The sequence below is a fragment of the Salvelinus namaycush genome, chromosome 40 (assembly GCF_016432855.1).
Source record: "Salvelinus namaycush isolate Seneca chromosome 40, SaNama_1.0, whole genome shotgun sequence".
Lineage (NCBI taxonomy): Eukaryota > Metazoa > Chordata > Actinopteri > Salmoniformes > Salmonidae > Salvelinus > Salvelinus namaycush.
Window position 1 is genome coordinate 12,447,722 of NC_052346.1, and position 60,948 is coordinate 12,508,669.

At 45.4% G+C, this 60,948-nt stretch overlaps 4 protein-coding genes and 1 pseudogene across 4 annotated transcripts; 2 read left to right on the forward strand and 3 right to left on the reverse strand.

The window, feature by feature from the left end:
* The first annotated feature begins 12,237 nt into the window (after positions 1 to 12,237).
* Positions 12,238 to 17,416, forward strand: hpxb (hemopexin b). The gene is made up of 10 exons (XM_038979355.1): positions 12,238 to 12,372; positions 13,102 to 13,124; positions 13,405 to 13,524; positions 14,042 to 14,190; positions 14,954 to 15,107; positions 15,281 to 15,493; positions 15,854 to 15,946; positions 16,031 to 16,161; positions 16,600 to 16,747; positions 17,023 to 17,416. The coding sequence occupies exons 1-10, from the start codon at positions 12,311 to 12,313 to the stop codon at positions 17,247 to 17,249; spliced, it is 1,320 nt and encodes a 439-aa protein (XP_038835283.1). The 5' UTR covers positions 12,238 to 12,310; the 3' UTR covers positions 17,250 to 17,416.
* Positions 17,417 to 17,996: 580 nt separating this feature from the next.
* On the forward strand, positions 17,997 to 51,906 carry LOC120033099 (radixin-like). The gene is made up of 15 exons (XM_038979354.1): positions 17,997 to 18,382; positions 19,387 to 22,264; positions 27,084 to 27,175; positions 37,381 to 37,464; positions 38,999 to 39,094; positions 39,637 to 39,759; positions 40,346 to 40,497; positions 40,590 to 40,673; positions 40,827 to 40,973; positions 41,592 to 41,688; positions 41,896 to 42,059; positions 42,539 to 42,669; positions 47,018 to 47,271; positions 47,415 to 47,651; positions 48,646 to 51,906. The coding sequence occupies exons 3-15, from the start codon at positions 27,164 to 27,166 to the stop codon at positions 48,808 to 48,810; spliced, it is 1,746 nt and encodes a 581-aa protein (XP_038835282.1). The 5' UTR covers positions 17,997 to 18,382; positions 19,387 to 22,264; positions 27,084 to 27,163; the 3' UTR covers positions 48,811 to 51,906.
* On the reverse strand, positions 18,101 to 19,501 carry LOC120033228 (toll-like receptor 13). The gene has a single exon (XM_038979508.1). It carries the CDS (start codon positions 18,587 to 18,589, stop codon positions 18,101 to 18,103), a length of 489 nt encoding a protein of 162 aa, XP_038835436.1. The 5' UTR covers positions 18,590 to 19,501.
* LOC120033229 lies at positions 19,859 to 24,488 on the reverse strand (annotated as a pseudogene).
* Positions 51,907 to 53,206: 1,300 nt separating the features above from the next.
* Positions 53,207 to 58,650, reverse strand: LOC120033230 (probable ribonuclease ZC3H12C). Its single transcript, XM_038979510.1, has 5 exons — positions 57,884 to 58,650; positions 57,567 to 57,706; positions 57,235 to 57,469; positions 56,595 to 56,701; positions 53,207 to 56,154 (listed from the first exon to the last, which is right to left on the reverse strand). The coding sequence occupies exons 1-5, from the start codon at positions 58,648 to 58,650 to the stop codon at positions 54,698 to 54,700; spliced, it is 2,706 nt and encodes a 901-aa protein (XP_038835438.1). The 3' UTR covers positions 53,207 to 54,697.
* Between the last annotated feature and the right edge of the window lie 2,298 nt (positions 58,651 to 60,948).

Here is a 60,948-nt window from a genome sequence, read left to right on the forward strand (position 1 = left end):
GGTTCCTCTAGGCCATATCTGATCAAAACAAATGCACCTGCACTTTTTGCAACTGCAACTCCCCTGAGACCAGTAAAAATTGACTCCCTGGCTTCCTCCACGAGGCAATTATGTGCCATCTGTTCCCTTCTTGGTGGTTCCAGCTCGTTTTGTTTCTGCGTTTGTTCCCCTAATATCATACCCCTGAAAGTGTTAAAAGAGGGGGGTACGCAAAATGAGGAGTGGCATCGGAGGAATTAATCAAATCTAGCGGCAGAACCGGATCCGCACCTTTGAAAGACGATAGTCCCATTAGAGAGAACAGACTATTACCATATTTATGAACTCATATCGAGAGATGCAAAATAATAAGATATGATGTGGAATATGACTTTTTTGTCCATCTCTGGTATTCAACGAGTAATGTTATTTTCTTAATTATTTAGCTACGCTTCAGTCGCCGTGTATGCGGGGAAAACCTGACATGACTAGAATTAAATAGATCACATTTGGTAATAACCCATATGTGGCGCTGTCGTATGTGTTTGTAATATAAGGCATGATGTACCACATTATTTTTTGTTACAGTAACTATTGGTCCCATTACTCTCTGTCACACAAACAGAAGCGAAAGGCATGTAGATTTAATTGCACCCTGGTTGGAGGCGGGCGGGCAGCTGGCTTGTGGAGTTTAACAGTCGTATCAATAACATGTGAGGTCTGATACGACTGTGGGCCAATATCATTTCCCATTGATGCTGACAGACCAACGATAGTAATAATCAGTCAGACAGCCAGGCAGGGAGCCTCCAGGACTCGGTGTGACATTCAAAAACACTGACGTCTGAGGACCCATCTGTGTCTAGGGAGAAGTTTCACCACATGTGTGTAGCTCCGCAAAGGAGTGTCAGATAGTGAATGCTGGATCTCATAGAAGAAATAGCTGTTAGCCTCTCAGGCTAAAGAAGAAGCAGAAGAATTAATGATCTTATCAGTGGTTTGGAGTGGTGGGCTCTCAGCTAGCAGAGGACACAAAGACACAACTGGTACTGTCTGTCGCAGATGGACAGAGATAGTTAGTTACAGTACATAGTGTTAAGATGTGATGGTAGGCCTACCTATTTAATCTGAGTTTCTGATATAACATGGGTATCATATCTTCCTGACATCCTTTATGTCAGAGAGCATTGTTCCTAAGAAAACGTATCATATCCAAGTTGATAGGTAATATGTTTACTCCCAGATGCATCGGTGCATAAACTACACCTCAGTGTTTCACAGTTCAAACAAGTGCTGGTTTCTTCTTCATGATGAGTCATATTCTTGGGTCCCCCAGGAGGGAGGAGCCTAGCAACAGAACAAACACAAGACAGGATTAAACGCTGATCATAATAAAGAGGACGAGAAGGATAGATACTGTGATGCATGACTGGGAGACCTACCTCAGCACCAGGCCAACTAGAACAGCAGCGGACCATGGGCCCAACACAGTCGATTCAGTGATAGGACCAGTAGTTAGCCACCACAGCAGGACCAGTGTTAGAGTAGTTAGCCACCACAGCAGGACCAGTGTTAGAGTAGGTAGCCATCACAGCAGGCCCAGTGATAGGACCAGTAGTTAGCCACCACAGCAGGCTCTGTGTTAGAGTAGATAGCCACCACAGCAGGCCCAGTGTTGGGACCAGTAGTTAGCCACCACAGCAGGCCCAGTGTTGAGACCAGTAGTTAGCCATCACAGCCGGCTCAGTGATAGGACCAGTAGATAGCCACCATAGCAGGCCCAGTGTTGGGACCAGTAGTTAGCCATCACAGCCGGCTCAGTGATAGGACCAGTAGATAGCCACCACAGCAGGCCCAGTGTTGGGACCAGTAGTTAGCCACCACAGCAGGCCCAGTGTTGGGACCAGTAGTTAGCCATCACAGCCGGCTCAGTGATAGGACCAGTAGTTAGCCACCACAGCAGGCCCTGTGTTAGAGTAGATAGCCACCACAGCAGGCCCAGTGTTGGGACCAGTAGTTAGCCACCACAGCAGGCCCAGTGTTGGGACCAGTAGTTAGCCACCACAGCAGGCCCAGTGTTGGGACCAGTAGTTAGCCACCACAGCCGGCTCAGAGGCTCTGGCTGGATTCATGCAGCACCCTGGTACACCTCCACTGAACCACATACAGTGAACAGAAATATAAATGTAAAATGCAACAATTTCCAAGAGGGAAATCTGTGGATCTACTCTGTCATACACTTCGACCCCGAGCATCTCCAAACATGCTCAATGGGTGACATGTCTGGTGAGTATGCAGGCCATGGAAGAACTGGGACATTTTCAGCTTCCAGGAATTGTGTACAGATCCTTACAACATGGGGTCGTGCATTATTATGCTGAAACATGAGGTGATGGCGGCGGATGAATGGCCCTGCAATGGGCCTCAGAATTTTGCCACGATATCTCTGTGCATTGAAATTGCAGTCGATAAAATGCAATTGTGTTCGTTGTCCGTAGCTTATGCCTGCCCATGCCATAACCCCACCGCCACCACTCTGTTCACAACGTTGACATCAGCAAACCGCTCGCCCATACAACACCATACACGCTGTCTGACATCTGCCTGGTTGAAACCAGTATTCATCCGTGAAAAGCACAATTCTCCAGCTTGCCAGTGAGCATTTGCCCACTGAAGTCGGTTAAGACATCGAACTGCAGTCAGGTCAAGACCCTGATGAGGACGACGAGCACGCTGATGAGCTGACAGTTTGTGCAGAAATTCTTTGGTTGTGCAAACCCACAGATTTATCAGCTGTCCGGATGGCTGGTCTCCGACGATCCCGCAGGTGAAGAAACCGGATGTGGAGGTCCTGGGCTGGTGTGGTTACACGTGGTCTGCGGTTGTGAGGCCGGTTGGACGTACTACCAAATTCTCTAAAATGACGTCGGAGGCGGTTTATGGTAGAGAAATTAACATGAAATTCTCTGGCAACAGCTCTGGTAGACATTCTTGCAGTCAGCATGCCAATTTCATGCTCCCTTAATACTTGCGACATCTGTGGCATTGTGTTGTGTGACAAAACTGCACAATTTAGAATGATCTTTAATTGTACCCAGCACAAGGTGCACCTGTGTAATGATCATTCTGTTTAATCTGCTTCTTGATATGGCACACCTGTCAGGGGGATGGATTATCTTGGCAAAGGAGAAATGCTCACTAACAGGGAAGTAAACACATTTGTTCACAAAATGTGAGAGAAATAAGCTTTTTGTGCATATGGAACATTTCTGGGATCTTTTATTTCAGCTCATGAAACATGGGACCAACACTTTGCATGTTGCATTTATATTAAGATTGAAAGATCATTTAACAATGATGTTAAAAAGTTTAGCGAACATCTGAAATTCATACACTGCGCTCTAAATTTCATACACTTTGTTGTGGAACAGTAATAACATTCCACCATCCTGCAGGTGGACTGCTGTTTATGTAGCATTGTAGACTCAGGATGTTGACAGTGACGCACTAACCCTCCCAGAATACTGAAGGTGACAGTCAGTCTGATGCAGATAGGTGCCATGAGTGTCTTGCTCTGCCTATTGACGGCACTCATGCAGACCGTTAGTAAGTGGCCTCCACTAGAAAACAAGAGTGAACAAGTAAAACAGATTATTCATCTTTACTATTGTAGGCCTACTCCATACCAGAAGAAACTACCAACCTATAGAGATGAAATTACAATTTAAGAATTTTTTCCCCGTATATATTTCAACAATTTAATTATATGTCACTACCAACCTCACTGCTGTTGTGATGGCTACGCAGATGGACAGCTGGCTGCAGTTCCAGTATCCGTTAAGTTTCCGATCAGTGAAACCAACTGGTGAAGATGAAGAAGGCTGTCCCGAAAAACTCTGCAACGCTCGGGAGAACGGTTTGATGTTCTTCTTTTCAGGTGGTTTATCACATTCACCTTTGCATGTATGCAAGGGCTCCCGAGTGGCGCGGCGGTGTAAGGCACTGCATCTCAGTGCTTGAGGCGTCACTACAGACACCCTGTTTTGATTCCAGGCTGTATCACAACTGGCCGTGATTGGGAATACCATAGGGCGGCATACAATTGGCCCAGCGTCATCCGGGTTTGGCTGGGGTAGGCTGTCATTGTAAATAAGAATTTGTTCTTAACTGACTTGCCTTTTTAAATAAAAAAGAAATACAAAGTGCTGTATTGGTGTACCAAACACGGCTCATTTTGGTTGTTTACCAAAGTTAATGGCAGAATTACCCTAGCTAGCTACAGCAGCTAACATGAAAACACACTCTCATTCCTTAGTAGCGGAGTTAGCAAACATTTTTCTCAAAACAATCCCATTTGGAACACAATTAAAAAATACAGCAGGTGTCAAAAATGTGACTCCAAATGCTTCTGTCAGGTTTTGATTTAGCTTGGCTGTTTTAAAATCAATATAAACAATGTAGCTAAGTTGCTCAAGTCATGCGGAGTTATGCAAATTGCTCAATTACACCCACAGTGCGAAAGCAAACCAACCCAAACAGATCTATATGGGCTCACAGATATCATCAATATCAGAACAGCAGTAGCAAGTCATACAAATTATCCTTCCTTTGCTATTTGCTGACATCTAGTGGTTATAACGTGCAAGTGAAATTATGTTCCACCTGTGATCTCTAAGTCTATTTGACTAATATTGTGCAGCGCCTCCAACATAATGCATCATCATGATGTAGCCTATCTACCTTTTGACAAGTTATGACCTTGCAAGGGCATGGGATGGTTGACTGTGGCATCTTGCTTGAAACCCACAGTACACAGATTTTAAGTTGGATGGGGTTATCTTGCATCTTGTCATGTGATCTGTCGACAGGAATAAGGTCAGTGTATAGTAGGCTGTATTATGTTAAGGAACTTGAATTTGGGTTTGATATGGGTTTGACAGAGGGTATGTGTGCATGAGAGAAATTGACAGTGTAAGGGAATTTAGATATGCAGTCTGAACTATTCTGAAGAGTGAAGAATGGGGAGAAAGAAAGAAAGATAGAGGAATAGCGGGAATGGGGCTGAAGGGGGTGTGACAGAGAGGTGTGGACGGGACAGAGGAAGGATGTGACGCTGTAGGACGCAGTACAGAGAGCAGTGGAGGAAAAGGAGTGCACCTGACCCAGGTAAGATCCTTTCTGCTCTATTTAATCAAGGCTAATAGAATGAATAACAAAATATAGGAAGTACTATAACTTTGCATAAATAGGTTTGCACAAGTACTGTGCCCGATATGTCAATGAACTCTTGATAGATTTCTTTGTGCCATAAATTGTCATTGATTTTACTGTAATTTAACTACAATTTGTTGGCATTGTAATGTTGACCTCTTCCTTGATGAGCGTTTTATGTAAACCTATAAGGATCTTTTGGGGGATCTTTTAAAATGTATTTCTGACATACAGTATTTTGTCAGTTATCATACTTATACAGTAGTGGATGTTGAACACTTGATACTAGTGAAGGTGTCCTCAATAGGAATGTTATCGTTACATTTTTCCACTCAACACCTCAGCTAGTGCCATGCAGGTCCCTGGGTAACTTAGCAACCAGGGTCCCTCATTCAACATTTAACTGGGTAATGTGAGAGGGGACCGGTAGGCGCACTCCGACAGAGTGACTGGGATTTGTTTCACACGGACACACAGGCCTATTTTCTCACATTCCATCAAACAAGTACGCGTCTGTACACCTGTCAGTTATTCTTTGGACTGGTTGTATTCAGAAAAATGTGAATTGGGAGGCCAGTTTCTGTTTTCAAATGTGTTTATTTTTTCTTGTGATGTTTTGTTCTTTTAAATATATTTTATTCCAATTGCATGTTCTGAATGGATCAATCGGGTTATTTTTTACACAGATTATATGTCTTTACACTGGTTATCGGTCCTAGAAAAATACAAAAGAGAATGAAGATGCATCATTGGATTGTCTATTCAATACACGAGAAACTGTGTTTTTACCCATTCACACTCTGAGGTCACATGTTTCCAGGGGGACCTTATTGTGCAGCGCACTGAGGTAAACTGATACCCCACTCTTTCATCCTAGAAAAAACCCTGTTGTTTTGCTTCTGGGGCTGAAAGGTTTCTCTAACTAGGGCTTCATACTTAGCCTACAGTGCCGTGAAAAAGTATTTGCCCTCTTTCTGATTGTCTCTATTTTTGCATATTTTCGATAATGAATGTTATCAGATCTTCAACCAAAATCAAATATTATATTAAGGGAACCTGCGTTTATAAATAACACCAAAAAAAGGATTAAAACCATTTTTTTTATTATTTAATTAACAAAGTTATGTAACACCCAATTCCCCTGTGTGAAAAAGGAATTGCCCCCTTACACTCAATAACTGGTTGTGTCACCTTTAGCTGCGATGATTGCAACCAAACGCTTCCTGTAGTTGTTGATCAGTCTCTCACTGTGGAGGAATTTTAGCCCACTGCTTTAACTCAGCGACACTTGTGGGTTTTCAAGCATGAACTGCTCGTTTCAAGTCCTGCCACAACATCTCAATTGGGATTAGGTCTGGACTTTGACTAGTCCATTCCAAAACTTCAAATGTTTTGCTTTTTAGCCATTTTCATGTAGACTTGATTGTGTGTTTTGGATCATTGTCTTGCTGCATGACCCAGCTGTGCTTCAGCTTCCCGCTCACCGAAGGGTGACCTGACATTCTCCTGTAGAATTCTCTGATACAGAGCAGAATTCATGGTTCCTTCTATTAAGGCAAGTCGTCCAGGTCCTGAGGCAGCAAAGCATCCCCAAACCATCACACTACCACCACCATGCTTCACCGTTGGTATGAGGTTCTTACTGTGGAATGCAGTGTTTGGTTTTCACCAGGCATAATGGGACCCATGTCGTCCAAAAAGTTATACTTTTGAATCATCTGTTCATAGAACATTCTTCCAAGCGTCTTGATGATCATCCAGGTGCTTCCAGGTGTTTTTTGTCAAACTTCAGTCAACCATTATGTCTGGCGAAAACCAACGGTCAAGCATGGTGGTGGTAGTCTGATGGTTTGGGAAACAGGCATCTGTTTTCTGTTCATTGTCAGAGCAGAAACATACACATCTTTTTTGAGTCTGTTGTTCTTTGATTACCAAAGTGTCTGTCACTGTTTGAATAAAGATATGGTACAAATCACAGGAGGTTGGTGGCACCTTCATTGGGTAGGATGGGCTCGTGGTAATGGGTGGAGCAGAATTGGTGGAATGGTAGAACGGTTTCAATGTGCTTGATGCCATTCCATTTGCTCCGTTCCAGACATTATTATGAGCCATCCTCCCCTCAGTATCATCCACGGGTACAAATTTAGTCTTTCCTTGTCACTCAAATTTGAGACCAACATCAACCTTTTTCTTGCTGATCATTTTACTCAAATTCAACTATTTCACGCTCTTTTCCCAGGATTCAACAGCAAGCTGAAGATTGAAACATACCAGACCTACAAGAAGATTCTCCATTTTCTCCTCCATGATGTTAATGAGGTCTCGCTCCAAGAGAAAAGCCTCCTTCCCTGGCTTCTCAGCCCTGATGTCACCCACCGCCCTGTCACCCACCTCCCCCATACAGAGAGACCTAAACTCCCCCAAGGGGTCCATCTTCGCTCCCCTATCCCTTACTGATCCACCCAGCTGGGTGACGCTGGCCGTCTGCAATGTAGAGCAGGGTGAGAAAGAGCTGCAGAGCCTTAGAGAACGACAGACAAGTGAGGTGGAGCAAATTAACCGAGAGCTTGACAACGCCATCATTGAGGCTCAGAGACAAGAGCGCCGACTGCTGGAAAAAGTTGAGCAGGACCACCGAGAAGCCCAGCGGCGCCTGGAGCAGGTGAAGAGGGAGAACGCTGCTGCGGTGCATGTTGGACAGTCCCTGGTGGACCGGAAGCTCCGCAAACTGGGCCAACTGAAGGAACAGGTCCAGAGATGGGGTGGAAGCAGTGGGGGACCCAATAAGAACCAGCTTCAGAGGGGTGTGGCAGAAGTTACACAGCCTTGGGAAATCTCCATCTCCTTAAAGAGGGTCACTTTTCAGCCAGGTACGCAGCTGAAGGATGTTAGGTTAGGGGAGGTAGAAGTCCAGGATCAAAATCTGAACTACCCTATTGGTGTCTGTGGTGAAACAGGGAAGAAATGTGCTCTTCACTCAGGGGAGATGAAGTTTGGAGACCGTGGATCATTTGAAGTTCGGAAGGACTTTTCATCCGCATCAAATAGTGGGAGTATGCGTGTAGGCAGGAAGCTCCGCCTGTCCACCACAGACAAGTTATCAGTCTCAAAGCCACCACTCAGTCCCCGGCATCGAGGAGCATCTGAGGCATCCATGGATGAGGAGCTAAACACACATGACCAGGACCTCTTCCTGGCTATCCCTCCAATCTCCAGCCAATGGGAGTCGGAGGGAGACGAACCAGGCTGTGGACAAACTGGAAACAAGAAAAGCTCCATCCTCAAGTGTCAGAGAAAGCAAAGGACCCTGGTTCTCGTCCCCAGCGAGGAACCCTCCTGCCCTCCAGAAGGCGGCAGGTCTGAACATAGTGACCAACCACAGACCTCTCCCAAGAACAGCCGTGGAGGACCCCATCCCAGGTACAGCCTCCTGGACCTATCTTCAAGACGCGCTCGCTCGCATCAAAGCCTGTCACCCAGCAAATCCCCCCGTGGAACACCCACTAATGGGGCGAGTCCCCCATCCCCGGCTGGCAGTGAGGACTGTTATGCCGACATCATCAGTCCCTCTCCTAATAACAATGTCTCCCTGAGCCAGGAACACCGACGCGCCATGTCGACGGCGGATCTCTCCAGCAAGACCCGTCCCTTGATCAATGGGGGAAAGGGTGCTCACCTGGGATTTAAGAGAGACAACCACCCCTGTCTATCATCTGCCTCCTCAACCCTGGAGCAAGGGAATGGATCTGAGTCTGGCGGCAGAAGCCACACAAGCTCGGATGAAAGCGAATCAAGATACCAGGGAAGGAGTGTAGGTTCTAACTGTGTGAGTCGATCTCTGTCCATGTCGGCTATTGACGCCAAAAGCCACCCTACAGCCAAGAAGAAACAATCAGACAATAGAAGGAGAGATAAACCAGAGCCAATCTTGAGAGACCTGGAGGAGGAAGCAGGTTCAAGTGCCTTTGAGTCAGCAAATCTGATCAAGCAGTTTGGAAAGCAGGGCTCAGGGCGCTCCGACTTCAACCTGCCCAGCGGGCTCCATGCCACTGTCAAAGGGCAGCTCTTTGTGGTGGACTGTGGCAACGCCCGAATTCAGGTGACCGACCTTCAGAAGTATGTTGTGCAGCAGGTGTCCCCTACCGGAACTGAGAGATCCGCCCGCATCTGCAACTACTTTGATGTGGCTGTGAACGACAAGGGCCTCATTGCGCTGACCTGTGCTGCAGAGCGTGCCGTGTTGGTATTCAGCCGTCATGGACGCCTCCTCCAGACCTTCGGGGGTAACGTGATAGGATCCACCCATGAAGAGCTAGATGCACCCAGGGGAGTGACCGTCACCCGTCTGGATGAGTTCCTGGTGGCCGACATCAGGCGTGGAACTCTAACTGCCCTGATGCTGGACCCCAAGACAGGCGCCAGGCTGGAGCGCACCATAATCACAGGATTCCACAGGCCCTACCTGGTGGCTGCCTGCCTGACCTCTGGGCTGATGGCTGTGTCTGAGCGGGGCAACGAGACAGGCCGTGCGCCTTGCATCCGAGTGCTGGAACCTGGCTGGAACACCATCCGTGTCCTGGGGGTGTGCTCCGGCATGGGGCCCGTCCTGGCCTGCCCCTGGGGCCTCAGCATCGACAGTGATGGTGATATTCTGGTGGCAGACTGGGGCAGGTTGCATCGTGTCCTGCTGTACCCTGCCAAGGGCCTAGGCTGGCCTCTTGTAACCCAGGGACTGAGCAGCCCCCGAGGCCTGGCTCTGCTGCCGGAGGGCCAGCTAGGGGTGTCAGACAGCATGAACCACTGTATCAAGATCTACCAATACAAATCAGGCATTGGAGAGGTGAAGTTGTCAATATGAGGATGGAAAGATGAAGATGATGAAGAAGTAGGTATTCACTAGTGAACACCGATGCAGATTTCAGTAAATAACAACTACTTTGCCATAATCCTAGATCCTGTTGAGAATGTCATGTTCTTCTAGAAAAAGTGAATCATAAGTTACAATGTAGGGTAAAAATTGTGAAAGAAGACACTGTATATAGTTGTAGAGAACAGTAGAGAAGGTTACATCTTTAATACCACAAAGGACAATTTAATTTGCAGCAAATGTTTTAGCTTGTGTGGAAGGACCACCAGAGGGCAGGCTGGGCTCACAGATGGTAGCCCAACAAGGCATGGGAGACAAGGTAACCAGAGGCAATTAAGCACAGCTGACACTACTAATGAGATATTCTCCTTCCCCTATAAGAGAGAGTATGGAACCAGCAGAGAGGGGGGAAGAACTATCTCTGGAAGATGGCCACCGAGACAGAGGAGCTATCTATGAAGAACCATTAAGACGGTGACAATCCCGTGACTTTTGTTGTAGTTTAAAGACAATCGTATTGTGTTCCTGTTTGATCTGGAGAAGAAGATTTTCATTGATTATGTTGGAGTGTTTGTGTTGACCAAATGCCCTCAATATAGAACTGTGTTCAATCAAGAAAACCTACTCCTGACTCGTTTGTTACACCTTCCCGCTTTAGAGTGATGCCCAATTACTTGGTCCGCTCACACTTGTTTTTAATTTGCCCGTTGTCTTAAATGTGATAATCATGGTTTGATAATGAACCATATGAAACTTATGAAGTAGAGCTGTATATAGCAAACATATATTTAGCAGAAGCATAATTGTATTTTAATAGCTACTACAGTGTAGAGAGCAGTGAATTATTTACACCATATAACACAAAATTAAGAGTCCGTGCTATCCGGGAATCTTGGGACATCCCTACCCCATAAATGTTTAAGGGTTAAGGTTAGGGTTAGGTACGGTTTAAGGTTAGGGCTAGGGTAAGGGTAGAGGTTAAGGTTAGGTTTAGAGTAGCGATGTCTCAAGGACCCCCACTAGCACTGACCCAAAAGTATGGGTGGAACTTTATTTCTGTTATTAGAGTTATAGGTATTTCAATGAAAATTGAAGACACATTTTAAATGGCTTGCTGTTGTTATGAGTAGTTGATTACTCACAAAATAAACTAACTGTTCGCAAAATTGGCAATTTTATATAATGTGTAACAACAGGGTATGTAATGTTGCTGTAATTTCACCTCTGCCCTTACAAAAAAAAGATTGCCGTTTTCAAACTGCAGTAAAAAAAAGTGGTATTTTGGACACAGTATTTGCAGCATACTGCAGTTATACTGCACTCTAACTACAGTTATACTACAGTGTACTGCAGTTACTGTACACTGCAGTCTGACTGCACATTTGTTTTGTAAGGTTGAAGTCTAAAAGCTTTTGAAATGCTGTCTATCCCCAGTAGTTATGTTGTGAAATACAGTGATGTGTAATAGCCTACGCTATGATAACAACAACACAGAGTTACACATAGAATAAACAAACGTACAGTCAATAACACAATAGAAAAAGTCTATAAACAGTGTGTGCAAATGGCGTAAGGAGGTAAGGCAATAAATAGGCCATAGTGGCGAAGTAATTACAATTTATCAAATTAACACTGGAGTGATAGATGTTGCAATGTACTCATTCTTTATTTTGACTTCTTTCTTAGAAATCCCGTGTCTATAGTTTCAAATGATAGATCAAAGATAAGCAAGTCTTCTGTCACAGACTGTTGTTTCTCTCCCTGTCTGACTCTGATCTCTGTGCTCCTACTTTATGAACTCGCTTGTCCAAAGTCCTGGCTAAAACTTGCCAAAAGTGTGCCACTTGAATCCAGAAAATTATATTTCATCTGACCCAAAGATGTTGGCCAAACCAGATTCATGTGTAACATCCCAACATGTTCAATATTTAATAGAATTTGCCATATAAACATATGGCTGGATTTATACTCATTTTTAAATGTGCTCATATTGATTGCATTATATAAGATGCATATATAAAACAGTTTCCGCCAAATAATCGTTTTGCAACCGCAAAAAGTCCTACACTCCCCCTGCTCTTTCAGTAAACAGAGCACAGAACCGCCCACACTCCCACACACAAAAGGCACATTGGGAAATCCACCCACTTACAGGCAGATCCAGTATAAAAGGTCTGGTCAGCTACTGCTCAGGCACCTTCCTCAGCTCAGCTCTCTTCGGTACCTGGACCCAAAGGAGGACCGCTCAACGTGATGCTTCTCTCCCAAACACTCTGCCTGTGCTTGGCACTAGCACTCAGCCATGCTGCTCCAACGTGAGTACTGCTGATCAACTGCTAAGCCTTTACATTTACATGTTGCTCATTTAGCAGACGCTCTTATCCAGAGCCACTTACAGGAGCAATTAGGGTTAAGTGCTTTGCTTAACAGCACATTGACAGATTTTTCACACAGTCGGCGACCTTCGGTTACTGGCCCAACTCTCTTAACCTCTGGGCTACCAAAATGGCATCTTATTATTCTCTTATCCATGTTCAGGGTAGCCACAGCAAAATACACTGCCTCTAAATTGCCTCTGTACTTGCTTTGTTAAACTGTTACTTTATTCAACACATTATGGGCTTCGCTGTGCTGTGTTAAGACATGTCTTATGCAACACAACTGGATACTATGCTGCCCCACATTGGCTGGGTTAGTTCCATACGTTTGTTTGCAATATCACAGAGGTCAAAGGCAGGATCAATAACCCAAACACACAAAGAGGGGTCAAAGTCAGTCGTGTACCTCAGCACTTCTGTCGCTGATTCACCCCGTTACCTCATCATTACAGATCCCCTTCATATCAATCAGGTATCCCTTTGAGCTGCTCTATTTGGAATAGGGCTGTGTATACTACAGCATCATTATTGGTCTACCTACCCAGAGGGTGGAGTTAAGATGTGCAGTGTATTATCTAATTTCCCATGTCTATGATCTGACTCATGTCTCATCAGAATGAGGACATTATGGTTTATGATGAATAATATCTTCTTCTTTCTACGCAGGCTCCATGATGTAATGATGGCAGGTGAGTCTAAGAACCATATTCATTTAACAGCCTGTCAAAATGCAGGACCTCACAACTCATTGACTGATCCAGGCGTGCTAGGCAAGGGTTGCAACTTGCTACGGGCACAGGTGTTATTCAATTCCATTTCAGCCCGTTACGCATGTCCTACATGGTTTAATATGAGAGTAGGATGCATGACTTCCAAATAACCACACCGCACCCTTTCATGTGGAGAAATGTTTGAATAATGAAAAGTCATTCAACGTGCATCTCACCTTGACTCTGACTGGCCCATCAGACCATGACCACGACCACCACAAGGATCAGGCCCACCCCAAAGCCAACCCAGACCGGTGTGACGGCATCGAGTTTGACGCCATCACCCCCGACGAGAAAGGACACACCTTCTTCTTCAAGGGTATCAAAACCATGTTATGAGTCGTCTTTTTTACCCTCATTCTCCCTACAGTGGGCTTGTCATTGTCATGATATGTCATTATGTCCCCATTAGGATGGCTAGGGTTACGGGTACACTCTTAGAAAAAAAGGTGCAATCTAGAACTTAAAAGGGTTCTTCGGCTGTCCCCATAGGAGAACCCTTTGAAGAATCCTTTTTGGTTACAGGTAGAATAATTTTGGTTCCACGTAGAACTCTATTGGGTTCCATGTAGAACCCTTTCCCAGAGGGTTCTACATGGAACTCAAAAGAGTTCTACCTGGAACTAAAAAGGGTTTTCCTATGGGGACAGCCGAACATCCCTTTTGGAACCCTTTTTTCAAGAGTGTAGTGGATTAGTTAGTGGGTATTTTGATATGGGCTAACATGACCTGTAAACGCGGGTTTGTACTAGATATTTGTGAAGTGTGTAAGGAGAGTGTAAGCTTACATTTCCATGAGTATATCTGATCCCAGATCTGAACTATGCAACTCTAAGGGGATCACCTGTGGAACGGCTTCACTGGTCCAGCTCAGGTCTCCAGTGCCTTCTTCAAGGAGCTAGATCACCTGGGGCATGTTGACGCTGCCTTCCGCATGCACAACAATGAAAAACCTAAAGACCACGATCACATCTACCTTTTCCTGGTACTGTCAATATCAATGATGTAGTCGATATCCATATGAATAGGCACTTTAACACGTCGTTTTACAAGTGACTCATCAGCTTGGGCAATCTTTTTAAAAGTCAAGTTATGCAATCATGTGTTCCCATAGGTAGCACGTGCCCCCTCAGATTTGTCCTGTAAAAAATACATACAATATATATATATATAGAGAGAGATTTATTTTTTTACATTTTTGGTTGTTGTTTCTCTGTCATGCTGCTAGCCACCTAGCAATTTTATGAAGTTGGCTTTAGCTAGCCCAGATAGGCTCCCAATCTCCCAACCGCATAACTAGCTAGCAAGAAGCCATTACAGGCTATCAATCAAGTTGGAGTAGCTAGCTTGTCGACCTATCTTATCTGTCATGCCTGCTAGCAAGGTTGGTAGACTTTATAAAAGCAAGCAATAACTAAATGTACTGAATAAGACTCACATTCCTTGTGGAGAAGCATATTTAGTTTCTTTAAAAAAATAACCATCAGTCAGGAGCAGACAGAAAGCTCGAGATATGCTTAGATATGCAGAAAAAGAAACATTTTTTACAAATAATTAAGCATAATGATTATGGCTCTAGATTGCAGGAAAAGGCTGTACAGGTGTTTGAAAATTTTTAAATTCTCCAACTTCAGACCACCCCCTGCCATCCTCACATACCTGTGTACCCTCAGATTTTGGGGGTGTAGGACACCTATGACAGCATTCACTTAGTATACTCAGTATACTCCATCCCTCCTCCATTACAGGACGACAAGGTTTTCAGCTACTATAACCACAGTCTAGAGGAGGGCTACCCCAAGGACATCCAGCTGGACTTCCCAGGGGTGCCCAGCCACTTGGACGCTGCGGTGGAGTGCCCCAAGGGAGAGTGTAACTCAGACTCTGTCCTATTCTTCAAGGGTAAGCCTGTTAACCCTTTGATGCCCCACATAAGACCATAATGAACATTTCTCTGGTTTATTGCTATAAACATTTATAAATTATTCACAGACAACATACCAGGAAATGTGTTATGGATATCAAGTTTTCTAGTCTTGATGTGAGCTGCCTTGCGTATGTTTCCTCTCTCACAGGAGAAGAAGTGTACAACTATGACATCGCCACACAATCAGTAAAGGAGAGACAGTGGGCCCACCTGCCCAACTGTACATCTGCCTTCCGTTGGCTAGAGCAATACTACTGTTTCCATGGTCACAACTTCACCCGGTTCCACCCTGTATCTGGGGAGGTGAATAGAGTGTACCCTAAGGACGCCAGGCACTACTTCATGAGGTGCCCCAATTTCGGTAAGAGAACCATGCAAAGGATGTTACCCTTCCTCCTTTATCAAAATCAGTTCATTGTCAGAGAAGGCTGGTGGAAAGAGCTATAGGAGGATGGGCTCATTGTAAGGGCTGGAATGGTATAAATGGAACGGTATCATCAACACGTCAAACATATAGAAACCACATGTTTAACTCCATTCCATTTATTCCATTCCAGCCATTACAATAAGTGTGTCCTCCTATAGCTCATCCCACCAGCCTCCTCTGCCCAGTGTGCATGCTGTGAGACTGAACAGATGAATGGTGAATGGTAATAACAACACCATTTCAGGGAAAAAAAGCTTTTGGATTGTGTTGAGACATGTTATTGTTGGATTGTAGGCCATGGCGGTGAGGAAAAGGTTCCCAAATGCAGTGAAGTGACTCTGGATGCCATCACCTCAGACGACTCAGGCAAAACCTATGCCTTCACTGGTAAGATCTAAGCCTTTGTGTTCAATTGTGCGCACAACTCACATAAGACAGTTGCCAATTTTCACTTCTGTCCCACTTCCTCAGGTCCTATTTATATGCGTTTAGACACCCATCGTGATGGTAAACACACTTTCCCCATTGCCAGAACCTGGAAGGAAGTGGTCAACGGCGTGGACGCAGTCTTCTCCTACAGTGACAAGATCTACATCATCAAGGTGGGTCAAAGGTTCTCGGATGTAGGGGAAGACAGGGACCTCACTTGCAATAAGTAACATGTTCAGAGCTTTACTCACTACAGTACCCCTACCTACAGTATATGTACATGGCTACCTCAATGACCTAGTACCCCTGCACATCGACTCGGTACTTGTAGTCCCTGTATAGCCATGTTATTTTTTACTCTTTATTGTTATTCGCTGTATTTACTCCTCGTGTCACTTTAAGTCTGCATTGATGGAAAAAGACCCTTAAGTAAGTATTTCACTGTTAGTCTACAACTGTTGTTTACGAAGGATGTGACAACAAAAAAAATTGATTTGATTTGAGTATATAGAAAATAACTTTTATTCAGTCAACTGTTTGTTACCCATCATGCCTCTGTTTGTCCCATGGCACATAAAACACACCTGAATGCCACCATTTCCGGTTGACAGGGCGACCAAGTTTACATCTACAAATCAGCAGCTCCCTCCACTCTGATTGAGGGCTACCCTAAAAGCCTGAAAGAGGAGCTGGGCATCGAAGGGCCTGTGAACGCAGCCTTTGTTTGTGCAGATCACCATATTGTGCACATTATTCAAGGTAACTAATTGGACTTTGAACTTGAGTACATTCAAATCTGTTGATCTTTTTACATCAATATTCACAAACAAATTGATTTTCCTGTGTCAGAAATGATTTGATGTTGAGATAATAAAAAAACAGCTGCATTGGACCTTTAATGACTCATTACCTCCCCCTGCTGGAGAGGCCTGACGTGCCACAAGACCTGCTGGGCAAACGTGGAGTCATCTTTGGGAACCTTTAATAACACACTCAGTGAAAAACTATTTTCCTGTTTCTATTTCCCCCTACAGGACAGAAGATGCAGGACATTGACCTGTCTGCCACCCCTAGGGCAGTAGTCAGAGAGGCCCCACTGCCCATCTCCGGCATCGAGGCAGGAATGTGTGGCCCTGATGGCGTCAAAGTGTATGTGGGCTCTGAGTACTACCACTACGAGACCCCCAGGCTCCTGGCTTTCAGCAAGATGCTCCCAGAGCCTAAAAAAATCACCCCAGACATGATGGGCTGTGTGGAATAGGAGTCAGTTTATGTTAGATACCTTTTCGAAGAATAACAACTGTGATCATCTGTACTCAATGGACAACATGGTGTCTTATTAGAACATTTGCCAAACTTGCTGTCAAAACATATAATCACATGTTAAAGTAACTGTCCAGTAAAAGTTTCTGTTAACTCATACCCAAATAATGTTATTGACTCATCTTATACTCTTTTCTGTGGCCAAAGCATACATTTGAGAAAAAACACTTCAGAAATCAGACCGTTTCAAAAATGCTTGCTATTTCCTCATAGAGGGTGATATATCATCAGCGTTCTAATCGCATTAATATTTTTAATGATCGGTATATGCCAAAACCATTCTGTTGTGTTGGGGTACCCACACATCCTTCCCAACACAGAAAAGCTGCATTTAAACATACTTAATAAAAATAATGTGGAAGGAAAACTATTTATCTCATATTGGAATTAATTATAGGACATACTTCATAGAAATCTGGAAACACTGGGCAGTTACTTTAACTTGACACCACAACTCACCCAAACAATGTTTTTTAAGGTTCAAATAATACTTTATCACATTTTTGTTGAACATTTGTGTATGACAGAGATGAGTTGAATTAAAAAGATACAAAGAAACTGAAATAGTATGATTATATTGCATTCATTCATGAGATAATTAAATACAGGAAAAATCAAGAGATACATTCAGATGAGTAATTCTACAGTATGACAAGCAAAAATAAGTCTTACAGGTAAATGTGATCATGAACTGATTAATTATGTGTAAGCATTTCTTAATGATATTCTCATGCAGATGTAAACAAAAGGTTCAGAATGTGATGGTTGTTTCAAATCAAGTTGTCACAGTCACAGTGCCTCCACCCCAGAGACGATGGGATTTTCTTCAGCAGGGCTGTCCTTGGTCTCTAAAGCCAGCCGTAGTTGCTGCCAGAAGACCACAGTGTGCTCCCCAGCTCTGGGCCAACTCAGGTATGTGCGTCTCTTCCCCAGCTTCCTCATCCGGTGGTAGGGTGACAGCTGGTGGGTTGGGATCTCCTCCAGGAACACCAGAACCAGGACGTCCTTCTGCTCATCAAAGAGCCGGAAGCTGGCCACCTGGATCTCCCGGGAGCACCACTCACTCTCCAGGTAGCGGTGGCTGATCACACAGATGGTATTGCGGCTTCCGTAGATGCCGTCCATAATGTTGTCTATGATTGGTTTGCCTGGTTGGAAGTCCCGGTGGTGGAGACACAGCTTCCAGCCCTGCTCTCCCTCCAGCTCTGGCAAAAGCTCCTTCAGGACCCAGGGCTCATCGTAGGAGATTAAGGCATCATACTGACAGCCACGAGGCATGCGCTTATTGCTTTGCTTGGTGTCATAGAGGAAAGCCAAGAAGAGGTAATAGCCGTAAATTACCTACCATTTCAGGAAGTGGTAGGCAAAGGATGCTATCAGGGTGAGGAGGACCAGAGAAGTGGAAGAGATGTAGTAGTAAAGTCCTAAGTGTACTGTACAGAACTGAAGCTCAACGTTCAACAGCTTGGTGCCCTTTAGCTTGGCAGGATAGTTGTAGGTAAACTCTGTGGCTCCAACAATCTGTGTTTGGTAGTCGTTCTCCATCCACTGGACAAACCAAACATTGCTGCAGCCACAGGTAAAATGATTATCTTGCATGTCCAGGTATGTCAAGGCAGGGAGAGAACGCAACACTGTCTCATTGACTACTGTTATGTTGTTCTTTCTCACCTGCAAGAAAGTGACTCTGCTGAGGTTTGCTCCTATGAGGAAATCTAAGGACTGAAGTCGGCCTTTGGACAGATAGTCTGTTGAGCCTTGAGATTGGGTAAAACAGCTTTGGAGTGAGGTCTGTGAACTTCTTCTTACTGATATCAAGGAACCACAACCGGGGTGTGTAAATTAATGTGTCTAGGTACAGCTCCTTAATATTAAGACTCCCTGCCTGGAATACTAATAAAGATTTCAAACCTTCAAGAAAGTTGATAGGTAGATGAGACAGTCCCTTGTGACTGTCACGCCCTGATCTGTTTCACCTGTCCTTGTGCTTGTCTCCACCCCCCTCCAGGTGTCACCCATCTTCCCTATTATCCCCTGTGTATTTATACCTGTGTTCTCTGTCTGTTTGTTACCAGTTCGTCTTGTTCGTTCAAGCTAACCAGCGGTTTTCCTGTCAGCGCCTATCGTTTCCCAGCCTCTCTTTCCTCATCCTCCTGGTTTTTGACCTGTGCCTGTCCTGACCCTGTACCCGCCCGCCTGACTTCTCTGCCTGACACTGAGCCTGCCTGCCGTCCTGTACCTTTTCGCCACCTCTGGATTACTGAACTCTGCCTGACCCTGAGACCGCATGCTGTTCGGTACCTTTGCCTTACCCTGGATTTTTGACCCCTGCCTGCCTTGACCTGTCTTTGCCTGTCCCTGTTGCCACAATAAACATTGTTTCTTCGACAGTCTGCATCTGGGTCTTACGTTGATTCCTGATAGTACGAACTGGCCATGACTGACCCAGCAGAACTGGACCAGTTACGCTACGCTATCTCCTCCCAAGGAGCCACCAATGGTAGGCACGAGGAGTTGCTTCACGGTATGATGGAGGGGTTCCAGGCCACTGCCGACTGTCACGACCAAGAATTTGACATTTTGTGGGAACAAGTCTATGGGTTGCCTTCTAGGCAGCCAACCATATAAAGGTTATTCTTGGTTAAATTCACTGTCTTCCAACTGGAGAGAGGCTGAAAGGATGAGGAGCTGATGGTTGCAATGAGGTTGTTGTCCAGATGTAGCAGGACGAGGATGGCCCTGAAACAAATGGTCTGCCAAGGTTGTGAGTCTGTTATGAGCCAGACCCAGCTCCTGAAGAGCTTCTAGGTGTCTAAGAGCGCAATCATCCACTTGAGAGAGATTTAGGTTTGATAGGCCTTTAAAATCCAACTTTACGAACTTGGAAATCTTATTCATGGCCAAGTCTAAATTGCTTACTTTCCGCTGAATATCTATACGTATGACTTCAAGATTCCTGTTATAGCAGAGTACTTTCATGTTAGAGGTGTTACTGAGATTACCCCGGATTGTGCAGTTTTTCAGGAAGTACCCACATACTGAATCAGCAAGAACCCAGCAATACATCAGGAAACAAAGAGTCTCAGCTGAGAGAATGTAGACCCACTGCTGACCCCAATAATAAAGTGAATTTAGAATTAATAAATTATTTCTGAGGACTAAGTTCTAAAATTCTAACTGGTACTAGCATTTACTAATCTCCCGCTGTTTATGAAATACAAAATGCTTTGATTGCTGCTCACCCAAACAAGTAAATCTCTGAAACATCAAGTTATGCCTAATTGCTTGGTCAAGGAAATGTCTAAACCAGTGTTTTTGAAGACACTTCTTCGTGTCTCCTTAGTGTAATAACAGTTTGTGTCCACTAGATTACGTAACATGCAAAGTTATGTGTTAGTAAAGAAGGATCAGGGAATGCAACATGAAATTCTTAACTTTTTCAAGAGCATACCCATTTAGGCTCACGGCAAATATAGCCTAACAAAACCAACTAATGTTCAGATCTTTACAGAGCTGAACATTATAAGTGTTATAAATTGATCCATAATGTGTAACTCTCATGTTTGAATTCATTGCATTGCCTTGGAAGATTATTGAGTGAGGGAGAGTTATTTGTGAGCAGTGGTGTAAAGTACTTAAGTAAAAATACTTTAAAGTACCACTTAAGTAGTTTTTTTGGGTATCTTTGACTACTTTTACTTCACTAGATTCCTTATTAAGAAGATATTTTACTTTTTACTCAATACATTTTCCTTGACACCCAAAAATACTCGTTACATTTTAAATGCTTAGCAGGCCAGGAAAATGGTTTAATTCATGCACTTATAAACAAAAAATCCCTGGTCATCCCTACTGCCTCTGATCTGGCAGACTCACTAAACACACATGCTTCGTTTGTAAATGATGTCTGAATGTTGGAGTGTGCCTCTGGCTTTCTGTAACTAAAAGAAAAAAGAAAATGGTGCCGTGTGGTTTTCTTAATATAAGAAATTTGAAATGATTTTTACTTTGACTTTGATAAAGTATATTTTAGTAATTACATTTACTTTTGATTCTTAAGTATATTTTAAACCAAATACTTTGACTTATACTCAAGTAGAATTTTACTGGCTGACTTTTACTTGAGTCATTTTCTATTACGGTGTCTTTACTTTTACTCAAGTATGACAATTGGGTACTTATCCCACCAATGTTTCTGTGATGCTCTGCGAAGACAAAAACTTAATGGAAAAGGGTTCAGTGTTTTACAAAGCAGGTATGAGAGAAGTATTCACAGACATTATGGCAGACATCCTTATTTGTGAGAGTCCTTATTTGAGACAAAACTGATACCATGTTCTTTATGATGTAATATAACTAATATAGATACTGTTTCCCTTTGTGTACTGACTTTCCCCATGTTATTGTTCTATTTATCATGCATACTCCATAGACTATATTTGATCCACAGGTGAAAGGAAAGGAAATGGAATAAATTGAGATAGGACATGTCGTTCTCATATCAAGGTGTGTGTGCGTGCATCCTGGCTTCAGGGCAATTCGTAGGATTTGGTATGTTAATTTTCTCCCTCCATTTAGTATAATATATTGTGTGTGTACACACAACTATGACAGCATGGAGTACACCCACCGACACTGTTAGAATACTCTATTTTAAAGTTGGGGGAGTTCTCATCGCTGCTACTGAGCAGAGCTCGTACCCCCACATATTAAATCAACCACGCCTGGCCTCGACTAGTCCGACGGCCATATTGAATGTCTTCACAAATCGCCTTACGGTGGATCTCAATTGCACGATTTTCTCACTCATGTCCGTTCTAAAAGGCTCCACGAGAAAATTGGAGGTGACAAGGGTACATGAAATATAGTCGTTTAGTTTACAGCGTGGATAACCTGAAAGCATTGAATACTCGGGATTGTGTCGGTCTTTGAAGCCGTAGTCCTTCACCAGAGGTGAGTTTGTCTGTCTCCTTAGAAGAGCTTCTGCAAGCTGATGAAAAAGGGGCGATTTTTGTGTACTCGACGTGTTGCAAAAGTAGGCTAAGACAGGCCTTAATTTCAACCTATTACTTGTACATTTGTGAGGAAAATAAAACTGGCTTTATCTCTGAAAACCGTTTTTTGGCAGACAAGCTACTTTATTATTTGCGCAATAATAGTTTGCACTTAGACGAAAGCACAACATTAGGCTATGTGACACGCGGTCACATCTGTCTCGCGAAGATTTCAAAACTTGACTTATCTTGTTTGCAAAAACGTTTTTATTAGTGTGAAATGCATTGCCTCATGTTATTAGACCTGAAACGTAGCCTATAATATAATTCCAGTTTTACTTAGCCATGGCGTATAATTATTAACAAGTATAATTTCGTTTCATTAGTTGGGTTAACCTGTTACAATGTAACATTGGCGGGTTTTGACGGTTGTCATCTATTACAAAGGGGGGCGGGCGGGTGAATAGTGTAACCAGTGTTGCAATGATTGAACACTATTGCTCAACGCGATCACGGTCTATAAATTATAGCCTACAAATAATTCCGTTACTTTCTACAGGCGCCAATATTTAAGTACCCCAGTGCGTTAAACACCGGTCCTACCCAACGTTTTTTTTTACGCATGACCACATTTTCTGCAGAAAATAATCAGCAGCTGTACATAAGTGCGTTCAGCCACACCCGTCTATCGTACTAAACTTAACTCAATTTACCATCTGTTTGAAACATATGTTGAGGGTCATTAATGCCAATGATCTGCTGGATTTGGTTGCTTTGAATTGCGTACATGGTGGCCAGTCAGTAAATTTTTTCCCCAATTCTGGGTCCCATCATTGGTAAGGAACATGCACTTGAAATGAACTTTTGGGAGTGTTTGCCCAGGACTCAATGCACTGCATCAGAGGTGCACACAATGTTACAACTTATCACTGACAGTCTGATAGGGCCGGGACATACCAGTATCACGATATTCATTATTGTTAATGTCATGGCAAGGACACCAAACACAAAGCAGATTTCACTTCTCTCCATTTTATCCCTCCATTACCCAAAAGGCTCAGGCTTTTCTGTTTACATCTACGCGGGCTGGCGCCCATGTCTCACTGGGCCAAAGCTGTCGTTTACATCACCATGGCTAACTGAACTTTAACACCTTTTCACAAGGCAACTGTTTTGATTATGCAGAGGTTGTTGATTCTGCTCTTCACAAGTCCTCATTGTCAGCCCTAGCTATGGAAACTGTTTCCCAGTATAACATCAGTATACACTAAGTGTAAAGGAGTCATCATGCTTCAGTTCGACTGGCGCCTACCCGAACTCAGCTGGTTGACCTGAACGAGTGTGCTCTCATAGTCCCTTACAAGACCTTTGCTAAAAATACTAGAAAAAAGCAGAAATAGTACTGTTTGTGCATCTTGAGATGCCGTAGCCAATATACGCGTCCTCAAAATAGTTAGAATTAATCTAAAATAACTCAATCTGTCATTCATTTTGACGTTTTTGCCAAGGATGTTTGGTGCAGTATTTCTCAAGTGAAGACATTTACATGAAAACGAGTTACGTCTTGTTGAATGGCAACAAACACTTAATTGAAGAATCCCTACTATTGACCAATCCGCTACGAAGGGGCCGAGACTTCGGCTGCCTACTTCGGCTTGTCTCTCAAAATGTTTGTGTGCATGAACATCCCAAAAGAAAATGACCAAAGACCAAAACAAACAAAAACTTCATAAAATATTGTCATATATGCAGGAACTGTTTCGGATGGAATGCTGGTGTTAGTTGAAAAGCAGCACTGGGAGAAAAGGGTCAATATCAGGGGGTGCCTTTTATCTAGATATTTCCGGATATCTAACATTTTATTAGATATAAGGAGTAGACATGCTCCAGAAACGCATGTCCTTCATTTCATATATTGAGATAGGATATTCTCCCTAATGGGACAGTTTCTACAGGCATCCAATCCAGACCTCAGAAATCTCCCTACTACCGTATGAGTACAGGGAGATATCTGGGGTGAGATCCCTTCAAGACATGCCCCTGATGCGTGTGCGCCCGCTTACATATTTTAACTCCGGAAAGGGTTTGTGTCAACATGCTGACATGTCTAAGCCTTTATACTTAGGCATAAACAAATCCACATACTTTCTGAAATGTATCATCTGTAATCATTACCTGATCATTTTGGGATCTGTATTTCTCCCCAAATTATTAATTTCAATGGATATCCTTACATGATATGTAATATTCATCCTCATATGTCTGATTGAAAATGGACTAAATCTGACTCATGATCAATGTCCAGCATCCAAATGATTTTACCTGTTCAGGCACCGAAAATCATTGTGCTTCTTCACATAAAGGTGACATATCTGAGCATACAGTGCCATATTAAGAAGTAGGCTACAAGGCACAGAAAAGCAAATATTGTCATATTTAATTCAAAGCACATCTGCTATTTCTGTTTAAAAAATGCAGCATAGCAAATCCAGAGCTCCAATCGGAACACCTGTTTTCTGTAAAGATACAAACGTAGGCCAATCTATGCTGAAAATGTAGTTGATTTATTTAACAGAAAATAAAAGTTGCACACCCTCAATCCCCCTGCAAGCCCTCTTTGTTATGGATGCGATGGGTGCAGATTGGGTCGTCAGAGGCGGTCCCTGGTAGTCCAGGCCCTACGTGGTGATAGTTAGTGTTGGTCTGTAATCCACTCCAAACTGTCAATGCATAAATCATTCATCAAAATTGTGTCGATATTGCAAGAAAATATTGTCATTTCGCATAACCATACCACAAGGTAGCTACGTACCTGCTTCATTCATGACGAGAAAACGAACTGGTACAAACTAGCTAGCCAAGTTGCTGGTTAGCTAGTTAGCTATCTTATATTAACCAGTAATACAAAATGCGCCCAAACGTGTTCCCTGAAGGGAAAGACATTTTATTTGTTAGCTAGCTAGGCTACCAGTTGCTTTTACGCTCCCCCCTAATTAGCTAACCTACTTGATTCTAGTTAACGTTACTAAGATATAAATAAAACATCTCAAATTAGATGCTCACTTTAGCTTTAACTTATTTGAGGTATTTTGTGAACATTTTCTAATTTCTTTGTTTCTCCAGTTGTCAGTTCGACCACACACCGTTTACAATCGAAAAAATTACAATTGGAACTCCACATCAGAAAATGTGTGATTCTTTTTGCTAGGCTACCAGTTACAGTGCTTTTAGTTTGCGTGTGCCTTTATGCAGGTGGAATACAAAACGTTATTCAAGTGTCAAAGAATGATATGGATTTAATATTTGTCAAATTATTGAACATGTCCTCGAAATTGTATCAGAAATTGTCCTTATTTAGCATATCAAAAAGCATATCAGGATCCTGATTATGAACCTCAGTCACCTCAGCATATGTATTGCTTGTGCTGAGAAAATATACTATGCAGGCCTACTGTCAGTATTTGTCGTCATATAGAGAAAATAAGATGTCCACATAGGCCTATCTCAGGATATCTAATGACTCAATATCCGGCCATACCATGTATGATATCCGGATGGAATCCCATAATGATTTGTGCATGAATGAAAAAAATATTTGACAAATTATTGACCATGTGCTGAAAACTCAGAAATGCATCAGAAATCGTATTTTCAGCACATCAAGATCCAGATATGGACCTCAGCCAAGAAAAGCATATCTGGAATCAATACATTCATCTTGAATGTGCTGAGAAAACACAGATATGTGATATATACAGTCAGTATTTTGTCAACATGAAGAGAGAAAATAGGATGTCACATATCTCAAGATAGTGAATTGGTCTATATCCGGCCATAGGAAATGTCCATGTGTGATATTCAGAGTAATTCCAGCATCATATATGTCTAAAAGACACATCTGGATTCAGAATTTGTCCGGATATGGTGCAAATCCACACAACTCAAAATATGCATTGGAAATGGTCTGTATCCTCTAGAATATCAAAAACGTGTCATGTAAAGATATCCCCTGTTATGGACCCTTTTCACCCAGTGCAGCAATAGTATGTATGACTGGGGGATGAGAGATTATGCTAAAGCCTTGGAGGGCTGAAATTGAATAGACCCCTCAGTCTCATGTTTTATTGTCTCCCAGGCAACCGTTCTATATTTGGATCAGGCGTAATCAACCTTACATCTTCTTACCAGGTGATTCAAGTCATGAGATTACACTACCACTGCACTCTTTACTGAAACAGCAATTTGATCAAACACGTAGTTTCTGTGTGGTTGATACCATTCCATTACTCCAATTGCAGCCATTATTATGAGAGGTCCTCCCCTCAGCAGTGTCCTGTAAATCACAGGTAATCCAAATGATCAATATAACTTACCAAGTTTGCTTTAATGATAGAAAACTAGAAAAGAAAGGAAAAGAGCACTATCAAATTAGAAATGAGTACATACAGTGCCTATCATAAGTATTCACCCCCCTTGGACCCCGAAAACTCTATTTTATTATGAGTTATTGGAGATTTCTCTGTGCAACAATTGTTTTAGTAACGTCTATCTTATGTTTTACTTCCTGAGCTTTATTTCAGTCCTGGTGACCCTGACACCACAGTGACAATATCATCGTTACCCTCTCTACCCACTGACCTAAACTCCCTTTCCTCTCTTTCATTCCTTCCCCTTTGCCCTGGTTTCTCTGTCTTACCCATGTGTTGCATCAGCTGTTCTACCTGCTTTAGATCTGCTACAATGTCCCCATAACTGAACTGATCTTCTCTGTCCCCCAGGTCCTGTGAAACAGGGAAGCTATCCATCCTGTGACAGTTGTCTTCTCAGTTGCTGGGTGAAGGGAGGAGAGGAGAAAAACATGCCGAAACCGGTAAGACCTCAGAAACGGAACTATGAACTGAATTATAATGCAGTGGAAAGGATGAGATAACCAATTCAAAACCATCTGTGGTCTTCATTGGTCAGACTGCTTCCTGTCCAGTCGATGGGAACTTAGTTTGTACTGCTGGCAACACAAGGGATGTGGTTTCACTTCCTACTTGGGCCACATGCACTGACCTGACTGTTGACTGTCTGTAAGATGCTCTGGATAAGACTAGTGTCTTGAGTGTACAGGAAGTGTGTATGTGCTTGTACCGCCCACCCTACTTCACCCTTGCCCTTGATGGTTCCCTTCCAAGACCCATGGTGTGATGTAGTGTAGGCCTCCCAGGCTCTCAGCCCATCTCAGACACAGGGCCAGAGGCTCTGCAACACTGCTGCTATTGTTAACAGCTAATTGGACAGAGAGAATACCAGGGCCCTCTGCTGTACAAGAGAGATGCCAAAACAAACCATTCAATGCAGTGCATGGTATCAGATATCCACTGAACATTCTCACTGTTTCTCCTAGTTTCTCTGTTCATGTCTTAAGAAGCAGGTCGGGACATGGGGTTAGAGGATGAGTCATGTGGCTCTATTGCACAACTCCTGCTTTGATTTTATGCTTAGTTATGATACAGAGTTTGATTTACGGTCAGTGGAGGAAAACATTGTAGGGGAGGGAGTGTTTTGGAAGCCCTGGTAGGGGAACTGTTCTTGCGTGAGACTGGAGTTAAGCAGGGCTGGTTTTGGCTCATGTCAAATGATTAAGATGGCAGTTGGCTATACTCACTGTTCTCTCTCCTTGTGGATATATTGGGAATCTCGGGTGGTGGGGAAATGGCAGTGGAGAGAGGCGCAGACGTGCACTGATGATGTCATCATCTGATTCTCTCTGTCTCCTGAGTCATCAGCGCACCGCCCCCACACGGCGCACCGCCCCCACACGGCGCACCGCCCCCAACACGGCGCACCGCCCCCACACGGCGCACCGCCCCCACACGGCGCACCGCCCCCACACGGCGCACCGCCCCCACACGGCGCACCGCCCCCACACGGCGCACCGCCCCCACACGGCGCACCGCCCCCACACGGCGCACCGCCCCCACACGGCGCACCGCCCCCACACGGCGCACCGCCCCCAACACGGCGCACCGCCCCCACACGGCGCACCGCCCCCACACGGCGCACCGCCCCCAACACGGCGCACCGCCCCCACACGGCGCACAGCAGAAACAGGCCAGGCATCCTTTTTCTATAAGGTCACTGTCAAAGGCACTAGAGAATAGTATGTCCCCAAGAGTTTGTCAGCCACTCAGGGGCCACTCAAAGGCCCCTAAAAACCACCAAGGGGAATTTAGGGTGGCTGAATTCTTATCTGGAATATTCACAAGTTTAATTTGTCTATTACCCCTTGGCCTAAAATTTCCGCCCCCCGGCGGCAATGTAATTAACATACAGTGCATTTGGAAAGCATTCAGACCCCTTGACCAATTTGACATTTTCTTACCTTATAGCCTTATTCTAAAAAACATTCTCAGCAATCTACACACAACACCCCATAATGACAAGGCGAAAACATGTTTCTAGAAATGTTATCAAATTTATTTAAAAAACTGAAGTAATTTACATAAGTATTCAGACTCTTTGCTATGACTTGAAATTAAGATCAAGTTCACCCTGTTTCCATTGGTCATCCTTCAGATGTTTCTACAACTTGATTGGAGTCCACCTGTGGTAAATGAAATTTATTGGACATGATTTGGAAAGGCACACACCTGTCTATATAAAGGTCCCACAGTTGACATTGCATTTCCGAACAAAAACCAAGCCATGATGTCGAAGAAATTGTCCGTAGAGCTCCGAGACAGGATTGTGTCGAAGCACAGATCTGGGGACGGGTAGCAAAACATTTCTGCAGCATTGAAGGTCCCCAAGGCCTCCATCATTCTTAAATGGAAGAGGTTTGGACCCACTAAGTATCTTTCTAGAGTTGGCTGCCCGGCCAAACTGAGCAATCGGGGGAGAAGGGCCTTGGTCAGGGAGGTGACCAATCGGGCCTTAATGGTAGTGGCCAGACAGAAGCCACTCCTCAGTAAAAGGCACATGATAGCCCGCTTGGAGTTTGTCAAAAGGCACCCAAAGGACTCTGACCATGAGAAACAAGATTCTCTCGTCTGATGAAGCCAAGATTTAAATCTTTGGCCTGAATGCCAAGCGTCACGTCTGGAGGAAACCTGGCACCATTCCTACGATGAAACGTGGTGGCAGCAGCATCATGCTGTGGGGATGTTTTTCAGCGGCAGGGACTGGGAGACTAGTCAGGATTGCGGGAAAAATGAATGGAGCAAAGTACAGAGATCCTTGATGAAAACCTGCTCCAGAGCACTCAGGACCTCAGACTGGGGTGAAGGTTCACCTTCCAACAGGACAACGACCCTAAGCACACAGCCAAGACAACGCAGGAGTAGTTTCCAAACAAGTCTCTGAATGTCCTTGAGTGGCACAGCCAGAGCGCAGACTTGAAAATAGCTGTGTGGCCACGCTCCCCATCCAACCTGACAGAGCTTGAGAGAATCTGCAGAGAAGAATGGGAGAAGCTTGTAGCGTCATGCCCAAGAAGACTCAAGGCTGTAATCGCTGCCAAAGGTGAATCAACAAAGTACTGAGTCAAGGGTCTGAATACTTATGTAAATGTGATATTCCATGTTTTTATTTTAAATAAATGTGCAAAAATTTCTACAAACCTGTTTTTGCTTTGTCATTATGGGGTGTTGTGTGTAGATTGATGTGAGAAAAAAACAATAATCAATTTTAGAATACGGCTGTAATGCAACAAAATGTGGGAAAAGTCAAGAGGTCTGAATACTTTCTGAAGGCACTGTAATAAAAACATCCCCATCCAAATCTGTCTGTTTAAGCTAGAGAGATGTTATGTTTTGCATGGGCTGCATCTCAATCTACCGCATCCGCCGATATCCCCCTTCCGCATCTGCGGTGAAAGGTGGCAAAGCTAGAGTGGTGTTTGTCAGACCATGAGACGTCCCGAAAATCTGTCTTCTCATGAAAACATTTGTAGCGTACGAAGGGTTTAGCCTACAAACTATGAGGAAAGATGACTCCCACGAACACGATGGTGTACTCCGTTTTGCTCTAGGACGACCATAAGACTCGTCTGAAGTCGGTACTAGCCTAAGTTCTAAATGGCTTTGGGAAGTCAAACTGCTCCTAACTCTTAATGGCAGGCTGCTTAGTAGGGCTGAGAGGCCATGTGCTTGTTTGTACCCCAGGCAAGGCCTGTGGTTTGCTGTGCTGGTAGCCCACCTCTGGGGTAGCGGTAAGTGTGAGGTCAGGGGGGTTGGGCTAGCCTATACTGAATAACCTGCATTATTCATTGGACATAAGAACTGGCACACTCTGACCAAACCCCTCCTCCCTTCCCGTGAGCTCGGCGGGGGGTGTTTATGACCCGACAGACCCCACAGGAAGGGACCCCTGCAGGGACGTGCCTGTTTTCTCTGCCTTGTTTGGTTTGCTGCAGAAGGGCCTGCGTGTGAATTGGGCCCATATAAATGGGAGAGCTGTGTCAACATCCTGTGGAAGAAGGGTAAGGGGATGAGTAGGGGGACAGGCTGTAAGTGGCGGGGGGGGGGGGCACCGGGTGACACTGCAGCCTTGTTTGCTAGCTTTGTTTACTGCTATATTTCTGTCTGCTAGTGAAAGCCCTGCAAGGCCATAGTGAGCTCTGAGGGCCTTGGTGAGCTCTGTCATATCACATAGATAAACCAACAACACAAAGTTGGAGCAGCATCCATTATCCTCACGCCTGCCTGTTGAAGTCCAAACAGACTGACTGGGCCCTAATTAACATTCTAGCCTGCCCAGCGCTGCACTGTCCAGGGCTGCGTTCAGTACATAAAAATGGAATGTTTAATTGAACTGAAACGGTGCTGTACTGAACAACCAGTTAAAAACAGGGAGAGGTTGGATTGTGTTTTCAAAATGCACCACTGTTTTTTTGCTTCAAGCCACACCCACTGAACAGAGCAAACCTATCTGTCTGTTCATTACATACCAGAACGTTTTGGAAAAATGTGTTGTTCATTACAAACCGTTCCACAACGTAGCAAGCGTTCAAGCAAACTGAACACACCCCTGGTCTATGAGTCTGAGTGGAACGCTTCCTGATCCTGTGCTCTGTTGACAAGCACCCGACCTGATCCTGAGTACGTGTGTAGGTGGGGATTCCTCCCCTCCCTCCCCAGTAGGGGGGTTAATCAACCGGACAGACAGCTGCTCATTGCCAGATTAACAACTCCTCTCTGACTAAAGGAGAGCAGTCCTGTGTGTCTGTGTCTGTCTGTCTGAGGTCTCCTCTCCTCTCAGCAAAGCCTTTGTAAACAGCTTATGGACAAACAGCTGCACATTAACTGAGGGGATTGTCTGAGAGAAGACTCATCCTCTAAACAACACGGAGAGACGCCATGACGAGCAACAGGATGAAGATTCTGACTGAAAAGTGTCTCAACTAACTTTTCTAGAACTCTCTCTCTCACACACACACTGTGTGGTCCATTAGGCCTTCCTTTCATCACCACTCTGTTCATGCATGGCCTCTCTGTGGCATTTGGCTGTCCACATTTAGCTCTGCCCCTACTGGCTCAGTCACATGGATGGTGGGAAACATGACCGCTAGAGGCAAAAGACAGATCCCTTTGACCATGTCCCTCACACACACCTCCTGATCACACTCCCAATTGCCCTAATATGAGTCCTCCTTAGATTCTTGTGCTGTTTTCTTCTAGGCCAGAATCAGAACCGGTGCTATCGCCAAGAGAAAGTGCTGCTGTACTGTTTTTAGTTTGAATTCCACCAGTTGTATCACATTGATGGTTTATGTACTGTATTTTGGGTGTCATGAGTAACTGGGGCTTGGTTCAGTGGTGTTTTCAGAGGACGTGATTAGGCTGTGTGGGTGCTATAGCACGTCTCTCCTCCCCCTCTCCTTCTGTACACACACGGGGACAGCCAGGGATTATGGAGAGCTGTCTGTCTGCCTGGCTATAGCTAGACTACTCTCTTCGCCTTCACACTCCGTGGGCTAGTTGTGTTTTTGGCTCAGATACACATGCAGGCATAAACACACAGGCGCACACACACAGGCATACAGACCCAGAGATATAGACAGGCATGCGCGTGAAGTCTAACAAAGGTCAGCACTTTCACAGCTGATTGCTGGTGGCAGGCAGCCCCCACACAAACACCAGGAAAGGGACATTCAAAACATCTGTCGGAAACACAAGTTAAGCACTTGACTCTCCATAACAGCTTTGTAACTCTGATACCCAATAAGGCGTCCGTTTGTCCTGCGGACACTGCATGTTGCTACTTCATTATATAACGGGACTAAGGCATGGTCTTTCCAAGTCAGTTTATCGCTGTTGGTTAGCTCTTTAGGAAAGACTTGTTACTTTTAACCCTTTAACGCGTACGGTCACGTATGTGTGATCATTGTTGAGTGGTCCCTGCAGCGTACGATCACAAACGTGACTGGAACAGTAGCATCAAAGTATGATGCAACAAACACGTCTAAACAGCATTGTCTGAAAAGCATCTAAACAATGTTTTCTACTGATGGGAAATAAAGGTCTTCACAACTTTATTCCATAATTTAACCTTTTTATTGTAAAAGATAAATGCGAACTTCATCATCCAAACATAACATGGAACACATCCACAGGTAAACTCATTCCATAAACCAGTCCAAATAACAGGTTGCGCTGACAAAAACAAAACATAAGTTAGGTCGCTAACAGCTAGGCTTGTTTACAATGTACCACATCTCTGGTGATGGGAGAAATGTAGTATTGTTTAGAAAAGAGATGTGTGTCCGCTAAGCTAACAGAAGCTAAATTATTTTATGATGGCAGACATGTTTTTGTTTGTTTGACTTGGTGAAAACTTCCTAATCCCAGAATGCCATTCACTATAAGACGCAAATAAACAAGTCAAAGATGGCTGCGCTCATTGCCTGAAAAATATGAACATATTTGAGCCACTTTTCAGCATATTACAAATCGTTGATGTACTTGTTAGTGTATACAAGAACCTGAGCACATGACTTGACAAGTCATTTACGGTTTTTGACAAATCACAAATGTTTTCACCTCACAGATCATCACACCAAATACAAGCCTACTGCCTAACCGTAGCGATAAAGCTATGCAGGGATGTAACCAATTTTAGGGTGGATTGTGAGGGGGTTCATTTCATTTGTGCGGGGTTTTCAAGTCCATGGGGGTAGAAATGGGTGAAGGTATTAGGAGTGATATGATGCAGGAAATATTACAATGATGGGGGATTTATCAATAAATGGGGGGGCAAACACAGAAGTTTATACGATCAAATAAAACCCCTGGAAAGGGGGTCTGAGCTGGTAACCCTGAGGTACCAAAGTTACAATCTGATGCCATGTTCAAAACAACTGGGAAATCTCAGACTTCCGACTTCAATGCGTACAAGACAATAGGGAACTCTGGGGGGCGACGAGCTCCGACTGTGAAAAATCGTTTTGAATGGTCATCCAACTCGGAATTCCAACTCGGGCCTCTTTCTAGAGCTCCGACTTTCCGACCTGAAGATCATTGACGTCATGATTTTACCTGGTATTTTTCCGAGTTCACAGTTGTCTTGAAAGAACCATAAGTCAGTTGAGGAAGTGGAACACATCTCAATTCAAACTGTTAGAGTATAGAATTTGTTAAATCATTTGAAATTGACAAGTTGAAACATAGCAGGCAGTATTAGAGGTCGACCGATTAATTGGAATGGCCAATGAATTAGGGCCGATTTCAAGTTTTCATAACAATCGGTAATCGGTATTTTTGGACAACGATTTGCCTATTTATTTAAAAAATAAAATGTTATTTATTTGATTTAACTAGGCAAGTCAGTTAAGAACAAATTCTTATTTTCAATGACGGCCTAGGAACAGTGGGTTAACTGCCTTGTTCAGGGGCAGAACGACAGATTTTTACCTTGTCAGCTCGGGGATTCATTTTTGCAACCTTCCGGTTACTAGTCCAACACTCTAACCACCTGCCTTACATTGCACTCCACGAGGAGCCTGCGTGGCAGGCTGACTACCTGTTACGTGAGGGCAGCAAGAAGCCAAGGTAAGTTGCTAGCTAGTATTAAACTTATCTTATAAGAAACAATCAATCTTAACATAATCACTAGTTAACTACACGTGGTTGATGATATTACTAGTTTTTCTAGCGAGTCCTGCGTTGCATATAATCGATGCGGTGCCTGTTAATTTCTCATCGAATCACAGCCTACATCGACAAATGGTTGATGATTTAACAAGCGCATTTGTGAAAAAAGCACTGTCGTTGCACCAATGTGTACCTAACCATAAACATCAATGCCTTTCTTTAAAATCAATGCACAAGTGTACATTTTTGAACCTGCATATTTAGTTAATATTGCTGCTAACATGAATTTCTTATAAATAGGGAAATTGTCACTTCTCTTGCCTTCCGTGCAAGCAGTCAGGGTATATGCAGCAGTTTGGGCCGCCTGGCTCATTGCAAACTGTGTGAAGACTATTTCTTCCTAACAAAGAAAGCCTTCAGCCGTACCCTCATCCTACTCCTCCTCGGGTGATGTGGAGGTAAACCCAGGCCCCGCGTGTCCCCAGGCACCCTCATTTGTTGACTTCTGTGATCGAAAAAGCCTTGGTTTCATGCATGTCAACATCAGAAGCCTCCTCCCTAAGTTTGTTTTACTCACTGCTTTAGCACACTCCGCCAACCCTGATGTCCTTGCCGTGTCTGACTCCTGGCTTAGGAAGGCCACCAACAATTCTGAGATTTCCATACCCAGCCGCAACATTTTCCGAGTTGCAATCTACTGCAGAGATAGCCTGCAAAGTTCTGTCATACGTTCCAGATCTATACCCAAACAGTTTGAACTTCTAATTTAAAAAATTAACCTCTCCAGAAATAAATCTCACTGTTGCCGCCTTATAAATTAGCAAAAAATTATAACCTATTTTTGCTTTGTCATTATGGGGTATTTTGTATAGATTTGATAACTTTTTAGAATACATTTTTGAAAAAGCTGTAACGTAACATTGTGGAAAAGGTCAAGCGGTCTGAATACTTTCTGAAGGCACTGTACTCACACACTTTTACACATCATTTGCTGCTGCTGTTATTTTTTTTACCTGTGTTATCTATCCTCATATCTAGTCACTTTACTGTATCTACCTCATCTCGTACTTCTGCACGTTGAGCTGGTACTGGTTCTCTCTGTATATAGCTCCACATTGATCTGGTACTGGTACTCCCTGTATATAGCTCCACATTGATCTGGTACTGGTACTCCCTGTATATAGCTCCACATCGATCTGGTACTCCCTGTATATAGCTCCACATTGATCTGGTACTGGTACTCCCTGTATATAGCTCCACATTGATCTGGTACTGGTACTTCCTGTATATAGCTCCACATTGATCTGGTACTGGTACTCCCTGTATATAGCTCCATAGTGATCTGGTACTGGTACTCCCTGTATATAGCTCCACATTGATCTGGTACTGGTACTTCCTGTATATAGCTCCACATTGATCTGGTATTGGTACTCCCTGTATATAGCTCCATTCTTGTGTATTTTATTTCTCTAGTTTTTTGGTATTATTTTTCGACTCTGCAGCATTGAAGGGCTTGTAAGTGTAAGCAACCATTTCAAGGTAAAGCATACACCAGTTGTATTCGCTGCATGTGACAAATACAATTTGACTTGATTTGTCTGCTCAATATACATCTGTTAGCATGTTTGGTAGATGAACTTCTTCCTATCAGAGTTCTAGCTCTAGTCTACTTGCTTTTTCCTGTGCTGTACTAGGATGCAGGTGGATGGGGTCGCATGTGTGTGTAACAGTATAGCTTCCGTCCCTCTCCTCGCCCCTACCTGGGCTCGAACCAGGGACACCTCTGCACACATCAACAACTGACACCCCTGAAGCATCGTTACCCATCGCTCCACAAAAGCCGCGGCCCTCGCAGAGCAAGGGAAACAACTACTTCAAGGTCTCAAGAGCGAGTGACGTCACCGATTGAAATGTTATTAGCGCGCACCCCGCTAACTAGCTAGCCATTTCACACCGGTTACATGTGCTTTCATTGGAGAGTGCTGAATAGTTAGTGGGGCAGAGCGAGAGTACGGGAGGTTTCATGGCTAATTAATGCTAGCGAGACAGAGGCAGATGCACAATCTCTACAGTGTGATGTTTGTGAGAGTCACAGTACTGTGCTGGATATTTAAACGTTTTCTGGATAAGTAATGACGTGTGTGTGTGTGTGTGTGTGTTAGGGTAAACGGGGATAGAGAATGTGTGTGTTGTGTTCCTGTCCTGAGGTTTCATGGGTAATTCATGATAGAAAGAGGAAGAGGGGCGAGCAAGGGAAGCTGCTTCTCTCAATGGGCCACTAAGGTACTGTAACCTTAGTCGCCCACAGCTGCACTATCCGGATTGGAGTGCAGCTGGCCGCCACTCGGCATCATCTTTCTCTCTCTGCATATCGCACTGTGTGTCTTTTTTTATTTTCCCCTCTACCTCTGCCTCTCCAGTGAGGAGGTGTGTGTGTTTGGGTAAACAGGGATGGAGAATGTGTGTGTCAGTCATGGAGGATGCCCTTGGGGTCAGGCCTATTCTATCAGCTGTGTGTCAGGTCTGGTGCCAGGCCAGCCTAGTGCAGCTCAGACAGCAGCAGCCAATGGCTGGCCTTGCTCCTCTGCTCCGCCTCACAGGGAGGAGGAGGCGGTGGCCGCTAGGAAGGGGAGTACTCACTGAGTGCTGAGAGGGCAAAAAGACACACACAGGCACTGCATTAGACCATTCAAACACACACACAACACTCCTTCAGTTCTCTGTCTTGCTGGAAGGCCTTTGTTGCTCCCTTGAGGAGTGTTCAGTCTCCTGCACTAAAACAAACTGAAATGTAATTTGTTCATTTCGTGTCCACCAAAATGGCTGACTCACTACCATTTTAAATGTGTTAACGCTGCATCTGACACTTCCTGAAACGCTGACCATGGCACACAGTGATGATGGTGTCACGTGAAAAGTTGACAGCCTACAGTACAGCAATACAGTGAATGGAACATTACATGCAAACTGGCAAATAACATGCAAACTTGTTTTGTAGATTAATGTGCGGGTGACCACCATGGACGCAGAGCTGGAGTTTGCCATCCAGCCCAACACCACTGGCAAACAGCTCTTTGACCAGGTAAGGAAGGGCCAGGACTCAAACTGAGAATTCACATAACTTAAAACCTAATAGAACTATAGTATGAAATGTAATCTCATGTAAGATGAAGTGGGTGCTTTACATTGTTCCCGGATGAGGTTAATTTCTCCCTTTTTGTTAGTATTATCGTGGAAGATTAGTCTGTTGATATACACTGTCCTGATTGACGTGTAGTTAGTTACTGTTGTCATAGTATCAGTACTGTTCTCCTGTCATAATGGAGCAGTGTTACTGTGACTGACGGTCAGTTACTGTTGTCATAGTATTACTACTGTTCTCCTGTCACAATGGAGCAGCGTTACTGTGACTGACAGCCAGTTACTGTTGTCATAGTATCAGTACTGTTCTCCTGTCATAATGGAGCAGCGTTACTGTGACTGACGGTCATGCCGAGGCAGCACGGACCCCACCCCCCATGGATGCTTTTCCAGCATCCATATCCACCCATTGCCGTATTGATGTCCCTGGCTGAAATATTCATATGATATAGACATCTAGCTAGCTGGGGTAAAACTGGGGCCTGTCCTGGTCCTATGGTTCACTCAAAGGATTTCTCCCACCTCAATGAGTTGAGAGTGGAGACAATGTCCCCAATTAATTACATTGATGTCGTTTCAACAATGACATGGTTATACTGTAGTTTTGAGGGTGCATTGGAGGTCATTGAATGATGGACTGTTTTCGGGATCTTTTATTGTTTTCTGCAACTTCTCAGCCTGACACTGGAGGAGGAGGATGATGATGATATTGTAATGTCCGAGCATCATTTCTATCTCTGTTGAGGTTCCTATATGCCTGTAAAGCTACTCTGTAACACATGTTAACAATATCGCCTTGACAACAAACTGTACCAGAGCATTTTCTCACAAACAGAAGCTGGAGAGTGTTTAGGAGGGCTGAAGAACTGTAGTAAATGAGACCATTGACATGTGCAGGCAGGTGGCGACTATCCTGGACTGTGTGTCCAGCTGTCTTCATACACTTCACAGTGTGTGTTTTGTATTCCCAGTACACACACACACACACACACACACACACACACACACACACACACACACACACACACACAATCCATTTCCAGGAATTCATCAGGAGTTATGGACATCTGCCTCATTGCCCTCCTCTGCAGTTAACAGACAGAGTGAATCTAAGTAGTTTGTTGCCGCGTGTCAACTGGCTGGCCTATTAGTCACCCTCCCAGAGTTTTTAATGGTGAGCCCAGGGCCCATTATGGAGGAGTTATGCCACAGTGGGCCCATCGCTGCCGAGGAGCCTCTAGTCAGGCAGAGGCTAAAACGCCCCTCTCAATTAAACCTGCATTGCAGTATTTATTTACACAGTAACATGTGAGCCTAACTTTCATCCTAGTCGCAAAGTCTGAACTTTTGTCATGAAACAAATGGTTGCTAGCATGTTGCGTTCTATAGGACTTTTCACATGAGAAATGTATGACTTTCTCAGTAATCCCACCCTCCCAACTGTTTAATGGTGGAGTATTGTCTGATGTTAACAGGTGGTGAAGACGGTGGGGCTTCGAGAGGTCTGGTTCTTCGGACTGCAGTACGTGGACAGCAAGGGTTACAGCACGTGGCTGAAGCTTAATAAAAAGGTGTTTACTCTCGTGTTTTCTCTTGGTTTCTCTATCTCTTCTCTCTCTCTCTGTTTCCAGAGCGGCTGCCAGCAGTCAGTTTGAGATGGTTATTAGGCTGTGGTCAGGGGGCCTCAAATGTGCACTTTCACAGACTTCCTGTCATACTCAGGCCAAAGACCCTCCGGCCCCCCCAAAAAACTGCTCTGAAGTGCCGTAAAAGACAGAGGGAGTGTGTCAGTGTGTCAGTGTGTGTGTTTCTTGTTGGAACTAGTTCAGTAGTCGTAGAGCAGTGTGGTTCTGTCAGGGTGATCTACAACAGGATTTATTTTAACAGTTGTCTCCAGTGGAAAGTATTCTGATTCTTGGCCCCGGAGTCTGGGACATAAGCAGCTGTAAAGAGGGTCCAATCCTATCACTAATTAGGATAAGATTAGATAACAGATAAGGGAGAGGAGACAAGGCGATAGAAGGCACTCCAGACTACTGACAGTCGTCTAGTCTACCTCTAGTGGTCTTGTGTCTGTACAGGACTTTAAAGGTGTTGTCCTTGTCCCCTCCAGGTGACAGCCCAGGATGTAAAGAAGGAGAACCCTCTGCAGTTTAAGTTCCGGGCCAAGTTCTTCCCTGAGGACGTGTCTGAGGAGCTGATCCAGGAGATCACACAGAGACTCTTCTTCCTGCAGGTAACTAATACTAGCTGTGTTCCAATACTCATACTAACCATACTATTTGTGACATAAATTGAGAATGTAGTATGCTTATTGGTCATAGTATGGATATATTTAGTATGCCAAAAGTTCCCGGATGTTGTACATTCGCCAAAATACGAAGTATGCAAACAGTGGACACTATTTCTGTGCTTTTAGGGCCCATAATGTAATTCTTCAGAAAATGGGCGCGGCTTCAACGGTACACTCACCTGAAAGGATACCGTTAGTTCATCTTAGTATACAAATAGTATGTAGTATACAGTATGTTAGTATGGGTATTCGAACAAAGCTTCTGTCTTTGTCGCACAGTGATGACACCACGTCAGTCAGGGGGGGGGGGCTTTTCATTGTTGGTCTAGGATTCTAAGTCATCAGTATTCTAAGTCTTGACAGTCAAAAACAGACATACTCTTTTTTATTTTTTATTTGTTTTACTCGTGGTGTCTTAATGCCAAATCCTTCCTAAGTTCAGTACCTTACTGGGCAAGGTGAGTTCACATGACCTCTACTTTATTGTTCCCTTTTTGTTTTCCTCTCTCCTTTTGGCTTCTCTGACCAGGTGAAAGAGGCCATTTTGAACGATGAGAACTACTGTCCCCCGGAGACTGCCGTGCTGCTGGCATCCTACTCTGTCCAGGCCAAGTACACCGACTACAACAAAGACAGCCACAAGCCTGGCTACCTCACCAACGACAGACTGCTTCCACAGAGGTGAGTGGCCACTGGCCAGAAGCGAGAATATCCCGGAGTCATGCACCATCCACATACTAACAAGGAATCCTGGAATGTTCTGTGTTGTGTAGAGTCCTAGAGCAGCACAAGCTCACCAAGGAGCAGTGGGAGGACCGGATACAGACCTGGCATGAGGAGCACCGAGGCATGCTCAGGTCTGTGTGGATTTCCTTCTCTTTCTCTGTTTGTGTTAATGAGGGTTATTGGGAGAGGTGTTTTGTCTCGTAGAAGATGCATTTGTCTGAATGGTTCCCCACAACGAGACATTTCCATGTCAGAAACGTAACGATGATGTGCATTTCCCCCAGAGAGGACTCTATGATGGAGTACCTGAAGATAGCTCAGGACCTGGAGATGTACGGAGTCAACTACTTTGAGATCAAGAACAAGAAGGGGACAGAGCTGTGGCTGGGAGTGGACGCCCTGGGACTCAACATCTACGAACACGAAGACAAGTCAGTCTCACTACTACTACAGCTGTATCAATTATGGCTGGCCTATTGGGAATCTACTGTTAAACTACGTACTGTAATGATAAGCAGATGTTTAATCAGATTTCGCCTAGTTGTTCTACTTTACAAACTGTAGTTTGAGTGTTGGGGTGAATCAAAGATGTCCAAGAAGAAAAGAGAGAGAGAGAAGGATGGGTAAATGTTATTTTTTAGCAGTAGAGGAGAGAGGGGTGGGGGAAGAGTGTAAGTAGGGTCTGTTACTCTTCCTGTCTTCCTCTCATTTGTGGATGGGACACGACTGTGGCACGGCTTTGAAATGGTTTCCTGTCCTGCCACTCAGACCTATTCCCTTTCTTTCCCAACACTGACCTCAGATCAGCTGGTAGACAATAATGCAGTGCCAATCTCTTGAGTAGAGACTTGCATTGGCAGGACTGGAATCTGATCACAGATCAGTATAATATACAGCAATCGACATGGATTTGGACGTCTCTCGCCTATCATCGCCATCTGCTGGCAGCTTTTATTGCACAATATTTTACACCCCAAAATACAACTTAATTTTGAATATTGAAAACTGTCTGTGTGCATCAATTACCAAATATCAACATTTCCCCCCAGACTGACACCAAAGATCGGCTTCCCTTGGAGCGAGATCCGAAACATCTCCTTCAACGACAAGAAGTTTGTCATCAAACCCATCGACAAGAAAGCTCCAGTAAGTCTCCCTTTCTGATTTTTCCTTTAAGATCCCAAAACAACAAGATGTGAAGACACAGATCCCTTTTCCAGAACAATAATAAGTAGTAGTGAATTATACTCTAAAGAGTTGATCATATTCTCTGTTGTCAAACATAGTAATCTCATGGTCTATCTAGCCATCCTACCGGTTTTCCCCTGAACTCGGTCTCCTGTGTCCCTGTAGGACTTTGTGTTCTACGCTCCACGGTTGCGGATCAACAAGCGTGTCCTGGCTCTGTGTATGGGGAACCACGAGCTGTACATGAGGAGGAGGAAGCCTGACACCATCGAGGTGCAGCAGATGAAGGCCCAGGCCAGAGAGGAGAAACACCACAAACAGCAGGAGAGGTACACACAGAGACACACACTAACGCAGACACACACCTTCTGACAATACCCCCAGATCAGCACCACTAGAGGGCAGTATTAGACTGTCTGTATATAAATTGCTATCAAGGATATTTACTTTACTTTCATAGTCATAGCTATATGTTGACAGAAATGAAAGCCTATGTAGAGAGACATTCCATAGCAGGTATGCTGTATATTTGAACCTTTCTAGCAAACAACAATATCACCTTTTCAGAATATTTTATAAAGTCAATATGAATCATCCAGAATGTTGAAATTACATACAGACATTAACAAGACATCATGTACAACACATTGAAATGTTAGTTTGATACTCTGGATATTACAGTACACTTTAATAAGATACTTAAGATATCACTTAAGGTGACGATGATAAACACCGCTATATAGTGCTTCGTTGCAAGGGTTCATTTCCTAGCGGTTAGATGAGGTATCCCTTCATCAATTCCTGACAGAGCCCAGCTGGAGAACGAGAAGAAGAAACGAGAGCATGCAGAGAAAGAGAAGGAGAGAATAGAGCGAGAGAAGGACGAGCTGATGAAGAGACTGAGGCTGATCGAGAACCAGACGATGAGGGCCCAGGAAGGTACCAGTCTGCCTCTTCCCACAGCTCCCCTGATCTTCAACCCTCTAACTTTCCTCCTGTCTCTGTACTAGTTAGTGTACACGCTATAATACCAAATACATTCAACATTCATGCAATATCTGCACCTCTTATTTGCCATAGGGGAGTTATATATTTACTTTGTATTTAAAATCTTTATTGACCCAGGGCAATATCAGGTGCAAATGTTGCACTGTTGCAAATGCTAGGTAAACCTGCCTCTGTCGTCACCTGGAGTGTTTTCATGGTGTTGATATGATGTGGGCTCTAAATGGGGCTGTTGGTTGGTCAGTGTCAGTCAGGATGCCAATGGGACCTAACCCTAACCTTCTAGACTGGTCCTCACTGCACCACGGTACTAAACTAATTTCTTACTTCTTATAGAACTGTTCTCAGCACCAGGTAAACATTAAGTCCACTCAGAAACACTTATTTAAACCTCCCCCCCTCTCAACACTACCATCTGATCTTATAGACTTGGGCGGTGTGTTGAGAGAGAGACATCCACATTGTGTTCCAGTGGTATAGACTGACTTGGGCGGTGTGTTGAGAGAGAGACATCCACATTGTGTTCCAGTGGTATAGACTGACTTGAGCGGTGTGTTGAGAGAGAGGGAGACAGCCACATTGTGTTCCAGTGGTATAGACTGACTTGGGCGGTGTGTTGAGAGAGAGAGGGAGACAGCCACATTGTGTTCCAGTGGTATAGACTGACTTGGGCGGTGTGTTGAGAGAGAGGGAGACAGCCACATTGTGTTCCAGTGGTATAGACTGACTTGGGCGGTGTGTTGAGAGAGAGAGGGAGACAGCCACATTGTGTTCCAGTGGTATAGACTGACTTGGGCGGTGTGTTGAGAGAGAGGGAGACAGCCACATTGTGTTCCAGTGGTATAGACTGACTTGGGCGGTGTGTTGACAGAGAGACATCCACATTGTGTTCCAGTGGTATAGACTGAATTGGGCGGTGTGTTGACGGAGAGACATCCACATTGTGTTCCAGTGGTATAGACTGACTTGGGCGGTGTGTTGACAGAGAGATATCCACATTGTGTTCCAGTGGTATAGACTGACTTGGGCGGTGTGTTGACAGAGAGACATCCACATTGTGTTCCAGTGGTATAGACTGACTTGGGCGGTGTGTTGACAGAGCGACATCCACATTGTGTTCCAGTGGTATAGACTGACTTGGGCGGTGTGTTGACGGAGACATCCACATTGTGTTCCAGTGGTATAGACTGACTTGGGCGGTGTGTTGACAGAGAGACATCCACATTGTGTTCCAGTGGTATAGACTGACTTGGGCGGTGTGTTGACAGAGAGACATCCACATTGTGTTCCAGTGGTATAGACTGACTTGGGCGGTGTGTTGACAGAGAGACATCCACATTGTGTTCCAGTGGTATAGACTGACTTGGGCGGTGTGTTGACAGAGAGACATCCACATTGTGTTCCAGTGGTATAGACTGACTTGGGCGGTGTGTTGACAGAGAGACATCCACATTGTGTTCCAGTGGTATAGACTGACTTGGGCGGTGTGTTGACAGAGAGACATCCACATTGTGTTCCAGTGGTATAGACTGACTTGGGCGGTGTGTTGACAGAGAGACATCCACATTGTGTTCCAGTGGTATAGACTGACTTGGGCGGTGTGTTGACAGAGAGACATCCACATTGTGTTCCAGTGGTATAGACTGACTTGGGCGGTGTGTTTACAGAGAGACATCCACATTGTGTTCCAGTGGTATAGACTGACTTGGGCGGTGTGTTGACGGAGAGACATCCACACTGTGTTCCAGTGGTATAGACTGACTTGGGCGGTGTGTTGACGGAGAGACATCCACATTGTGTTCCAGTGGTATAGACTGACTTGGGCGGTGTGTTGACGGAGAGACATCCACATTGTGTTCCAGTGGTATAGACTGACTTGGGCGGTGTGTTGACGGAGAGACATCCACATTGTGTTCCAGTGGTATAGACTGACTTGGGCGGTGTGTTGACAGAGAGACATCCACATTGTGTTCCAGTGGTATAGACTGACTTGGGCGGTGTGTTGACAGAGAGACATCCACATTGTGTTCCAGTGGTATAGACTGACTTGGGCGGTGTGTTGACAGAGAGACATCCACATTGTGTTCCAGTGGTATAGACTGACTTGGGCGGTGTGTTGACAGAGAGACATCCACATTGTGTTCCAGTGGTATAGACTGACTTGGGCGGTGTGTTGACAGAGAGACATCCACATTGTGTTCCAGTGGTATAGACTGACTTGGGCGGTGTGTTTACAGAGAGACATCCACATTGTGTTCCAGTGGTATAGACTGACTTGGGCGGTGTGTTGACGGAGAGACATCCACACTGTGTTCCAGTGGTATAGACTGACTTGGGCGGTGTGTTGACGGAGAGACATCCACATTGTGTTCCAGTGGTATAGACTGACTTGGGCGGTGTGTTGACGGAGAGACATCCACATTGTGTTCCAGTGGTATAGACTGACTTGGGCGGTGTGTTGACGGAGAGACATCCACATTGTGTTCCAGTGGTATAGACTGACTTGGGCGGTGTGTTGAGAGAGAGACATCCACATTGTGTTCCAGTGGTATAGACTGACTTGGGCGGTGTGTTGAGAGAGAGACATCCACATTGTGTTCCAGTGGTATAGACTGACTTGGGCGGTGTGTTGACGGAGAGACATCCACATTGTGTTCCTGTGGTATAGACTGACTTGGGCGGTGTGTTGAGAGAGAGACATCCGCATTGTGTTCCAGTGGTATAGACTGACTTGGGCGGTGTGTTGACAGAGAGACATCCACATTGTGTTCCAGTGGTATAGACTGACTTGGGCGGTGTGTTGACGGAGACATCCACATTGTGTTCCAGTGGTATAGACTGACTTGGGCGGTGTGTTGACAGAGAGACATCCACATTGTGTTCCAGTGGTATAGACTGACTTGGGCGGTGTGTTGACAGAGAGACATCCACATTGTGTTCCAGTGGTATAGACTGACTTGGGCGGTGTGTTGACAGAGAGACATCCACATTGTGTTCCAGTGGTATAGACTGACTTGGGCGGTGTGTTGACAGAGAGACATCCACATTGTGTTCCAGTGGTATAGACTGACTTGGGCGGTGTGTTGACAGAGACATCCACATTGTGTTCCAGTGGTATAGACTGACTTGGGCGGTGTGTTGACGGAGAGACATCCACATTGTGTTCCAGTGGTATAGACTGACTTGGGCGGTGTGTTGACAGAGAGACATCCACATTGTGTTCCAGTGGTATAGACTGACTTGGGCGGTGTGTTGACAGAGAGACATCCACATTGTGTTCCAGTGGTATAGACTGACTTGGGCGGTGTGTTGACAGAGAGACATCCACATTGTGTTCCAGTGGTATAGACTGACTTGGGCGGTGTGTTGACAGAGAGACATCCACATTGTGTTCCAGTGGTATAGACTGACTTGGGCGGTGTGTTGACAGAGAGACATCCACATTGTGTTCCAGTGGTATAGACTGACTTGGGCGGTGTGTTGACAGAGAGACATCCACATTGTGTTCCAGTGGTATAGACTGACTTGGGCGGTGTGTTGACAGAGAGACATCCACATTGTGTTCCAGTGGTATAGACTGACTTGGGCGGTGTGTTGACAGAGAGACATCCACATTGTGTTCCAGTGGTATAGACTGACTTGGGCGGTGTGTTGACAGAGAGACATCCACATTGTGTTCCAGTGGTATAGACTGACTTGGGCGGTGTGTTGACAGAGAGACATCCACATTGTGTTCCAGTGGTATAGACTGACTTGGGCGGTGTGTTGACAGAGACATCCACATTGTGTTCCAGTGGTATAGACTGACTTGGGCGGTGTGTTGACAGAGAGACATCCACATTGTGTTCCAGTGGTATAGACTGACTTGGGCGGTGTGTTGACAGAGAGACATCCACATTGTGTTCCAGTGGTATAGACTGACTTGGGCGGTGTGTTGACAGAGAGACATCCACATTGTGTTCCAGTGGTATAGACTGACTTGGGCGGTGTGTTGACAGAGACATCCATGTTGTTTTCTTTTTGTTCCATACTGTTTTTACTGTTGTGTGCGGGTCCTCTCTCACTTTTTATAGGCATTTCCTGCCTGTTATATAATTTTTCCTTTGTCGTTTTGTTCTTACAGTCAATCACATTATTTGTGAGATCATGGCTGACCAAGCATCCCATTGGTCACATTGTAAAAATTGTGGGTGCTGCTGGACATGGTTTGAGGAAGAACAGCGAAAAGGGTTGTTTTTTGAGACGGGCTAACGGACTTTGTGTATTTTGTTCATGGTCACAGAGTTGGAGGAGCAGACACGCAGGGCCCTGGAGCTGGAGCAGGAGAGGAAGAGAGCCAGGGAGGAGGCGGAGAGGCTGGAGAGGGAGAGACAGGCAGCGGAGGAGGCCAAGGCAGAGCTGGCCAGGCAGGCCGCTGACCAGATGAAGAACCAGGAACAGCTGGCCGCTGAGCTGGGCGAGTTCACCGCCAAAATAGCCCTGCTGGAGGAAGCCAAGAGGAAAAAGGAAGAGGAGGCCACTGAATGGCAGCAGAAGGTAACCACCTCCCTACATTCTACACTGTGTCCTGGTTACAATATAGACTACACTGTATAGAATCAGTCAGTTGTAGGTTGTACTGAAATGTTCTATAACGTTGCACCTTCCTGAATAAGTCCCATAACTCACCTTCTCCCCAGGCCATCTCAGCCCAGGACGACCTGGAGAAGACCAAGGAGGAGCTGAAGACTGTGATGACGATCCCGTCGACACCAGCGGGCGGCTCCACGGAGAGCGAGCACGAGGAGCAGGACGAGAACCACGCTGAGGACGCCGCCGAGCTCTCCCTGGAGGGCGTGAGCGCCCTGGACCTGCGCAGTGAGGAGGAGCGCGTCACCGAGGCCCAGAAGAACGAGCGTCTCAAGAAGCAGCTGCAGGTCAGTCCCCTCTGACCTTTAACCCCAAGACCTGATGACCTCCCCTTAAAGGGCTTTCTTTAGTTGCTGGGTGGCGTTAACTGTCATTGAGAGGTTTCAATCAATCAACCCTCTCTCTACCCCCCCTTTCTCCATCTCTCTCTACCCCCCATTTCTCCATCTCTCTCTACCCCCCATTTCTCCATCTCTCTCTACCCCCCATTTCTCCATCTCTCTCTACCCCCCCCTTTCTCCATCTCTCTCTACCCCCCCTTTCTCCATCTCTCTCTACCCCCCCTTTCTCCATCTCTCTCTACCCCCCATTTCTCCATCTCTCTCTACCCCCCATTTCTCCATCTCTCTCTACCCCCCTTTCTCCATCTCTCTCTACCCCCCCTTTCTCCATCTCTCTCTACCCCCCCTTTCTCCATCTCTCTCTACCCCCCCTTTCTCCATCTCTCTCTACCCCTCCCTTTCTCCATCTCTCTCTACCCCTCCCTTTCTCCATCTCTCTCTACCCCTCCCTTTCTCCATCTCTCTCTACCCCTCCCTTTCTCCATCTCTCTCTACCCCTCCCTTTCTCCATCTCTCTCTCTACCCCTCCCTTTCTCCATCTCTCTCTCTACCCCTCCCTTTCTCCATCTCTCTCTCTACCCCTCCCTTTCTCCATCTCTCTCTCTACCCCTCCCTTTCTCCATCTCTCTCTCTACCCCTCCCTTTCTCCATCTCTCTCTCTACCCCTCCCTTTCTCCATCTCTCTCTCTACCCCTCCCTTTCTCCATCTCTCTCTCTACCCCTCCCTTTCTCCATCTCTCTCTCTACCCCTCCCTTTCTCCATCTCTCTCTCTACCCCTCCCTTTCTCCATCTCTCTCTCTACCCCTCCCTTTCTCCATCTCTCTCTCTACCCCTCCCTTTCTCCATCTCTCTCTCTACCCCTCCCTTTCTCCATCTCTCTCTCTACCCCTCCCTTTCTCCATCTCTCTCTCTACCCTCTCCCTTTCTCTCCTCCACCAGGTGTTGAGCTCGGAGCTGGCTGAAGCCATAGACGATACCATGAAGACCCAGAATGACATGCTTCACGCGGAGAACGTGAAGGCCGGGAGAGACAAGTACAAGACCCTACGTCAGATCCGCCTGGGCAACACCAAGCAGCGCATCGACGAGTTTGAGTCCATGTGATCTGTTCTGGGTTCCCCCATCCGTTCGTTGGCGACTCGCTTTTCGCCAAAACAACAGGCGCTGTCCCTCCTACACTCCCCCCTTTTCCCCGTACCCATACCCGCAAAGGTTCCAGAGGGCACGGCCGCCACCGCCTCAAACTTTGCCAAAGCTCTGCCCGCATCTCCATCAGGAATCGGGCGCAAGCAACGCTTTGCACCGTTCCGAAAGTGGTATTCTCCTTGTATTGCAAAGAATGCGTCTGTGCTTTGCTTTCAAATATCTAATGTGGAGACACAAGAAAAACCAAAATGGGAAAGATTGGATTTTTAAGCGAACAGGGCCATGGGAAGCTTTGTTGTTCTTGCCAGAAAGCTAGTATGCAATGCTTTAGTATTACTGACTCGGTTGTCTTCAACTGAACGTATTGATGCTGTCTGGTACTTTCAAAACCTTTTTGCTTTTGTTCTGATCTATGGTTCTGACACGTTTTATTGAAGCCCTGTTTGTTAAGTTCTCTGTTCTCATTGTTAACTTTGAAGGTAGATTGGTCCGAGGCTGGTAGAGGCTTGTGTTAGGGGCTCGATCCATTCAGTTATGTTGTGAACAATTTTCAAAACATTTCATTGTTTTAAAAGAAATGAGCCTATGGGTAACGGGGTTGACGTGTTATGCTCGACCCACTGTCTTCTACCACAAAATGGCCAAAAAGAGTGGAACAAGCTCTCCTGCTTTTACACTATGATTTGACGATTAGATATTCAATGTTTTCTATTGTAGAAAAATACATTTAGAAAGGAATATTTTCACCATATTAAAGTGAGAGTTCAGTTGTCGTAACAGGGTTGACCTTAATGAGAGACCAGGTTTTTTTTGTAACCTTAAAATGAATCACTAATCGCATGAAATAAAGTCTTCAGAAATGACTTTGTCAAAGCAACAAAATAACTATTGCTTAACAATGATGGTGAAAACCTGGAGAAACTGATGTTAACTGGGTTAAAGTCTCCCGGGAAGTCGGAGGCGAGTGACGAATTTTGCCACTAAGTCTTTATTCATATAAAAATCAGATTTATTGAATTTACCATGTGGTTTATATTAAAGGGCACTTCATTTGAAAAGAACAGGCTTTTAAAATGTCTATATTGATTCACCATTTCTACTTAAAATATCAAAGGGATGCAAAAGGAAGTCATTTTGTGGAACGACCCTACTATCTAGACTCTGAGCATCAGTGCAAAGCCACTACACCAGTCTTGAGGAGAGGTGTGAGGCTTGATGTCATACTGTTGTAGTGAAACACATTTGGTCTGAGATGAGCTGATAGTATGATGGAGATAAGCTAAATGGTTAGGTGCGTCTGCGACAGACATGTAGGAAGAGAGAGCGAAAGCTGTTAGTTTAGCTCCTGTGAGCTGACTCCTAATGTTTCATGTCCAGTCACCATAGATGGTTTCCTCTGCCTACCAGCTCACAAAGGCCTGGAAAAGACAGAGATGCTTAAGTGTTGTGAGAGTGCCAGTATTGTCTGTCTGCATAGTAGTAACTTTTGAACAGGTATACCATGGTCTTTCTGGCTGGAGAGCCCATGAAAACGTCAGTCCTCATCGGAGAACAGAGCTCTACCTCAATACTGTAACCATGGTGACTGACCAAACAAACACTCGGTCTCAAATCCCCTCCCACAGATTGAGTTTTGACTGTGGCTTGACTAGTTCAGACTAGGAGGCGATGTAGCTTTATTGGTTAACATTTCAACTGAAATGAGTGCTATTTTTATGCCAGATGTACTTTCAAGCGATGACGCATTGAAGTGTCACTAGTGGAGACAATTGATTAAAAAATGATATTAAGTTTGGAGCTAGTTTTACATGGTGGTCTCTGAGATATCTACCTTGTGTTACTACCTTCTGTTACTGAAGTTTCTCTGAACTGTAACTACACCTAAATTATACAGAAGATCAAAGGTCACGCAAGCCAATCCAACACCGAGGACACGGCTGTGAGTCTGTAGTGGACTGTTCTGATACTGTGCAGTAGTAAGGTTGAGGACTGCAGTGACCCAGGCTGTGTAGACAGGGTGTCTGTCCTGTGGAGCTGGTTTGACTGGTTATTGTTAAGTGCTGTTTGGACTCGGGACCTGCATCTGCCGACAGCCAACTGGGGCCAGAATAGGACCGTCATGTTTCTCCTCTGCTGCTGGACAGATCTGCTCACCATTTTCTCTGCCACAGCTGTCAGCAGGATGGATGGAAACTCAATGGCAGAGTGCCACCATTTTAGGACTGTGAAGAGACAGACCAGTGCAGATGTTAGAGGTGAATGTGCCCCCCTATTTATACGCTCTCATTAGAGGGACCCAGCCTCTTGGGGGCAAACCCCCCCCCCCCCCCCATATCTCAATCTTATAATTCTGCAGATTTAAATGTTATGTTCAGTGGGAATAGAGAACAGGCCAATAAAAACATTTTCAGACTTTGATCTTTTCTCACACAACCTTTTTACTCACTCCAAATCAAATTAACTCCAGCTTTGTGGATAAATGTTACTGGTGCGTTTTGAATGAACCCGAGTGTTCAGTTTTTTTTATTTGCAATTGGATGGAATGTATTATGCTACACTAGACAGCTGGTTTAAGTTGAGATCTTAAAGCCAGAGTTTTAATAAAATAAAGCACTTGTTTGGATCCGGAGGACACTGAAGGGGCTTGACCCAAACCTGCCTTTTCGTTAACCCAGTGAGTGTCCAAATATAGGGGTTGTATTTGCCATAGCAGGTGAAAAAACTGTGCTTCCAACTTATTTTTGTAATGTGTTCCAAGATCAAACTATCTACCAGCATGCATCAGTAGCTCACTAGAGGTGAAAATAAATCCTCTACATGCCAGCATCCCCCATATTTAGGGCAGGGTGCATTGAGTTGGGCTTTTCCCATTGGCTGAGCCTGTTAGCCCGCTTGTGTCGCCTCCAATGAGAGCCAGTGTCAGTGATGCCTGTGTTGGAACCAGCTGTCACGTATGCGGTTCAGTTTTTCCTTATGTTCATACTAGTGTTTCTGTAAGATAAAGGCCCGGATGGAGCTTAGTCCATTGGTTTCACAATAAAAGTTTAAAATGAAGTTGCCTTTATCTTTTTTATATTGTATATATGTAACATATAGTATTGGTTTAAATGATTGGTACCTCTGACACCAGTAAAAGTTATGTTGATAAGTGATTTTGAATGTCAGTGATTCTTTAGACATGAACCTCGAACAAAACTGTTCATTCATGGTTTAATTAATGCAGTGCAGACGCCATCTTGATGTTTAGTTATAACAAGAACATACAATGAGCAGTTCATCTTTTGATCGGAAAATGTTTATTTTCTCACTGTCCACTAACATCTGATCACATCAGGAAATGTAAAGCCAAATTAACAGCACTAATTGCCATTGACTTGTTGCACATCAAATGTTTGGCTCGTTGGTGTTTTTCTTTATTTGAACTTGTTCAAACAGCTTGGCATCGAGGGCAGAATGAAACCAGAGACATTGCATCTTTCCCATTATGGCGTCAGATCACGGGCAGCGTCATTGTGGCCGTCTCCATTTTGAAGTAGTCAATTTTCTTCTAGGGTGCACACTGCCACCTAGAGTGTGTTTTGAAATGGCATAAAGCCATGGTTGGTGATATGTTTCCTCACAAGTATAATTCATTGGTTGACCCCTCCTGACGACCTGGATGGAATTATGTGATCCTTCCTAAACCCATAGGAAGTCCCACCCAGCTGACTTCTTCAAACTCGTGAAAGACCTCAAAGGCGCTGCCCATGCTAAAACATGCTTTTGGGCACTAGAGTCTATCTCTGGATGAAACCCTGTCAGTCCGTGGGCAGAGTATGCAGGTGAGTCAAATAAAAGGCCTTGTGGGTGGTTAAAGGGAGTCACACACAGGGTTGCCAGTTCAAATCCCGATGATACTTTTCTTTTCCAACATAATAATAGTCTAAATGAACAGCTTTAAATATGTGAAAAAACAAGCGTGGTGCCCTCCCCCCTGTTGGTGTAGTGGACTAGGCACTGGGACCAGAAGGTCACAGGTTCTAATCTTGATGATGCCGGGGGATTGAAGCCTGTTTTTTTTAACCCAACCCTAAACTTAACAAATCACATTTTTCTGCCCTCAGAATTAGATCAAAGGAAAACTCCAATCTGTAATATAGTAAATGTTATTCCAAGTACATGAAATTCTGTCGAAATGAGAGTTAAGACTGCATTTCCAACAAAACAAGGACAACCAATTGTTAATGAAGAATACAAAGCCAATACTATATTTGATAGGCACGAAGTTGTCAAGCAAATATACAACAGAACTGATAAATCAAGCACAAAGAAAATATGATACAAGAACACTTGAAGAAAACATGGCTGACGCTTTATTTTAAGGGTCCGTAATAAACTAAGTTAATTATATGGCATTTACAAACAGTACATACCATTTATTAATCATAGTTCATACACAAATGTATATATATCCTGTGCTGTCAGTTTATTTTACCAGGTACTGCTGAAATGTCTATCAATGTCAAACCCATCTTTTTGGGAGAAATTACACTGGTCACTCAAAACATTATAAAGTATAAATAGCACTCACTTTAGATTAGGGGCTGCAAAAAGACAACTAATGTTTAGTAAATTGGTTATAAATGTGGGGAAAATGATTATTAAATGGTGAACACACTTTATAAATGACTTCAATGGTTTATTACGGTCGATTAAAATAAAGTGTCACCAAAACATGCATAACAGTTTGCTGAACATGGTTCAGAGTATTTGATGTGTCATTAGCACAATGCCGTGTAAAGGCATTACTTTTTGCCCACGTCCGGGCCCTCACTGACACACGGTGCCAGAGAGGTTTTTCATTACAAAACAAAATTAATATTTTTTTACCGACCCACGCATATTTCATTTCACCTAGCTGGCCACTTGGGTTCAACCCAGCCTAGGCTATTCTCCATCCCAAAAAGTCAGAATACCTCACCTTTTTTCATGTATCTAATTTGATTAATATTTCTAAACAAACCATGTCTAAAAATAATCAAATGTTGCCTGGAATATCTCATACAGTATTATAGTTTAAAATGCACCAGCTATATATAAACAGCTTTTCATGAATCGATTACACACCTACGGATATATATACAGGTATATAATCCTAAATGAACGATACAATTTGTATCAACAAAGAAAGGCTTTCTGTCTACCAGGGATTGTGCCGGTAACTGTAACAGATTGTCAACATCAAGCCAAGTGCTCTGAGCCCTTTGGATAGGTATTCAGGAAAAACAGCCAAAGGGAATTGACTTGGGATTTGAGCTCGAGTCTACCGTGTCTGTAGCAGCTGCAGGCTTGGAGCCAAAACGAGGGGTCAGAGACATCCCTTACTAAAACAAGACAAGGTCGACGAACGTGCCCGTCTCTACAACTACTGCAAGACATTCTCTCAACTCAGAAGACTAACTCAGCCACCTACTATCACAACAACAGGCACAAACAGAACACACAGCACTGAAAAACAGAGAAACAAATCAATTAGACCGATTGAACACAGAAGATATACACATCCCCAACAACCAAGATTCTGTTGATAAATGGTGGTCAATTTGGGGGTGAATGTTTCCAAATGGAGTAGAAAATATAGAATAGAAGTAAGATTAGGCATATAATCAGATCCCTCGGATTCCAGTTATTTCTAAAATGTTTCAAACAGCGGAGGAAAAAGTGACTTGGAAATCAACGCATATCCTCACTTGCACATGATTAACACTAAGTTATCCACAAACAAATGTACAGTCAAACCCTTATATTGTCAAAACTACAACTAACTGTTGTTATGAATAGGGAGAGAGTAGTAGGCTAGCTGGACTTAGTAGCCGGACTGGGACTTCTCAGCCAAGATGGCGGCAGCTAGCTGCTGGGCGTCCGTCACATGGGGGTTCCTCCCCATAACCCGGCCCACCAGCTCAGAGGGGAAGATGTTACACAGGTTGAGGTAGACCTTCCCCCGCACCTCCCCGTACCGGCTCAGGGCGGGGGGCTCCTGGTGCATGTGGTGGGGGGGCATGGACGGGTGGGATGGCTGAGGGGCATGGGATGGGTGAGGGGGCTGAGAGGGGTGAGGGGGGTAGGGTTGGTGGTAAGAGTGTGTGGTCTGTCCCCATGGAGATGTGTGTCCCCAGCCTACATCGTGGGTCTCCGGTAGACTCTGGTAAGTCTCATAGCGGGACTGAGGGGGTTGGCTGCAGTAGGGATCCCAGGAGAAGGCTTTCCTGGGGGGCAGCAGGGAGCGTTCGTACAGCCGGGAGTCTGACAGCGTCTCCAGCCCCGTGTTGGCCAGGCAGCGGCCCAGAGGGGAGCCAGCAGGGTAGGGGCCGGACTGGGACACAGAGGGGTAGTCTCCAGGGCAGCTGGAGCGGGCGCCTACGGCCTGGTGCTGGAGGGGAGGCGGGAGGGGGTACAGAGGGCGCTTCAGGTGGGGGTCAGGGGGCTCGTCGTGAGGGAAGCTGTGGCCCCGTGCCAGGCTCTGGTGATAGCCATAGAGGACAGAGGTGTGGGTGTGGGAGGAGGGGTGGGGGTGGTGTGGCTCGAGCAGGGGGGCAGAGTGTTGAGAGTACAGGCGGTTGTGTTGATGGTGCTGATGATGCTGATGGTGGATGTATTTGTCCAGCAGAGGGCCGGGGCAGCACAGACAGGAGGCTCTCTCTCCGTACGAGTCACATCCGCTGCTGCCACAGTCTGACGAGCCCAGCAGACGCAGGTCCGTGTCCAGCGGGAAGCGGGACTCCGGACTCCTCCGTGCTGCCAGGCCAGAGTGGGCCGGCGTCACTGAGTAGTAGCTCAGATCTGGAGGGTCACAGCTGGAGGAGTAGGGGTCAGGGTGGGGGTGCGGCAGGGTCATGTAGGGTGTGTCCCTGCCCAGGCTCGGTGGCTGTTCCTGGGGGTCGCTGAGGGCAGAGGGGGGTCCTCCAGGGGCAGGGGACAGAGTAACACTCCCACTACAACAACTACTCCCACTACTACTACTGAGGCTGTTGCATTTCTCAGCGTGTCTCAGCTTGCCCTCTGCCTCGCCGTAGGACAGCGCCCGGATGCTGGGGTCACACTGCCTTTTGGGGGCAGAACCTCTTTTGGTACCCATCGCTACATTGTTGGGCACGCTGTGGCTCTTCACCAGCCCGGCCTCGCCAGCCTGGCCCTTGGCGCTAGTAGAGGTGGCAGAGGTCTTGGCGCTGGCACGCAGCTCGTCTGCCACCGAGCGCTGGCACTGGGCACTCCTCTCCGGGTGGTAGTACTTACACTTGTGGCCGTAAGTGCACTTCTTGCCTAAAGAAAGGGGGAGAAAGGATAGGGAACTGGTTAGCACACAGGCTAGTGATGATTTTTTATTTAATTTTACCTTTATTTAACTAGGCAAGTCAGTTAAGAACAAATTCTTATTTTCAATGACGGCCTAGGAACAGTGGGTTAACTGCCTTGTTCAGGGGCAGAACGACAGATTTGTACCTTGTCAGCTCGGGTATTCGAACTTGCAACCTTTCGGTTACTAGTCCAACACTCTAACCACTAGGCTAACCTGCCGCCATGATGCGGCAGTGGTTCACTTAGAAAGTAGCAACCCAATGCATCTTCAGCACCAGTTGCTGGAAGTCATCCAGCTGATGAAGAAATGATTCATTCACATTATAACACTGGGAGAAGTCTTCGTCATAAACATGGTCAAGTGATAAACATATTAAAGAGTTAATAATAATGGCGGGGCCCACCGTAAGGACAGGGCTGCTTCTTGTGCTCTGGCATGATGGGACGTTTCCTCAGGAAGTTCTCCAGACTGGGACCATGACGACCTAGAGGGTCATCAGGAGGCATGAACCTGGGAGGGAGGGGAGAGTGAGAGAGAGGGAGGAGCGAGAGCGAGGGAGGAGAGGAGAGCGAGGGAGGAGAGAGAGCGAGGGAGGAGAGAGAGAGCGAGGGAGGAGAGAGAGCGAGGGAGGGGAGGAGAGAGAGCAAGGGAGGGTAGGAGAGAGAGCGAGGGAGGGGAGGAGAGAGAGCGAGGGAGGGGAGGAGAGAAAGCGAGGGAGGGAGGAGAGAAAGCGAGGGAGGAGTGAGAGCGAGGGAGGAGAGAGGGAGGGGAGGAGAGAGAGCGAGGGAGGGGAGGAGAGAGAGCGAGGGAGGGGAGGAGAGAGAGCGAGGAGAGAGAGCGAGGGAGGGGAGAGCGAGGGAGGGGAGGAGAGAGAACGAGGGAGGGGAGGAGCGAGGGAGGGAGGGAGAAAGGAGTGGAGAGAGAGTATTACCATATTAACATACTTAATCCTATACAGCCAAGTATTAACATAATGAACATCATACCACTTCTAGGCTAAAGAAGATGGACACTAAGCCGGAGCCGTATCACTCCTTCCTTACTTGTCATTGACAAACGAGTACATGAGCAGCCGCTCGTCAATTAACTTCTTCCACTCTGGCTTCTCACTGGCCAGGTCGCGGTAGTTGTCGTTGGAGACGATGATGCCGTCGGACTCGTAGGCCAGCTTGACGATGAAACGGTCGTCATAGCAGACCACCCGGCGACCCTGGACCCGACGAGACGGAGTGAACACCAAGATCTTGTCCTTCTCCAGACGACGTAAGATATCCTGGTCTAGAGAGATGGAGAGAATTGGAGAACCGTGTAATCCAGTAAGCACTGAGGCCCATCTGACATATGTATGTGAACTCTCAGGTGTGTTTGTGTTTACCTGTGATGAGGGCGTCAGGGCGGGACTGCTCTTTCTTCCAGGATGGCACAAACACAGTGATGTCACGGTGACCTCGCTCCAGGAACCAATCAACAGCCAGCTGGATGCCGTAGCAGGAGAACACCTCTTTATTGCCGTGGCTACCAGAGATGGAGACAGACGTTAACTACCTTACAGGCTCTAACATCATATCAACAATATGTAGGTGACTTTGACAACAGTTACACAACTACCTTTACAACGGGCTACAATGGAGGAAATAGCCATTGTGCGTTTTCTGTAATCAAGATGACCGTCTATGGTTCATAGACCCTCACCTCATTGCCACGTTGCTACCGTCCAGGACGACGGGCCGCAGGTTGTCCTTATCAGACAGACCTCCTCCTGGGGGACAAGGGGAGTCTGTCCTCCCCTGCTGCGCCTCCACATACCCACAGGAAGAAGAGGAGGAAGAGGAGGAGCAGGTGGAGGGGGCGGTCTGTGAAGCCGTGGACCCAGTCAGCTGTTGGTTTGTCTCGACCTTACGGCCCAGTTTGACCAGCTCTCCCAGTATGTCGTTGATGAGTGTGTACGGCCCCAGCTTGGCCAGCACCAGCCGCACCAGCTCCTCGGTGTAGCCCAGCTTCAGAGCAAACTCCAGCTTGGACTGGTACTCCCTCAGGGCTTCCCCGGATGAAGGCTCCCCCGACGGAGGGTCAGGAGGCCCCTCGGACCCCAGGTCCACACAGGGAGTCCTGCACAGAGGTTGGTGGGTGTTGGGAACAGGCACTCCATCTAGCTCAGATACGGACCCTCTTCCAGCCGGGTTAGAACCGGTGCTGTTTCGGGCTGGCTCCGGGTCACTGTCGAACCCAGCGCTCTCCTCCCCCACCACCTCCCCCTCCTTCCCCCCAGGCGTGGACAAGCTGCAACTGCCACTGCCCTTGCAGGCCTCTTCCTCCTCCTCGCCCCGCTCCATACTGGGCCCTGTATCGGCGCCAGCCTGCCTGCTGACGGAGCCTTCGATGTGGAGGTACTCTAAATCCAGCCCCAGGTCAAGGATGCGGCCTGCTCCATCCTCCTCCGGATGGTCCTTCAGGCCCATGAATCTGTCACAAACATCCAGCTCTGGGCTGAGGCCTGACCCGGAGGACCACTCCCACCACTTCTACCCCCGTCTTACCGTGTCCATGGCATGAGCGCCTGAGAGAGAGAGAGAGAGAGAGAGAGAGAGATGTAAAAGAGCGAGTTAAATGGATGGTTCAAAACGATTGGAAGAGTATTTCAGTGAGTAAAGCCCAAGGACGAACTGAGATCCATTAGACAAGGCTTGACTTCAGATCAAAAACAATAGGAGGGAATCCATGCTCATAAAATGTCTTGTTAAAGTTCGGATCTCACGAGACATATATCTCCTACACACCTCTGGTGTCAGTAACCTGATGAGAAACTTCAACGGACTTGACTATCAACACCTGGGAGATTAATTTCTTGGTTTTAGTGAGGATAGGTAGACGGAGCTGTGAGCTTCACCCGAGAGAGAGAGACAGAATAATAGAATATACTAAACTAATGATCCTCAATAAACCAATATTTGACACTTTTGGACAAATTGTACTGCAATAAATACAGAACTTGACATATGCTCTGCGACAGACTGCTGTCTTAGGAAACATATGGGAACTATTGTATGTTTTTTTAGTAAAATAAGACCATGTCTAGGCTACTCAAACACTGAACCTAATTTGGTTGTTGGATGTGACTAGCTGACCTGAGCCGAGCTCCCCAGCAGGGCACAGATTGGCTGAGACAAAGAGGGGTGCGTTCCTGGGGGTGCCCTGTCCTAATTAAGGGGTTCCCGCTCTTTTAGAGGGGCCAGCCACGGCGTGCCGCCTCTCACCCAGCCCACGTCACAACACATCAATCTCAAGGGGAACAGAGGATGCTCTGTTTAAACACAAATAGCCGTTGTGTGTTGGGCTAAGGCCTGACTCCCCCCGTGCTTCAGGAGCATATGGTTCCTCCCCTGAGGAAGAGTCACTCTTTGAACACTAAAGGAACAGGAAGTAAATCAATAGAGACACTCAGGCCTCAATGGTAACCAATAGGGTGGCAGAATTTGATCACTTGCAAGTTGCAATGAGGAAATATTAGGTCTGTTCCTCGAAGATAGGGCACCATGGTACTTGGGGTAGTTTCCATTTCAATCCAGTCATTTCAGGAGTCATTTCAGCATTGAAATACCAATTCAATGGAAAAATCCTCACTTAAAATAAATGGCCCTTTTCAATTTTTGAAGAGAGGTTTCAATAGATCTCTTGTATTGTGAAATGGATTTGAAGACACCAACCTGGATGGGCACTATATAAACAACTGCATATTATAATATCACAAGAAATAACAGTCAGTGTATAGCCCACAGCATCATCATTTAGCCATAACTGTGCAACAATGTGGTTACAGGGCATCATCACGTTAGCAGATACATCTGTTGAGTCTGCAGCCTGTAGCCTTTTAAAGATTACCTAAAACCTCATCCACATGTTTTCATATCTGCTAAAATTTAACATCCATTTAAAGGTGTCATGGTGGGGTGGGAGGATGGGAGTGTGTGCATTACATGAAAGAGGGCTGCTTAGCAACATGACCCAGGGTTGCTAGGCTGCAGCGGTTGAAAGAATGTCCCTTAAAAAGACAGAGCTGGAATAATTCTGTCCTTTGTGCACAAAGGAAGACCCGGGGAAGAGGGTCCACTTAAGTGTGCCTGACTGACGGTCCCCAACAATACAACTGCCAGTTGCACTCGGGGTCACCTCCGCTGCAGCCATTGTCGGGTTGATGCTCTGAGCGCCCGCCGCCTGTCCACAGCCGCACACACAGAAGGGGACTGGGTTGTGTTGTCTAGGTGACGAGCCTCTCGAAGCAACAGTCCTCCTGATGGGATGCAGAACATGCAGTGGAGGGTGTCCGCCCTGCTCTGAGGCCTTCGCTCAGCATCTTTCAACGTGTGTTCTCGCAGGCACTCAATATGACCCAGCTACCAGTTAAGGAGAGAAACAGACGGCAGAGATTTGAAAAATACTTTGGCCACAAACCCCAGAGGCTCACAGAAGCTGCTTCAGACATGCAGATAATACAATGTCGGCTAGAAACCAAAAAGCAGTTACAGAAATCTTTTGTCATGTAGCCTACAACCTTTTCCTTTGAAGAACGTAGCTCATTATCAGTGACAGCATAACTATCAAGCTGTGTGGACTATGATGTCATGCCTTGTTGGACAGCCGCCAGGCTCAACTGCCGTTTCATTCGATAGCATCTTTCAAACATCAGCCCAGAGTCCCTCCTAGTATTGGCGGTGCATTCATTGATTGAAGCACTGAAGCGGTAGGCTAATGAATATGTA

Bases quoted from the DNA above. Each gene is read 5' to 3' on its own strand.
- LOC120033099 (XM_038979354.1), top strand. The intron at 42,060-42,538 runs GTACACACAGAG...AATTCCTGACAG, and splicing joins CACCACAAACAGCAGGAGAG to AGCCCAGCTGGAGAACGAGA. The intron at 47,652-48,645 runs GTCAGTCCCCTC...CTCCTCCACCAG, and splicing joins GTCTCAAGAAGCAGCTGCAG to GTGTTGAGCTCGGAGCTGGC.
- LOC120033228 (XM_038979508.1), bottom strand. From the start codon at position 18,589: ATGCCTCGTGGCTGTCAGTATGATGCCTTAATCTCCTACGATGAGCCC.
- LOC120033230 (XM_038979510.1), bottom strand. From the start codon at position 58,650: ATGGGCCTGAAGGACCATCCGGAGGAGGATGGAGCAGGCCGCATCCTT. The intron at 56,702-57,234 runs GTAAGGAAGGAG...CCTCCCTCCCAG, and splicing joins TACTCGTTTGTCAATGACAA to GTTCATGCCTCCTGATGACC. The intron at 56,155-56,594 runs GTGGGCCCCGCC...CCCTTTCTTTAG, and splicing joins GAAGCAGCCCTGTCCTTACG to GCAAGAAGTGCACTTACGGC.
- hpxb (XM_038979355.1), top strand. From the start codon at position 12,311: ATGCTTCTCTCCCAAACACTCTGCCTGTGCTTGGCACTAGCACTCAGC. The intron at 14,191-14,953 runs GTACTGTCAATA...CCTCCATTACAG, and splicing joins ATCACATCTACCTTTTCCTG to GACGACAAGGTTTTCAGCTA. The intron at 16,162-16,599 runs GTGGGTCAAAGG...TCCGGTTGACAG, and splicing joins ACAAGATCTACATCATCAAG to GGCGACCAAGTTTACATCTA.